The sequence below is a fragment of the Silene latifolia genome, chromosome 10 (assembly GCF_048544455.1).
Source record: "Silene latifolia isolate original U9 population chromosome 10, ASM4854445v1, whole genome shotgun sequence".
NCBI classification, from domain to species: Eukaryota; Viridiplantae; Streptophyta; class Magnoliopsida; order Caryophyllales; family Caryophyllaceae; genus Silene; species Silene latifolia.
The window spans coordinates 158,077,526-158,149,614 of NC_133535.1; the positions used below are offsets into that span (position 1 = coordinate 158,077,526).

General features: G+C 36.0%; 7 protein-coding genes, 2 non-coding genes and 1 pseudogene across 10 annotated transcripts in view; 5 read left to right on the top strand and 5 right to left on the bottom strand.

Annotated features, from left to right (window-relative positions):
• The first annotated feature begins 4,121 nt into the window (after positions 1–4,121).
• Positions 4,122–9,135, top strand: LOC141606580 (disease resistance protein RGA2-like). 2 transcript variants are annotated; one of them, XM_074425766.1, is made up of 2 exons: positions 4,122–4,281; positions 5,393–9,135. In XM_074425766.1, exon 2 carries the CDS (start codon positions 5,665–5,667, stop codon positions 8,905–8,907), a length of 3,243 nt encoding a protein of 1,080 aa, XP_074281867.1. In that variant the 5' UTR covers positions 4,122–4,281; positions 5,393–5,664; the 3' UTR covers positions 8,908–9,135. The 2 variants fall into 2 exon arrangements, with proteins under 2 accessions (XP_074281867.1, XP_074281866.1); XM_074425765.1 differs by having other exon boundaries at positions 5,438–9,135.
• A 68-nt stretch (positions 9,136–9,203) lies between these two features.
• Positions 9,204–9,290, bottom strand: LOC141609948 (small nucleolar RNA snoR114). The gene has a single exon (XR_012527848.1). It is a non-coding gene; the product is annotated as a small nucleolar RNA snoR114 (small nucleolar RNA).
• Positions 9,291–9,296: 6 nt separating this feature from the next.
• On the bottom strand, positions 9,297–9,367 carry TRNAG-GCC (transfer RNA glycine (anticodon GCC)). Its single transcript has one exon. It is a non-coding gene; the product is annotated as a tRNA-Gly (tRNA).
• A 1,319-nt stretch (positions 9,368–10,686) lies between these two features.
• Positions 10,687–15,992, top strand: LOC141606581 (monocopper oxidase-like protein SKS1). Its single transcript, XM_074425767.1, has 8 exons — positions 10,687–11,093; positions 12,024–12,133; positions 12,290–12,560; positions 12,894–13,399; positions 13,869–14,237; positions 14,351–14,429; positions 15,407–15,603; positions 15,702–15,992. The coding sequence occupies exons 1-8, from the start codon at positions 10,938–10,940 to the stop codon at positions 15,793–15,795; spliced, it is 1,782 nt and encodes a 593-aa protein (XP_074281868.1). The 5' UTR covers positions 10,687–10,937; the 3' UTR covers positions 15,796–15,992.
• A 3,226-nt stretch (positions 15,993–19,218) lies between these two features.
• On the bottom strand, positions 19,219–23,353 carry LOC141606582 (NAC domain-containing protein 7-like). Its single transcript, XM_074425768.1, has 4 exons — positions 22,844–23,353; positions 21,250–21,429; positions 20,794–21,065; positions 19,219–20,131 (listed from the first exon to the last, which is right to left on the bottom strand). The coding sequence occupies exons 2-4, from the start codon at positions 21,407–21,409 to the stop codon at positions 19,460–19,462; spliced, it is 1,104 nt and encodes a 367-aa protein (XP_074281869.1). The 5' UTR covers positions 21,410–21,429; positions 22,844–23,353; the 3' UTR covers positions 19,219–19,459.
• An 11,833-nt stretch (positions 23,354–35,186) lies between these two features.
• On the bottom strand, positions 35,187–35,281 carry LOC141609955 (small nucleolar RNA snoR114; annotated as a pseudogene).
• Positions 35,282–49,547: 14,266 nt separating this feature from the next.
• On the top strand, positions 49,548–49,934 carry LOC141608731 (21 kDa protein-like). Its single transcript, XM_074428075.1, has one exon. It carries the CDS (start codon positions 49,548–49,550, stop codon positions 49,932–49,934), a length of 387 nt encoding a protein of 128 aa, XP_074284176.1.
• Positions 49,935–52,425: 2,491 nt separating this feature from the next.
• LOC141608732 (pectinesterase inhibitor 7-like) lies at positions 52,426–53,013 on the top strand. The gene has a single exon (XM_074428076.1). The coding sequence runs from the start codon at positions 52,426–52,428 to the stop codon at positions 53,011–53,013; it is 588 nt and encodes a 195-aa protein (XP_074284177.1).
• A 12,169-nt stretch (positions 53,014–65,182) lies between these two features.
• Positions 65,183–69,014, top strand: LOC141606583 (putative pectinesterase/pectinesterase inhibitor 59). The gene is made up of 2 exons (XM_074425769.1): positions 65,183–67,375; positions 68,115–69,014. The coding sequence occupies exons 1-2, from the start codon at positions 66,448–66,450 to the stop codon at positions 68,804–68,806; spliced, it is 1,620 nt and encodes a 539-aa protein (XP_074281870.1). The 5' UTR covers positions 65,183–66,447; the 3' UTR covers positions 68,807–69,014.
• A 420-nt stretch (positions 69,015–69,434) lies between these two features.
• LOC141606584 (transcription initiation factor TFIID subunit 11) overlaps positions 69,435–72,089 on the bottom strand; it is a 6,427-nt gene continuing 3,772 nt past the window's right edge. The window contains exons 2-5 of the mRNA XM_074425771.1: positions 71,826–72,089; positions 70,917–71,004; positions 70,637–70,736; positions 69,435–69,673 (exon numbers count right to left, since the gene is read on the bottom strand). The exon at positions 71,826–72,089 is cut by the window's right edge and continues 75 nt beyond it. Of these exons, the coding sequence (XP_074281872.1) occupies positions 69,546–69,673; positions 70,637–70,736; positions 70,917–71,004; positions 71,826–72,089 (580 nt within the window). The 3' untranslated portion in view covers positions 69,435–69,545. The remainder of the gene's footprint in view (positions 69,674–70,636; positions 70,737–70,916; positions 71,005–71,825) is intronic.

Genomic DNA, 72,089 nt, shown 5'->3' on the forward strand with positions numbered 1-72,089 from the left:
TAAGCATATAATGCTACGCAATTCTTCATACGATCAACGAAATAACTCTATCATGTTATTAAACGCCACATAGTAAACATCCATCATGCTTCTCATTCCAACAACAGTTCTATATATCTCATCCATCTTTCTTTCACATTCTCAGCTTTCTACTCCAAACATTCAACAATTACACATACTTCATCACATTCACACACAAGCTAACCAACAACACACATACGACCTTGACATACACCCCCCATGTGACCGGTTCAAAATTGTAGGGCAAGTTCGCGACTTCAGGACGTCTCCCAAGCCTTTGCATTAACTCCTACAACCTTTACCCCGGGTTCATTTTAATTGACTTCCTATATTCATTAGATTTATTGGTTACAGGTTTCAGGATCGTCGCTCTGATACCATTTGTAACACCCCCACACTCCAAGTGCCTTACCAGGACCACTCAGGTATAAGACTGCTACCATCTCGGTTACCCGAGGCATGATAATCATAAGACAATAACGAAACAACTTTAAATAATATAAGTTTAGTGAAAGGTTACAACTGAAACCAAATACCAAAATACGATACATGTTCTCAAAACCAACTGTCTACTGAATTAACTGAAATGTCATAAAACTAGTAAAACTACAGCGGAAGACTTCTATCGTCAAACGGTGGCACATTCCAGCTATCCCAGTACTCAACTCAAACCTGCTCAATTACTGCTCACCATCCCCGAATGGATCACCGCAGGTTTTACAAACAACAACACGGGGTCAGTACTAATCACACAATCTATATATATATATATATATCAACAGTACGATAAACAGATATCTCACACCGTCACACACACAATCACATCAGTTCCATTATTCTCAATCACCGACTGTCCACTGGACCAGCCCTGCCAGTGGGGGACCGCAGCCGTACCCACCAAATCCCCGCTCCTCATATTGAGCGAATTCCCTGTTCATTAATGTGCACATCCCCTTCCGTGGCGGGTTCCACGAAGGGCGAAACTAGGGCGTGAAGCCACTCCCGCAAGTGACTCCACTCAGCTGAGAACGCATCTCGAGAACCATAGACAACAACCACAATCACAATCACAATCACAATCACTATCACAACCGTCACATTACAATTACGATATTAAACAATCAATCTCAACACATCAACAATCATCCCATTATGGGACTAATACTGAGTAGGAAATCCTACCTGGAAAGCACAACTATCAGACGGTCTCAACAGCTGTATCAAAAAGCCTCTTCTACAAAACCTCCTCCTATCATACAAACACATAAACACTACCAAATCACAATCTACACAAAACCCCCAAATCCCCATATTAGGGTTTAAACAACTTAAAGGAATTACCATAAAAACGGTACATAGGTCTTACCCTCGACGCAAGGAACTCAACGGTATAACGAACGATGAAATCCGACCTTCCAAACTCCGGGATTTGCTAACAATGCGATTAAAGTGATGAACGTACTTTGCTTTCTCTCTTGACAGTAAATTAGGTTTTGAAAAGTGTTTAGAACAATGACGGAAAATATTATATACCTTAACTAGTTTAGGGCCCGTGCAAAGTTGCACGGGTGTGAATAGATTGTATATATAAAATTTTTCGTAAATTCTTAAATTTATAACATTGTTTTGGTTTCTTATTTGAGGTAATTGATTTCGCATATGTTACATGAAAATTATATACTTGACAATTATAATTACAAATACAATACTTTTATAACAGTATAATCTACATATTTAAATTATAATATTAATTTTTTTTTCAAAATAACATTAGTATTAAGAGCAATGTTGTCAGGATCGGGATTCTACTTTGGATCGATGGGGAGGGTAGGATCGAATCGGTAGAATCGGATCGTAGAATCGCAAGATTCTACAAACTCACTAAATATAATTTTTTATTTGGTAAAAACATATAATTGAAAATCAAAACACTTATTTATTCATAAAATATTGGTAACTAATGATTTTAGTATCATTGTATGAACAACTTACACGAAATTTGGGTTTTACAGTTTTATTATATAAAAATATATATTAATTTTTTTTTATTATGGAATCGGATCGAGGATCGTAAAATCTTAGGATCGTATTATGATCCCACCTCTAGAAATTTCAAACTAATAGGATCGTAAGATTCTACAACTATGATAGAATCGTAGGATGCAGGATCGGTCAGACATTTTTGGATCGTAAAATCGTAGAATCGTTGGATCGAATCGCGATTCTGACAACAATGATTAAGAGAGTATTAATTGTAGACCGGCAACTCGATCGTATAATTAACAAAACCCGAGAAATAACTCCCCGTAAACCGGCAACTCGATCGAGTAGCTAAGGTACTCGATCGAGTGCCCCCTTACTCGATCAAGTACCCACGTTACTCGATCGAGTACCCAACAGGTCAGAAACTTTTATAAAACGCAACTCACCCTTACTCGACAGAGTAAGGCCTACTCGATAGAGTACCCAGAGACTTATAAATACGGAGTATTACAGTAACGGCTCAAATAAAATCGAAGGATAGATAAGATAAAAGGGCAAAGTGATTTGTCTGTATCTTATTCCCGGTATTCGTGTAACACCACAATTATATCCTACTCCCAGGAGTAGGGAGCAGGATACTCTCATGGTAGTTATAGAGGGAAAAAAATAAAAAATAAAATAAATAAAAATAATAATAACTACCCACTACATCTTCATACAGTACGTTACTACGTTTGTTCTTCTTTTTTAAATTACTCATTTTACAAGTTTATTAAAATCTTATCAAATTCATGAAATTCTATTTTTAATCTATTTGTACTCAAATTTATCAAGTTTATGAATCATAATCATCAAAATAAATCATCATATTCATTTAAGTTAAAGTGAATATAATTGTGTCTTAGAGTGAATATCACACTAAGTTACATATATTCATCAAATTACCCTATCATATTCACTAATCTCATAATGAATATAATAGTGTTATATGATGAATATCATAGTACCTAATACATAGAAGTATTCATTATGTTACACTATCATATTCACTAAACTAAAAGTTATATAATAGTTACATATGATGAATATCACACTAGATAACATATATTCATCAAATTAAATTACCTTATTCACTAAATTGAAAGTGAATATGATAGTATCATATGATAAATATCACGCCCAAAATCACAAATTTAACCATGAATAATGAAAGAGAAAACGGAAAAATTCAATTCAGTTAATAGTATATGCGATTTTTAGGGTTTTAACGTAATTTCAACACTTACCTGATCAAATAATCGATCAAAACAGAAAACGAGATTACAAAACTAATAGGATGGATGGAAAATTAAATTTGTGCATAATTTATTTGGTGAATATAGAAGCTGTAGATTTGAAATAGGAAAAAGAATGATTATTTATTATAGATGATAACACTGCTTAATAGTGGGGATGTCGGGAGTTTTTATTTTTTATTTTTATATTTTTTTAATATGAGGAGTATGAAATACACTACACCTAGGGATGACAATGGGTAGGATCTGGATAGGATCCTATAAGATCCAGATCCGATCCATATTTACAGGATCTGAAATTCCCATATCCATATCCCATCCGCGATTCTGATTGATCGTGATATATCCATATCCTTTTGATAATAAAAGAAAAGTCCCTCTTAAAATATGAAAATATTATTTTTTGTATTTTACTACGACGTAACATACTATTTTCCTTTATTAGATACTAATAATAAAGCTAAAGTTCTAAAAGTATAAAAATAAAGTCTTATGAAATTACAATAACACTAAAAAAGTATATTTTTTTAATCAAAAAATGTTAATCATAAAAAATCATGCTTTGATTTATGAAAAAAATTAAAAGAACATAGCATATAATTTTACTATTTGTTTAGCTGAACTTATTTTTTAAGAAAATGAAATAAAAATGTATCTAAGGGTAGGATCTGGATCTCGACCGTACGATCCATATCCATATCATTATCCACTGGATCTTAAATATCGCGATCCATATCCGCTCCGTAGGATCTGGATCTCAGGATCTGGACAGGATCTGGATTCTGTTGCCATCCCTAACTACAGGCCACCCCCCCGCCCTTTTACTGTACGATCATTTTTTTTTTGTCAAACACCCTTCATCTCCTCCTTCCTCTCTTTCCTTTCCCTTCCATTTTCTGCTCATTTTTTTTTTCCATCCCCAACTTCGTTCAATCAAACCCTAATTTTGCCTCTTCTTTATCTGCACTCGCGAACCAAAAAGGTATGTTCATCTTCCCTCGTTTAATTTTCATGTTTATTTGCTCTACCATCATTTTTTCTTTTTATTTTGTAATCAGACTTTGCATAACCTTGATTTAGAAAGTTTGGGGTTTAGTTGTTGATTGAGATATGCTGTTCAGTTTTAAAGTTTCGATCTTGTATAGTAGATTTTCCAATTTTTTGGTTTTATAGTATAGGGATACCGCGTAGAAAGCTTAAAAACATAGGCGTAATGTATAAAAAATACCCTTAATTCAGATTAAATAACTTGATTTAACTCATAAATTCATTTTTTTTACTTTGGTAAATTGAAAAATACTCTCTTGTCATTTATTGTCATTTTCCATATTAGTTGTCTCTATCAATTGTTGTCCTTTCTATTTTAAGAATGACCTTGATGAGCAATTTGATCATTTATACTCAATTTGTTACACTTGTTATTTAGTAATTGGTTCATTCCTCTTTTCTTGGTGTTTGTGACAAAATCAAAGGACAACAATTGACTGAGACGGAGGGATTATAAAAAGTACTACAGTCCACTATCCGTCACAAGCTGAAGACGGATAGTGGTCCTCTCACAAAATGAAAGTGGGAGGGAAAGTGGGGGTATCCATTTCCCCCACTTGCACTATTCATTTGCATTTTATGAAAGGGACACTATCCGTCTTCAGCTTGTGACGGATAGTGTCCGTCTTCAATGAGAATTTGTGGAAGTACTAATACTCATCTCACCTATCCCTCATCTTGACTATTTCCTCGGTCCTAATCATTTGTTTACATTTTTTTTATGAGAGTATTTCAAGTAAATGTAAACAAGTGATTGAGACGTAAAGAGTATTTATATTAGGGTTAATAGACTCTTGACTTTGTATCAATTGCTTAACATCAATTCATGAGACAGTAACTAATGAACAAGCGTGTATGACTAAATCTTGGGACATGCGTGCACAACAATAATTCATGTGTAAGCAAAATTGAAAAAAAGCGATTGCAAACACGGTTTTGAAACTGTCTTTCACATGTCTGCGACTACTATAGGCGGTCTTAAACTCGCGTGTTTCTTGTAGTGAAAATCTTATGCCAAAACTACTGACTTTGTAAACTGATATCAGACAAAGTTTTACCAAACAATCATCTTCCTGTCACAAAATCTTCAGTTGTACCCAGTGGCGGGTTGGAGCTAGGATATCACGTTAGCTGGCCGAGAAATTCCAGCGAGAGCGAACTACTATTATAAACCAGGAAAAAAATTCAGAAATTTCAACTAAAAGCTTCAATATTTTCATTTCTTTATTGTGGACGACCGCCCCTGCTTTCCCCGTCTAGCTCCAGCACTGGTTGTACCATTCCTTACTTGCAAGCCCTCCTTGGAAGCGAGAGCAAAATGGCTGAAGCAATAGTGGCTGAGTTGGTCAAAACTATAGCTGAAAAAATGGGATCCAAAATTTGCGAAAGTATAGTTTCTGCATACGACATTGAGTCTAAAATAAAAGGGCTGGAGGATCTCAAAAATATCATTGAAGCTGCAAAACTCGACGCTGATTCAGTACCATTGTGCACTCATACTCGACAATGGTTGCTTTATAAGCTTGAACTCGGACTCGCCAAAATATACGATTTCCAAGATGCGAAAGCCACAAAAGCCAAGCAGAAAGAAAACACGGGCGGAAGTAATAAGTTCCGTAAAGGGATGCAGTTGTTTTTTCCTACTTCAATCCCGATTGTCTCTTCCTACAAGGATGCTAAGGAAATAAAGGGTATTACGGAGGGAATAAATCTCGCTGTAAATAACCATGCCAATTTCGGAAGCATAGTTAGCTCGTCCGCTATGAACCAAACCCAAACATTGAGCAATGTATCAGAGTCTGATTATACGATTGATCGTACAATGATTGGACGAGATAAAGACATGGATAACATAGTAAGCTTATTGTTTGACACCTCTACTGCTGAAGAGAACGTCTCTGTTGCTTCCATTGTTGGGATGGGCGGTGTTGGGAAGACTATGTTGGCTAAGTATGTGTACAATGATAACAAGATTGATACATATTTTGATTTGAAGCTTTGGGTTTTCGCCACCCAAGATTTTAATGTCAAGGATGTGTTACGACAGATGGTAACACGTGACACCAGAGAACAAGTTCTCGATTACACGATGGAACAGCTCAAAAGAAGTTTGTCTCAAGTTATTGCTGGGAAGAGATTTTTGCTAGTTTTGGATGGTGTATGGGATGAAGTCAGTTTAAGAGTAAAGTGGCAAGAATTGGAAAGAGTGCTCAAGGACGGGGCTAAGGGTAGTCGAGTTCTCCTTACCACACGCAGCGACACAGTTGCTAGAATTATTGGGACCCACGAACCATACATGATCAATGATTTAAGTGATGATGATTGCTGGCTCCTCTTCCGAGATATTGCCATTACAAAATTCCATGACCAAGGAGTGGAAGCTATCGGGAAGGAGATATCGAAGATGTGTCACAAATTACCCCTTCCTATACTGACGATTGGAACCATTTTAGCAGGAAAATTTAGTGTTCGAGAATGGCGCACCTTTAGAAATGATCAGCTTGAAAGCTTTAAGTCCTACGGTAGTAATGTCCTCAACACTCTCAAACTCAGTTATGATCAATTGGGTGAAGGGCTAAAACTCTGTGTTAAATACTGCTCTTTGTTTCCAAAGGGATTCTGCTTTGAAAAAGATCGTCTCATTCATCTTTGGATTGCCATGGGATATGTGAAGACAGAATATACAAACCAAAGTCTAGAAGACGCGGCAGAAGATTATTTGTTGTGTTTGCTAGGACGAGGATTTTTCTACTGTATGAAAACGAGGGATGGAACTGTGTGGAAAAATAATTTTCAGATGCACAACTTGATGCATGATCTTGTGCTCTCGGTTACTGGGGTTAAGTATAAAATGGCAGATTCAAATACTAATGAATTTGATGAAAGAGTTTGGCACGTGTCATTCGTTTCAGTAACAGAGTCACCTTGGAAACCCCCATCATCACTATTCAAAATCGAGTACTTGAATACATTCCTTCTTCCTCTTCCTTCATCAGTGCGTTCCCTTCAGAAAATCAAAGCTTTGCCTGTACGTAATAAACTTATACTAGACAGTTTCCGACCTTTGAGGGTGTTGCGGATGCATGGTGTAGGAATAACTGAACTTCCAAACTCAGTAGGCGACCTGATACACTTGAGGTATCTTGATATTTCGTTCAATTATATCCGTAAACTCCCTGGATCAATCACAAAACTTGTGAATCTTTACTTACTTGACCTATCTTACTGTCAGAGCCTTGAAGAGTTGCCCGAGGATATAGGCAAGCTAAAGATGTTGAGACACCTTGACCTCGATAGTTGTTTAAGTTTGAGTCATATGCCCAACGAGTTGCAGCTATTGACAGGTCTTGAAACACTGAACCAATTTGTTGTAGGAAAACCGAGGAAGTCTAAGGCATATTCGCCATGCGGTTTAGCAGACCTAAGTCGCTTTGTTAATCTTAAAGGTAGGTTGACAATCATTCTGGCCGAGCGATCTAAGGATATCATTTCAGAAGCCAAGGCTGTAAATCTGGACAAGAAAGAGATTAAGAGCTTTCTTATGGAATTTAGAGGGAGGGAAATACAGGATGAGACGGTGCTCGATAGTCTCAAACCTGGTGCTGATCTCGAATGCCTGGTTATTGAGAACTATGCTGGGAAGAGATTGCCATGTTGGATGAGAGAAGGAATTCATTCATGGCTTCCAAATCTCGTCGTAGTTAAAATAGTTAATTGTCAAGAGTGCATATTTATGTGCTCCTTTGGAAGACTTGCTCATCTTAAATATCTATACTTCGGCCGCTTGGAGAAGGTTGAGTACATAGAAAATGGTGATAGCAGCAGCAGCAGTGACAATACGCTAGTCCTCGGAGATGAGCATGCATCCACTCCCTTATTTCCGTCCCTACTACACCTCACACTTACGAAGATACCCGCGTTGAAGGGATGGTGGAGTGTTACGGACTCTGCTCAAGACCGAGGTCTGAATCAACTCCAGAAATGGATGCCTGCATTTCCCAAATTGGAGGAGGTGAGAATGGACATGGAGCTGGTTATTTCATTGGCCCAAGTGTTTCTACAAAGAATTTCTTCTGTACGACGTCTCGTTGTAATTGGCAAACTTCTCACTGTAAATATGGGACCTAAGGCTAAAGCAATACAAAAGTCGTTGCCTTCAAATGTTGCTACTAGGCCGAGACAACCAGTCATTCTCCTCAAAAGCTACCTTCCCATGCTTTTTGAGCTACGCTTTCGCGGGATTGAACTAGTATACCTTCCTGAGGAGTTTCGAGGTATGCCAGCTTTGGAAATCCTAGGTATATACAACTGCAAAGCTTTAGAGGCAGTTCCAGAGTGGATTGACAGTCTCACATCCCTCAGGAGCCTTACTATAGATAATTGTCCCGAAATAAAATCATTGCCATCCGAGATCAGCAACCTATCCAACTTGACGTCACTGATCCTTACAAGATGCTCTTTTCAGCTCGCCGAGAGATGCCAGGAGCCATCAGGTGAAGACTGGCTCAAAATTAAACATATTCCCAACATTCGCATTGAAGCCGCTAATAATGATGAATAAAATGGGGAAGCATTTGAATGAAGTAAAGAGTTAATCTCTGTCAAGACGACCTTGACGATTATGAAGAGTGGTGATCGTTGGCATGTTGATGTTTTATTCTCTTTCGTGTTGTTTTTTTATGTATTGTATTTTTGTGTGTTATGATGTTTTATTTGTAATAATCTTGTGTAATAATGTACTATAGTGTGTTGTTGATTGCATAAAAGATTGAAACTGTACAGTTGGTTTGGTGTATATTTGTGTGTTTTATCACTTTTATGATTAATGTTTTATGGTGTGTTTTATACAAAAAACGAAAGCTCAGATGCACGGTTTTCGTCTGTAATCAGACAAGAGTGGCGGACCCCAAAGGTGCCACATATGCGCATTTATCATCACTGCTTGTTTAATGCACCAGCCGGGAATCGAACCCGGGTCTGTACCGTGGCAGGGTACTATTCTCCCACTAGACCACTGGTGCTTGTTGATTATGTTACCTATGTTGCTCTACTTATTTAAATTCCAAAACTGCTGTTTTCACATTTCAAGTTGTAAACTGGTAAAATACCATAATTACTAATTAGCACCTTAATTAATATGGTTTGATGGTTTGATTTGATGTCACTATGTTTTCCATCACATTCTTTTTTTTTTAGTTTTTGAAAAACCCCGAATAGGGTTACGATATTATTGATAAATCGGCCTTCACAATTTCAATGATAAATCGGCCTTCACAATTTCAATGTAGTACTTCACTAGTTTAGATCTCATGCAAATGTCTATGTATTTTAGTTAGTTATATGAAAAGATGTACGGAGTAATACGGTTGTATCAAAAGATAAAAATTAAGGAGATAATCAAGTTATAGTACAGTTGTATCAAAAAATAAAGATAGAAAAAACTAATTATGGAGAAGATTGTATGAAATACTTCTACCATTTCACATATGTTATTACGGCATTTCTATTTGTATATAAAAAATCAGAATATCCCATTAATATGTGCTTACTAATTGAAATTTGTCATTTATGGTTGAATTAATATGACATCGTGAGGACCAATAAAAAAACATTTCACACAATCGGAATAACGACGAAGTACAAAATAGTACCACTCTGTATGACTTTTTCTCACTCGATATTCTTCCGGAAGACTAGATTAGCCAATTTAACCCAAATCATATTGAATTGTCCAGTCTAACACGGAAGTACAACATTGAGATTTTCCCTTTAATGTTCTCCGCACTATCATTAGAGAAGATATTTTTGGGGTGGCTATTCCCAATGTAATAGCTATTGTAGTTAGTTTCATCAGGGCTTTACCCCTCTTAAGTACCAAAAAAAACTCAAATCATATAATGAGACTGGTCTATATAAGATCCTAAAAACAACATTAGGAATACAATTATCTCAACATCACAATCTCACATTATAAAACGAATTTACCAAAACCTTCTAAAATAAATTACCAATCAAACATAGGAGCTAAAAAATCGACATCTAAAACATCACATCGTGAACAAAAATAGGAAAAAAATCACATCAAAACAACCTATATTCAATCATCAATATACTTACTATAATTAAGTTCTAATTCCATAATCAAATCAAATCAATCAACATCCACACTTAAAATTGTTCTCCTTTTACACATTGTCAATTAATCATACCATAAATAAGCAGAAACCCCCAATAACAACACTACAAAACAAGAAATTACTCGTATTAAACAAGACGTTTTGATTAGTAAGACCGTCTTACACAATAATTACCTAAAAAGGAAAAAACACGCACAAAACATCATAGTCATCATAGTATTAACGTTGGAATTCTCACAAAAAAGTTTGAAACAGAAGTTACAAATTACCAAAAAAAAAGACTGCCCTTTTCTCTTCCTCTTCATATCACACTCTCATAATTAATTAATTAATTTGCTGATATAAAAAGTTGAAAACTTTGAATGAATCCCAGTTCTAATTTCATAAATTTGTGAGAATTATACAATTTATACTATATAATTATACAAAATTTGAGCTTTTTTAATTTTAATTAATGGGGTTTTCTTGGATGAAAATGTGTAAAATTCTGATGTTAATGTTGTATTTTATTGGGATTTTTATAAGTTGTTGTTTGTGTGATGACCCTTCTCAGAATTTTACTCTTACTTATTCTTATAAAACCCTTAAACCTCTTGGTGTTCCTCAACAGGTAATTTTTTTTACTCTTCTTTTTACTTTGTTTTTTTTTTTTCAGTTTATTTGATTGCATTAGTGTTTTGTGTTATGTTTTGGTTATAAAGTTTTGATCTTTTACTGTGGTTTTGGTGTTTTGATCTTTTACTGTATGTAAAGATTGTTTTTTTGGAGAAAAGATATGATTTTGGACGTGGGTTTTGATTTTTGGCTGATTGATTGATGATATGGTTAGTCAATAGTCAACAATTCTTAGGATTTGATCAATGTGGGATGTGGGATGTGAAATTGTGAAGTATTTCGATGTAGTTCTTGACGCAATTTTTATGGGGTCATTCTGAGACAACCTCTTTATGTGTACCCCCTTATCTCGCAATTTTGTAGAAGCCATTGAGGCACTGGGATAATGTCGTTGCTGTTGTTTCCGCAATTTTGTAGAAGCCATTGAGGCACTGGGATAATGTTGCTGTTGTTGATGTAGGGCTTGGAAATTGGGCGTGATTTAGTTGATGGCAATTAACTAGAATTCGGCTTTAACAGTAATTTGGTGTGGAATGTGGACTGACATAGTGACATTGATGAAAGGTTTTTGTAAACCCGGAGCATTGAAACTAAGCATTTGAAGCCGAGCCATGAGCCTACCAATCTACCATGGCAACTGTTCATATGGAAAGTTGTAATGCTTGATCATAGATTCATAGGTGCATGGCTTGAATCTGGATGCTTTATTTCGATGCTTCAAGTCGTTTAAACTTTACATTTTACGAATATTAATGGATTGGTCTCGCTCACTCTTGGTTATAAGGTTACTGATTTTATATGTTTGGTCTCGCTCACTCGTAAATGTTGATTTATTCAAGTTTCTGTACTGCATATGTTTTGCTGAGATTTTTCTGAAAATGTGGATATAGTCTCGAAAGATTTGTGATTTTCCCTGTTTCTGCAGGTGATAGTAGTCAATGATCAGTTTCCAGGGCCTTCAGTTGAAGTTACAACCAATGACAATGTCGCTATTGATGTAAGAAACAGCCTGGATGAAGAACTTTTGGTTAACTGGTACGTTCTGTCTATCCTAGTCTGGAATGGTTCACCCTGTAACTCAGAAATTTGACTGTCGGAATCAAAATTTAGTCTTAGATGGTCGAATTTGATGCTATCGACTGACTGGAGGAGTTAACTTCTGAGATTTCATGTGATGTATTCTTATTGCAGGAATGGGATGCACTTGCAGGATAATCCCTGGCAAGATGGCGTCCAAGGAACTAATTGTGCCATTTCTCCGAAAAGGAATTTCACGTATCAGTTCCAGGCCAAAGACCAGATTGGCAGCTTCTTTTATCACCCTTCTATCAAATTTCAAAGAGCATCTGGTGGGTTTGGCCCCATTATAGTTATGAACAGGACCGTTGTCCCTCTGCCTTTTGCGAAACCAGATGCTGATGTTACTCTCATGATTGGTGATTGGTACACTCGTGACCACAAGGTAAACTTACTTGTGTTAGTATTGACATTGAAATCAAATCGTTTTTTTTTGAGATATAAATATTCGTGATAACCAAGTGGTGTTAGTCCAGTGATAGCCGGGTTAAACCTTGAAGCTTGCAGAAATGCATGAGTTGAGAGGTCCCGGGTTCGACTATCAGCTGGGGCGATGATCACTTGGCCACTGCAGCCCCCCGAAGGGGGTGGCTTACATGGTCCATGTGGTGGTGCGGGAATGCATGAGCCTGGGGGGATTCAACCCTCGTCATAAAAAAAAAACAAAAAAAAAATATTCGTGATTACCGTGTTTATTCCTGGTTTTCACCTGCATTAGGTGCTGAGAGCAGAATTAGATGCTGGGAAGCATCTTGGATTGCCTGACGGGGTTCTCATCAATGGAAAGGGACCGTACCAGTATAATACCACCCTTGTCCCAGACGGTATTGAGTATGAGACCATTAAAGTCGACCCAGGGAAAACATACAGATTTCGGGTGCACAATGTTGGGACTTCAACTAGCTTGAACTTCAGAATTCAAAGTCATTCGTTAATTCTGGTTGAAACTGAGGGATATTATACTTCACAGCTCAATATCTCCAACTTCGATATTCATGTTGGGCAGTCGTATTCCTTTCTTGTTACGATGAATCAGAATGCTAGTACAGACTACTACATTGTGGCTAGTGCGAGGTTTTTGAATGATTCTGGATGGGAAAGAGTCACCGGTGTAGCTATCTTGCAATATAGCAATTCAAAAGGAAAGGCTACTGGACCGCTTCCTGATCCTCCTAATGATTTCTATGACACTAATTGGTCTATGAACCAGGCAATTTCTGTCAGGTTTGTTTTCATTTTATGTTCCTCGTCTTGTTAAATTTCGTTACATTATACATCTGACGACATTTCCCCCATTGCCTTAACCCCCACAATGGTGGGGTCAATGGCGGAGCCAGAATCCTTTACCTGTGGGGTCTATTCTAATGTAATTGTTATACATTTCTTATTGCAGAGTCTTTAAAACATAAAATTTTCAAAACAGTCAAATATTAATGAAAAAAAAAACGTCAATTGTCGAAAAACTGTGGGGTCTCAAGACCCCACTCCTCTACATGTGGCTACGCCACTGGGTGGGGTGAGTGGAACTGAATACGCGCATTCCCCTTGTTATTATTAACACAAAGAAGTCTGTTTTGGATGACCATATTGAAAATTAAGTCGAGAATTGCATGAAATGACTGCCAATTGCTGCTAAAGAATGTTCATCTAAAGAGTCGGTCTCTCAAGGTCTTTATATTATGAATTTGAGCAGGCAAAACGGATCAGCAAGTGGAGCTCGTCCTAATCCGCAAGGATCTTTTGTCTATGCAAGAATCAATGTTACTGACACATACATTCTCCAAACTTTGCCACCGACAACAATCATGGGAAAACGTCATGCAACTCTTAACGGGATTTCCTTTGTAAATCCCGCTACTCCCATTGTCCTTGCAGACTCTAATAGTGTAAATAATACCTACAAGCTTGATTACCCCCTTAGGCCAATGGCAGGCCGTAAACCTCGTTTGGATACCTCTATCATCAAAGGCAGATTTAAGGGATTTGCCGAAATTATATTTCAGAACAACGATACAATCCTGCAGACATTTCATCTTGATGGCTTTTCGTTTTATGTTGTTGGGTATGGTTCACCCCCTTCTGTTTTTTATTTTATTTTTTTCTTTTTAGATGAATGCAAATTCAAATATATGTACACTAACGAGTAACGACTAACTGATTTACTGATCACTGCAGGATGAGTTATGGTGTGTGGACACCTGACAAGAGGCCAAGCTATAACTTGTGGGATGCAATTTATCGCTGCACAGTCCAGGTTCGTACAGATTTATGTCAAGTTTGTATCAAAGATGACAGTACCACCAACATATTTCTATTTTCTCTTTTACGGCTCAATGTATTTACTGCTAAATTACAGTATAGTATTCCGTATAATTTTAGTTAAGTCGAAAATGAGATTGGTTCCGTTTTTTACCTGCATGGCTGCATCTTTGAACTGTGCTCGGCAAATTTATCTTGCTACCTCATGTTATGAGCTCTTTAAGTAGACTTCGTAAAATTGACCCAACTTGTAGATGGCCCGAACTTTGTTGACTAGTATTAACCCTGTCTGAAATAACACGACTGAAAATTGTCGACAAAACCTGAACATGGTCTGAAATGAAGTGATTCAACCCGAACTGATCCCCAACCCAAACTGACCTGAATCCTGATAATAATGAACCCAAACAGACCCTCAACCGGAAACCACACCATATGAATTAGGGGTGAGCAAATTTCCCGGACTGAATTATACCGGTCCTCGGTCCTCATTTTTTTCAGTTTCTTCGGTCCGGTCCGGTCCAACACCAGTTAATTTAGTTCCGGACCGAATGGACCAAATTTCATGTTTTTTAAGACTAATCATTAAACTATTATGAATCAAATTAACATTTTATCTTAAAAAGCCATTATAAATTAGTGTTGTAAATGATTTTCATAAAAAGAGTAGTCTAATTGTTTAAATTCATTTTATTTAGCGGAATTAAAATGTAATTATTATATACGAAACAGTCAAAAAACTAGTTTATGTTCATTTCGGTCCATGACCAGACGGGACCAAATATTTCGGGTTTGGTCCGGTCCAAGACCAAAAGTTTTAGGTCCAATCTTCGGTTCACTAAATTTTTATTTTCAGTCCGGTCCAGTTTGGTCCGGTTCGGTCCGGTCTTGTACCGATGCTCAGCCCTAATCTGAATGACCCGTTTTCCAGGTCCATGTCTAAGTATAAGACTTGCATATTTCTGGATGCAGGTTTTCCCTGGGGCATGGACAGCAATCTACGTTTATCTAGATAATCCGGGAGTATGGAATCTCAGAACAGAGAACCTCGATCGTTGGTACTTAGGCCAAGAAACTTACATTAAACTCGTCAATCCCGAAGCTAAAGATCAACAGTTTGCACCTCCTGGAAACATCCAGTACTGTGGTGCTCTAGCCTCCTTGCAAAAGTAAGTTCAAACTAATTAATACTCCGTATCTTATAAATTCGCTTTTTTTTTTTTTTTTTTTCAAAATATGCTTACATTTATCATGTTTTAATCATAAGGGATCCAAATTCTGCAATTTCGATCAATAAGAACATGAAGCTACTCGTGGCAATGCTGATGGTACTCGTTGTCATTCTCTTTGATTTGCGGTGAGAATTGATCCCTTGACATTTATAGGATAACATTCCTTTTAACATTTCGGTTTCTATACAAAATTCCATAGCATATGGAAAAGTACAAAGCTTGGATTAACCATTGGTATGGCGTAATTTGTGTAACTGTAAAAACAATGATTTGCGCCATTGTTGATTGAATTTAGCTTTATGATAGTGATAACAAGCTTAAGTTACTTGGAATTGCAGCAAGTATAATTGGGATTTGTGTTGATTGCCATTATTTTTGCCATTTTACTTTGTGTTTAACTAGTGTAGGTCCCGTTCAACAGCACGGTATTTTAGTGCAGGTGCTGGCCCTAATACTATAGGAGTACGATTTTTATTTTGCCGTATATAAGTTTATTAATGGACGAGTCGGAAAACTACTGTTGATTTTAATCTCTCTTTAATTTGCAATACCCTCTCTCATTGCATTATGAGCTGCACGATTATTTTGGGTCAGCTGACATGAATCACCTTTCTGATGAGGAGTTGTTGTCCGTAGTTTTTTTTTTTAAAAAAAAACTGGTTTAATCATGCATGGTATTCGGATTGTTTGAATTATTCGGATTCTCTTGTTTGCGTATCACAAATACTCGTTCTATAATGGTTTTACACTCGTCTATAATGGTTTCATATTAACATTATTGTAAAATCGTCTTCTGTTTAATTCTCTTGCGAAAGTAGTTATCAATTTCTTTTTTGTTTACTTTGATAAATAAAAAACGTTTTTACATTTAAGAAATTAAAAACCGTCTTACACAAGACCTATTACATAATTTTAGTGTACCAAATTAGTCAAGCACACTAAAGCATGCCTGGTCTATGAAACTAGGGTTAATTATCTGTAATTAACGAATGCAAACAATTAAAAAATACATTGAAGATAATGATTAACACTAAAACACTCTCATGAAATGGCTTGTGGAGAAGAATCATGGTATCTTCTTAAACAAAACATCTCTATTAAAAAATAATTGATGCATGCATGCATGCCCTAATCACTCAATCAACCCATGTGAGTTGGGAATGTCCCCTTCCGTATTGCCATGCGTAGAAGGCACCCAATCATCTTAACTATGTAAAACAACTTGACATAATAAATAACAATAATTTTGATGTTGTGTGATGAGACCAACTCAATTCCGTCATCTTATGTATTATTATGACCTTGTTCGATAAATCACGGATTAATATTGGCATAAGTAAGTTGTTAAAGATTATAAGTAGCAGATTTTATGTGTTAGTTAATGATTTGGTAATTAGCAATTTCGAATTAACATTTTTTTTTATATTTCTGTCAAATAACTAATATGGACATCGACTATTTATGTGTTAGTCAATTTATATATTTTTCTATATGTTGATATACTATTTCAATATGGTAATTTGTCAAACATTCTAAAATGGCTTAATATTTATGTACTCCGTAGTAAACTATACGAGTTAAATTTAACCTACAAAGTTTTGTGCTATATAATACTCGTCTTATTATAAGATCAATTCAAGTAATCAATTTTACTTAAAATTTCTTGTTTAAATATACTACATAGTCACAAATTCTCATTTAAGAGTTAAGACGATCATTATCGTTGTTAAGCTTAAGATGGGTCAAATACATACCAAATCACATGACAAGTTGCTAAAATTGACAAAAGTTTTATCTTTATTACCACCATGTGCTAGTATTTGACCCGTCTTAAACAAGACTTCCTGAAATTATAAATTATCGAATAACATCATTGTATTGTACACCGACCTTACAATACCTTATATATCTCATTTATTACTATTATCACTAAATCAAATACTCCGTACATAAGATATTATAAGCTCGTTATACATCATATGTAAAACAGTCTTATCAGAAACCAGTTGTACAATAACTTGGGATAAAGAAGGTCCTTCTAACTTGTAAGTGAATGATTAGAAAACTCCACGATCCAACTTTTTGTTAATTTCAGTGCCCTCTTTTAGGGAACAAATTTATGGGATTCTATGTACCAATCATACTCTACAAAGCATGCTGGTTTACCACAACATTTGCTCTATAAGTATATGTCATTGCCTAAGTTTTCTTATCCAATTCTTGTACTACATATTCTACTTCTCCTATATATTCATCTTTTTTTGCGTGCTAATATTTTTATCGCAAATTCTCATTTACAACTGTTGTAACTTACAACGAGAGTGTAAAGCTATTTAAACCAACACCTTTTGGGGGATGATGGTGCATATATATAGCATTTTTGTTGTAATTTACAACGGTTGGAAGTAAGAATTACTATATTTTTATTTGTTTTATCATCTAGCTAGCTTATATATTTCCAGCCATGGTTAGCCATGCAGTTGTGGCCGATTTCGAGTAAACAAATGATCATTTGTTGAATGAAGGCAATATCTCTAAATTTTCTTTCATCTGAATTATAAATTTCATATTCATGACTTGTTGGTTGAAATGGATATCATGATTTATTGATTTGTTTTCTTGCTTCCTCCTTGAATTGGTGTATTCTTGTGTGAACAATGTATATATGTTGTTAACATAGGTTCATATTGCATGTGTCCAACCCCTATCTTGCCATTTGTCGGGAGCTGTTGAGACACTGAGAGTCTGACCTGGGTAACGTTGTCTTGCTTACCCCGGGTGTATTATTTTCTCTGTAATTCAACTGATTCTTTACGGGTTTTTTCAAAATACTTTTTACAAATTAAAATTGTTTTGACTTGTTTGAACTTCACAAGTTCACTATCATGGGGTATTATTAGGTTAATTAGTGACAACCACTACAATATTTGTTGGTACAAAGATTATCATTTTGAAGGAATTAATTTAGGTATACATTTTAGCATAATAATTTAGTTATGTGATTGGTTGATAGGACTAGCTAATTTTGCATCAAGTCATCAACCCATATTGTTGTATATGCTCGTACTGTCGTACATGCATGCAATTGAATGCTATATTACTCGGACATGGTTAGAAGCATCCAAGTTGTGCATGTCCAAATATAAATATAATTAGACTATTATTTTATGGAAAAAAATGCGTGTTTTAATTTTGGATTAAGAGAAAATATCGTTAAATATATACAATTGAGTGTCAAATGTATTATGTGAGTAATCTAGGTTGCATGTTCTTATACTATTATTCTCAGTTTCGTCTAGTTTTTTCTTATAAATGTTTTCCTAATTTCTTGAACATTTACTTCTTTCTTTAATTTTCAATATTTCTCAAAATATAAACAAATATTCTGTACTATAAAATTTTACTCGTACATAGAAAACCATATCATTTTTTGGGTAAAAGTCTTATGATCGAACTCTCATAATTTTCTCAATGTAAATTTTTATTACATTAAAACTCAAACCGTCTTTTCAAAAACCGAATACATCATATAAAAAAAGTCTAAGCATCATATAAAAAAGATAATATCACTTGAATTATTAAGATAGAAGTAGTATACAAGCATCTCTTTAACCATGCAATGGTTCAAATCACTAATTACAATTTTTGTGTCAATAACTCAACATATAAATGGGAAATTAAAGACCATAATCATATATAATGCCTCAATTAATCACTCAACCATCCTTTAATTAGCCCTAATCTCCCATTAACATCATCATATTATTCTATATATATATATATGATTAATCCTTCACTTCCATGCATCAATTTGGCTACTCGACGTAGAAGTAGATGCATTATCCGGCGTTGAGGCCTCCGCCTTGTTCACTTGATCAATTAAAGAACCCGGCAACAATCCAGACGGAACAGTTAAAGAACTCGATGAATAATTGTTGTTAATAATCTCTTTGGACACATCATTATCTTGACTTAATTGTGATGCAACAAATTTGTCTAACACTCTCCAATCAGTCAATTGATCAAAAACACCTTGATCATCAAATACCATTGATGGTGCATTGTGAGTATTGACATTATTCACCGCGATTTGTTGTGTAGAGTTGCTTGGAATTGCTTGGCTTAAACCATGAAGAATTAGGGCATTATTGTTGTTGATATTGTAATTAGTATTAGTAACTTTTGAGGGTTCTAAAAGAGGTAATTGATGAATAAGGTGATTTTGATGAGGAATTTGGAAATGTAGATTATGAAGATTATTATGATCAATTTCCGACTTTTTTCGAGTATATGTGAGATCATTATTGAGTATATTGTTGTTGGATTGATAGCTTTGTTTCGGTGAGTCCAAATCGGACATTAACGAGGCTTGATCGTCGTACCAATATGGTGATTCATGCTCACTTATTCTTCTCATGGTTGTTGGTTTTTTCTTGAATGCTCTACATACTACCCATCCTTCTTCCTGCAATATTTCGCGTGATTAATTTGATGCTGACGAGTTTTAGACCCAACTCATAAAACCCACATCTCGTGACTTTACCAATAAATTAAGCTAACTGGCATATGCATTTTTGCACGATTAATTAATAATGACATATAATTAACTAGGGCATAATTGATAATTATTATCATCTTAAGTGTTATAATCATTAATAATTCACTTTGCATAGGGCACGCGTGTATAATGTTATGAATGTAACTTAGACTAGCATGAAACACTCTCATTGTATGATAACATGACTAAAAAGTTGAGACTTGAAGTCAATTTCACGTCAAATGCATGAGTAATCAATAAGGATTTCTAGAAAATTATTAAATCGCGGTCTCATTAAAAATACGTTAATTAATTGTGAACCAATGTGGTATATATGATATTTAACACGATAAATTTGGTTTAACATAGTAGCGGACACAAAAATAATTCGATATATGTCAAATTTAACTACGGATTATTTTTTTTAATCAAAAAATAAACTAAAAAAAATAAAAATAAAAATTGTTAAATTTGACATCCAATTTAACTATTCTTTTAGCATGAAAACTTTAATTTATAAAATTATATACCAATCACCTATATACATAATATATTTCATAAATCGGGAAATAATGGAGGAAATTACTAACCTGAGGAGGACCATTTTCGTCGGTTTCAAGTCTATACTCATGCATTATCCAATCGGACTTTTGTCCATTGGGAGCTCGACCTTTGTAGTACACCAAAGTTTTCCTCATGCCAACCAATTCATGCTTGGAGTATATAGCCTTATCTCGACCGGTTGCTTTCCAAAACCCGGCTGCCGTTGCCCTATTTGTTCGAGTTCCGGTTGGATATTTTTTGTCCTTGTGACTGAAGAAGTACCATTCACTTTGATCTTCATCTCCTAACTTGCATATTTCTATACATAACAACATTCATCTATGTGAAAATTTGCACATACACTATATAGTCGATATTTATGATCCTACGAATCTACGATACTTAAAAAACACGAGTATTGATATATCGAATACTACTACTAATACGAAAGTATATTGAGGACAAAACGAACTTATATAATTTGAACTGAATAATGTACGTACCTAGTAGATCCCAAGGCTCAATTTTGTAGAGATCGACCTCTTTAATGATGTCTAAATCGATTCTTCTCCCGTTAATCTTTCGTCTAAGATAGTAATCAACAAGTTCTTCATCGGTTGGATGGAATCGGAAACCAGGAGGTACATGTGTACATGAATTCATGTTCTCCTGGTCCTAAACTCCTGTCATTTATATTTCAAAAAAAACAAAAAACAAATTAGCAAATAATTAAGGCTGGCCAATGTGGTAGCTTATCATATGCAACAACAACAATATTACCCTAATACCTCAATAGTTCCCGCAAATTGCCAACAAACAGCACTGGACCTCTACTAATATGAGGATAATATCGGAAAAAGACACAATTTGTGAATAACAACGACGACAACAACAACAAAGCCTTAGTTACGACAACTACGAGGTCGGCTAAAATATTAATTTTTTTAGGGTTTGTTAATGTTTTATGAATTTAGAAGTGGAACACAATATTATGCAGCAAACATAGGAGTGAAGAACAAAGTGGAAAACGACTCAAAGGTGTAGTGACAAAGAGACAAGATGTCAGGTAATTAAGAGTTATAATTAGTTCTCATGTAGGTAACAATAATGATGAAAATTCACTTTTTCTAGAACAAATAAATTTGATCTTACAGTTATTAGTAAATAAATACTTTTACTATTCTAATATGAACATATATAGCAAATTAGCAACAAGATGACAAACATGCATAATTTACCAGCTTTTGTTCTTAACAATCAATTTCTCAATTTCTATATATTTTTCAAATTAAAACCCTAATAATAACATGCTTCATATCATGATGATCATGATAATAAGTTATTATTATCATGTGATCTTAATCTTTGAAGTCACTCATCCTAAATTCCTAAGAATAATTAGTAACTAATCTTTGAACTTACTCATCCTTTGATTTTTACTTGTTTTCTGGTGTAACGGGAACCACAAGGGCAATATGTTGCTGACGGGATTTGAACCCAGGTTATGGACATACTCATCCCTTGATTTTTACTTGTTATGTGAAGCTTTTCATTCATCTAGCACTTAAGGGAATGAAGATAAATCCTAGATAGATCCATAATAACCATATTCTTACTATCAATTCTAAACACAAAAATTTGACCCCCAAATGACCTAATAAGATTTACTAATCAAAATCACCAACCATATGAAACAATTCATTAATAAATCAAAAAATGATCAAAACTAACATAAGCACACAAACACTTATACGAGTCGTCCTCGTGTAATATACGGCTCATAAAACATCAATTTTGGCACTTGAAATTCCACTAAACCGACCGATATAGCACATAGTAATATCGTCTCATCAATAATTCAATAATAAATCAAAACATGATCAAATAAAACCAACATAAATACACAAACATAATAGATTAAACTCTTCTAATTATCACAAATCATATTCATAAATTCATGAACCCTAATTGTAAGATCTTGATGCAAATTAGCAAATAATACAGTATAATTAATTTGTTCATACTAATTAATCATCTTTTTAATAGGGTTTGAAGCAAAAACAAAAAATTACAAAAAGAGAGAATCAAAGAACATACCTAAATGAGCTTAGGTCTTGTGTGAGAATGTGATGATCCAAAGATCTTAAGCTGAAACAATAGTACTTGCTTTCTTACAATATATTCTTCCACTTTATACTTTTGTGTAAAACTAAAATGACAAAAAATAAAGACAACTTTCCCAAAACCTAAAAGCTTAAAGAAGAACAATCTCAAAAAGCAAAGGACAAAACAAGTAGAAAGAACATTCTTATTCTTCCTTGGAAATTGTGTGTAACAAAATCATTCTCAATGAACAAACACCAAGAACAACAATCCCAATTTAACCTAAGAAAATATAAGGATTCAGTAACTATTGTGTAAGACGGTTTTACACTGTGATCGAGATGATTCGGGGGAAAATGTGTTGAGTTTTTATTATTATTATTTGTTTATAAAAGTGTATGATGTTGGGTGTACCATACATGGATGGTGGTGACTTGAAGAAAGGAGAATGTTTTTGTGTGTTCTTTTGTGTTATTGTTACTGTTAGAGAGAGTGTGTAAGAGAAACGGAGGAGAGTGTGGGATGTAACGGGACGGAATAATGACACTACTTATTAACATGTTATGATGCCTTTTTGCCCTTTGGGTTAAGTGTTTGGTGGATTTGTATGTGTGCCCTTAATTTAATGGGTTAGTAGTGTAAAAAAAATAAGTTAAATAGAGCTTGTATGATTGAGTAGTGGACCTAATCTTGTTAAATCATGTAATGGGCCTGAGCCGCACCCAAATGGAGGAGAGAAAGTCCGCTTTATAAGGTCTAGGAGGTTCCACTCTAAAACCAATTGATAATAGAGGGAGTAGCTCATTGCCTTATAAAGTGGTAACTCCTCTCCTCTTATATCAATGTGGGACACTCACATGTGGGAATATATGGGTGATTTTCTTCAAATCTAAATAGCTTGATAGCTTGATTCGAGATTTTGATTGATCTGATCTTATTCAACTCATCTTTCATTAAGATATTTTTTATTTCACGACTTTTATTAATAATGATGTAACTTAAACCATCAAGATCATAGTAGCTTGATTCAAACTTATCTAATTGATCTGAGCAAAACTACTAACCTGAAAAAATACCTGACTCGATCGAACTAACCCAGGCAGCTTGAGATATATAACCGATAACAACATAACTCTAAAACTCCCCCAAATGTGTAATGTCTACGTTACCTTAAATGTTTTATTCGACACTGAAATGACCTAAACCCAGTCATGAATAACTCTTTCACTATTGAAAACTATGTATCTACTTCCTAAAATCTTATTGTAAGTCTATAAATCTATAATAGAGTTGTATATGGAATAAAAATTTGGCCAACCGGTTCAAACTTATTTTCTAGTTATTATATTATCTCGTTCGATTGTCTATATTACTTCTTACATACTTTTAATCAAAGTCTAACATTTCTATCTTTCATATCTCGATAAATATATGAGTAAATGTTATAAATGTCTAATGTTATAAATTTGTGCTCTAATCATGTTGATTATGTTATAAATTTATTCTCTATCCACAACGCAATGAAATAATTTCAGTTTAACTAAAAGCTAAATCGGTACTCAAAATAAGAAGGTACACCAATTAATTAAGAAACGGGGTTGCATTTTATTAGCAAATGTGATCACATAATTTCATCTTTTTTACACAAATTCATTCAAGAAATCAAGCGTATATATGCGTGCATAAATATCGAACGTGTAATGGCGCCCCACTTAAGTCACTATCGAGTATTGATCTTATATGACCCTACGCCTGATTCCCCTCCGCTAAATTGTCTTAACTCTAATCATGTTGATTATGTCGACCCCCATTTATAAGGATTAAAGATTGTGTTTATGACTTTATTCTCTAGTGATTTAATAGCATTCAATTTTGTTATTACCCTTTGTCATTACCTTCATAATTGCTATGTAAATCCCTACTCACAACGAGTAGGTCTCCTGAGAGACGGTCTCTTAATAAGCTTTATTAAGAGACCATTGTACAATTTTAAGAAAAAAATTGTACTAAAGATAATAAAATAGGTACAAATCATGATTAATGATAAAATGGGTACATTTATTATGTAAATAGGTACGAAATTACTATGTCACGATCAACAATTAAAAGGGTACGAAATACAAATAAAAGGGTACGAAAGACTGGTCTCTCAATAACTTAGTGAGAGACCGTCTCTCCCAAATTTTAGTGAATCACGACTCGCATTTGATCACTTCTAGCGGGTTTGTTTGCACCTTCATTTACGGATTTGAATCGAATAGAATCACATGATGGCAAACGTCTCCCTCATTAAATCGATGATGCATAGTTGGTCGTCCTTGTTATGTACAAATCAACACTTAGGCTCTGTTTGACAAGATAAATAAGCTCTAACTTATTTAAGTAAGTTAGCTTATTTGATTAAAATTTCAGGTAGCTTACTTTTCTGTAGGTGTTTGACAAGTACTCCATATCTTATTCCGTAAATAAGCTAGCTGAAATGAAAAGTTACTTATTAATTAGGGTAGCATGTGAGAAATAAGTTAGTTTATTTTATCTCATTTTTCATTCATATCTCTTCAATTTACGTCTTTTTATAGTATTTTACTAATCACAGTTACGTTTTCAGCTAGTTGACAAGCAATTTTAATATAATCAGCTCATAATCTTTAGCTAGCGCTTCCGCTAGTTTTGTTAAAGAAGGTTCTTACTGCTTATAAACCACCCTAATTGATACAATTTTATACTTTATGAGACGATTCTATGCATAAGAGTACGGTACACCATTTAAGGTTTTTTCTTCATTTGATTATAAGCTTGGTTGTCATGGTAAGAAAAAAAAAAGTAGATTTTTTGAGAGACGGTCTTTCAATAAGTTTATTGAGAGATAATATTATAATTTTAAGAAAAAGTGATAATAAAGATAATAGAATAGGTACAAATCCTTATTAAAGATAAAATGAGTACATTTATTATGTAAATGGACAAGAAATCACTATGGCACGATCAACAACAAAAGAGTCACGAAATACAAACAATAGGGTACGCAAAACTGATCTCTCAATAACTTTTGAAAAACCGTCTCTCCAAAGTTTTATTGAAAAATTAAGGTATTTACTTTGTATGATAAGTTCCGTTATCGGACCTGGGCCGCACCCGTATGGATCGGAGGAGAGAGAGTCCGAGTTATAAGTCCAAGGAGGTTCCATCCCAAAACCAATTGACAATGGGTGGAGTAACTCATTGGTTCATATGATAGACAACTCTCCCCTCTTTTTCCAATGTGAGATACTCACATGTGCCTTTATCATGGGTGAGTTGTATCTTGACATCGTAATCAGTACATTTTAAGCATAATAACGAAGATAAAACAAGAATTTAGGAAGGAGAAAAAGGATTACGCATCTGAGGTAGTACCTCAGACCTTGTAGTTTTTGAGCGTATACACATTTTTTCTGAGCATATTACTATTTATAGATATAGTTTTTGAGCAATTTTATATTTTTTTAGTGTAATGTTTTAGTAAATTTGCTCAAAAACTTTGTACTAAAGCAGAACTCAAAAACTTTAAAATAAAACTCAGAAAATAAACAATGAGAGGTAGTACCTCAGATGTATAGTCTATGAACTGATTTAGGAAGGGTTAGAATTTAGTTAGTTGAAACGTGGAAGGTGGTGGTTAAGCACCAACCTTAGAACAATTACAAAAAGAAAAGAATGTAGCAACTTTTACAAGTAAAATATTGATGATAATAAATAGCTAGATCGTCACTAATACGCCACCTCCTTCGACCACTACTACCGACCTTCATCATTATACAGGATTGCTATTCCACTTCATTAAATTATCCAGGTATTATATTTACTCCCTTTCTTCTCATTCTTTTAGTTCTAGATTAGGGTTTTCATATTTTATTAATGAAAGTCATTGTAGCATTTTTTGTGAGTAATGAATCTATGATCATGGCACTAGAAATACAAGTATAATTAATCGATGACCAATTATAATTTAAGACTGTTATATGATACGATCACTTAAAAGGTTGCTTGTATATATAGTCGTACTACATTTTATGATCAAAATGATCATTTTAATGTTCTTGATTATATCCTATTTTACTCAGTCTTTTGTATATTGTGAATTGTGATGTTGCCCAATTATCCAAGACTTCATGTCTACAAATTGTACCTCGTAGTCATAGTAAATAAGAGTAATATAACTTAAGTTTAGATAAGATTATACGAGATGAAACACAAAATTGGGACAGGGAATTTAGAATAGGTTTTTTTAAAAGGGAGACTAGTTAATATAAGTCTTTTAGTACAAGGAATTCAGACTAGTTTTTTTATTTTAAAGGATCCAAACTAGTTAATATAAGTCTTTTAGTATGTACTCCGTATGTTTTTTCACAAGTTCTACAAGAAGTCTTGTATAAAATTGATTTAATATTGTAAACCTATTGTATAAAGAGATTCTTATAAATATTTATGTTTAAGCAAATGACAAGATCAGGTAAAATACTTGTGTAAAATAGTTTTATATAAATATTTATGTTTAAATTAATATATACTTTGTGTTATATACGGAGTTTATTTTAACCCTTCTTCATGAAACACATCTATCTAACCAAATAAACGATACTTAACGTCTTTATAAATAGATTGTGAGTGAAATTGAAAAATTGAGACAACTACTCTTATACTCCGTAATAGAGAATGTTGAATCGATATTAAAAGTACATTTTATACAAACTTCGTTCTATATAAAACGATTTTATACTAAAATTTGTATTCCACCATATCGGCATTTATGTAATAAAGTACAAATAGTACTTCCTCCATCTCGGTCATTTGTTTACCTGTTTCATTTTGGGACGTCTCATTCAGTTTGTTTAAATTTTTATTGTAGAAATGTCTTTGATGAACAATTTGATTCTGGCCTACACACTTAGTTTGATCCAATTATCATTTAATAATTGATCTCATTCTTTTTTTTTAATCTGTGCGTTGAAATCAAGGTAAATAAATGCTCGGGATAGAGGAGGTTTTTGTGTAGGGATGGATTGCAATTAAGATCCTCTCCATTTCTTTCTCTCCATTTCCTCTCACAAACCCATTTAATAATATTTTTCCCTCTACACCCTATTAAATCTTTATTTTTTTCATAAATCGTGAACCGTTCGATATTAACAAGATGCAATCCGGTCCGTTGATAGGAAATGGCCTCTCCATTTCTTTTTAGGAAATGGAGAGGATCTTGACTCGATGGATTGATAGTCATACAACCTTGAAAATTGGAGCGTTACTTGAAAAGTCAAGCCCCGTTACCAATGACATAAAATCCCGTTTCCGTTATAACAGTGTTCCGTAATATGTTGACGGTGTACTTGTCAGTAGTTGATTGGATTTTAGCGTAGAAGGAAGGGGACCCAACCCCTCTTCCCTTGGCGTGGCCTTTAATTTTGTCCCCCTCACATCATTACTATTTCAATAAATCATTTTAAGACGGACATATCCGTCATAAGCTGAAGACGGGTTAAGTAATACCCAAGCTAGTAGATAAGACAAAAGTAGAATGCTTAGGGAGTAGCATTTTGCTTTTGTCTTATCTTCCCACTTGGGTATTACTTGACCCGTCTTCAGCTTGTGACGGATATGTCCGTCTTCAGTGAGAATTTGTGTTACTATTTCAGTTGGTCTTACTTCAAACGGGTCATTTTGATTTAAAGTAATAAAACGAAATTTTGTGATCAGTTTACAGTTAAATGTGATCACTATTGAAAAACAAGTTACCATCAACTTTAACACTGGTTGTACCATTATAGTTACATTTAATCATAAAATGGTAACATATGCCCGTTTGAAGCTTCAGACGAACAGAGACCGTCCAAAACAAGAATTTGCGGTACTATTTTTGCAACTGTACTATCTTGAGTTATTAATTTTATTTATTTGATTTTTTTAAAATTTCTTAAAATATTCATTATAGTGATATGAAATCTAAATTGTTTTCGATTAATTTGAGTCTATTTGCAACTACAAGGTTTTGTAAATTACTTGCTTGTACTAAAAAATTGTTACGGTTTTGACAAATTTCAGTTAAGTTCAGTTGAATTTGTTCCACAAATTTTGGGTTGTGTTTAATTGGGCCCGGCCCAATCATCAAACAAGTTAGCAATAGTACAATACCATAGATTTGACGCTTTGAGATGCTATCATTTATGTAGTCAACCATTATTCTCTCTGTCCCGGTTATTTGTTGTCCTAAACTCCTAATACATTTTGAAATGTCTTAATCAATTGTTTTTTTTTTTTTTAAAATTGCATTTAATGAATAATTTGAACTTCACATCAATTTGGTCAACTTGTCCTCTTATAATTGACCATCTTTCCTTGATTTTTGTACCAAAACCAAAGGATAATAATTGACTGGGATTGAGGGAATATTAAAGTACGGATACCATAATACCCTAGAGTCCTATACCTCGTTTAAAACTATTGTATGATTTACACTTATAAACGGAATTAACGGATTCAAATAATACTATTAGGCAATTTAACGAGTTAAATTTGTATCACAATAGTATTCCATACAAACGCGTTACACACGAATTTGTACTCTAGGAAAGCTAGATAAAACATTAAATTAAAGATGGTTAATAAAAGACGCGGTAATTTTCTTAAGTTTAACCGCGGTTACAATAGCACCATAAACCTCCTTTTGATCATCTTTAACCCCTTCGTTTCTAAGTTGTTCTAAGCAAAACTCCTCGTCCGAAAGTGCACCAAGTACGTACGTTACAACCGCGTCTTTAAAAATCGCAACATCACTTACCTTAACATAAGCATTATATTGTTCTAATGCCTCTTGAATCTCATTCATACCCCTACCAAAATCGGACTTACACCCACTAATTGCATCCCCGTCAACAAACGACACGTTTTGTAATAGCGTTAGTACACGGTCATTCGAGCTTATTGATGCCACAATCCCGGCCTTGCATAAGGCCCTGGGATTGTTTTTTTATTGTTTTCGCGAATGGGGAGATTGTTTTGCAACATAAAGCCGGGAAATGAGTTTTATTGCATTTTTTTGTTATAAGGATGTTTTTTGTTGTACATTTTGATAACGGGGAAGCGAAAGAAATCGAAATGGTTGAAATGATTAGTGATAATGTTAGGATTGATGAAAATGCCATGATTGTGATTAGAAAATGTATTTGATTGTGATTTTTTTGTTATAAGGATGTTATAAGGAACTAATCAATGATTAGAAAATGTATTTGATTGTGATTTTAAGAGTTGATGGACTACGTATTTATAATCAAATTATGGACGGTACTATTGAATAATACGGAGTAATTTAATAAATCGATGATTATTTTTAATTCGTTTGATTTTGAAGCTACATAAGTAACACATGTTGGATCATTAATTTTATAGTTCAATACTTTAGAGTATAATAGCTTGGAAATGTCCCGGAAAATGGATGTTGCGAAATTCAAGAGGTTGTCACTTGCTTTATACGAGTAATAACGGAAAGGATGGGATGCCATATGGCATTTATGACTGGAGAGCTCACTTACGCATATTATATGAACGAATACTTAGATTAAAAACTGTAAGGAAGCATATTAGGCCGTATTAGGCCCGTCTTATGAGATTAGTCCATTTGTATTAGGGTTTTATCTATTCCCTCATTTGCATTGTATTTAAGTGATACATTCACTGCTTAATCAATACAACAATATATCATCCCCTTCTTCTCTATAACTTAACATGGTATCAGGTTCTTGGTTCGATTCGAAACCCTAAAATAATAAAAACGCTTCCGCCTCTTCTCGTCTTCCCCACTTCGTCTCCTTCAAATGACGCAACCAGAAGGTGAGAAGTCCACCTCCATTGATATCATGTCTCCTTTTTATCTCGGTAGTCATGATATCCCTAGCCTCGTCCTTACGGATGTTAAACTCGGACCCGATAATTACGAGGAATGGAGCCGTTCCATGAAGATGTCCCACAAGTCACGCCGAAAATTTGGTTTTTGTGACGGCTCCGTTGATAAGCCGACAGACAAGACTCTCCTCGGCCAATGGGAGGTTATCCATTGCACCGTTGTCCAGTGGATTATGCGCACCATCGATCCCTCGATCAAGCACGGCATCTCATATTTCGAAGATGCTCAGTCTCTCTGGGACGATCTAGCCGAGCGATTCTCCACGGTCGACGGTTCCAAAATTCATGCTCTCAAATCCGATCTCCATGACTGCAAGCAAGCGAAAGGTATGTCCGTGACCACCTATTTTGGTAATTTAAAGGCTTTATGGGATGCCCTAGCAAATCACGAACCCCCTTTCGCTTGTAAATGTGGACGATGTACTTGTGGCATTGCAAAAGACGCCCTTGCACGACAGGACACTGAGCGACTTCATAAGTTCTTGATGGGTCTTGACCGTTCCATCTATAGCACCCTTCGTTCTCAATTATTGTCACTCGAAACCCTTCCCACTCTCAATCGCGCTTTTCAATTAACTTTACAAGAAGAGCGATTACAAGGTGGGACTGCTACTCTCGATGAACCCTCTGATTTGGCTGCATTTTCTGTCCGTTCACCATCGACAGCCGCTCCTACTGATTGGCGGGCTCTTCGTGATCTTGAGCGACAAGAGCGTCGCAAACTCACTTGTGGTTTTTGTACCGGTCCTGGGCATGATATTACGAGTTGTTTTATAAAGACACAAAAATTCCCCGACTGGTGGGGAGACCGCCCTCGGACTGTGGAACAGGTGCGTGCTCGTGCACAAAGTAACACGGGGTCCTCTGCATCGAACTCGGCTCGCGTGAATGCTGCTGTCGCGGGTCCTTCGTCGAGCTCACAGGATCGCCTCTCTGGTATGTTTTCCTCCACTTGGATAATTGATTCGGGGGCCTCTCACCACGTTACAGGCGATATTACATGGCTTACCAACACTTACACCATTTCGGCCTGCCCTATTACCCTTCCCAATGGTAGTCAGGTTTCGGCCACAATTGCAGGGACCGTGTATTTTTCGGAATCGTTAATTCTTACTCATGTTTATTATGTTCCTAGCCTTACGTGCAATCTTTTATCGGTCTCACAATTAGCTGCAGCTACAAATTATGTCTTGAATTTTACTCATAATTCATGTTATATTCAGGACCCTTCATTGAGGACGAGGATTGGAGCCGGTGAATTGCGAGACGGATTGTATTTTTTGCGTGTGGTGGGTCGGCCAGCTGCTGTTCATGCCCTTACTGCTGCAGATTCTTTTGCGCTATGGCACAAGCGCTTGGGTCATCCCTCAAATAAAGTGGTGCATCTACTTCCTCAAGTTAGCCGTTTTAATGTAGTCGATTTTCCGTGTGATGTTTGTCATGAAGCCAAACAAAGTCGTCATCATTTTCATTTAAGTGATAATAAAGCGTCGGATATTTTTACATTAATTCATTGTGATTTATGGGGTCCTTATAGAACTCCGTCCTCCTGTGGGGCAAAGTATTTTTTGACTATTGTCGATGATTATTCCCGAGCTGTGTGGGTTTACCTTTTGTTTGATAAAACGGAAGTCACTGCAACTTTTAAGAATTTTTTGGCTATGGTCCATACACAGTTTTCTAAAACTGTCAAGTTGGTACGTTCTGATAATGGTACTGAATTCAATGCGATGGCCGATTATTTTAGCACAAATGGCATTCTGTTTCAGACCTCTTGTGTAGGTACCCCTCAACAAAATGGGCGTGTGGAGCGGAAACATCGTCACATATTGAATGTTGCTCGCGCACTCCTATTTCAAGCTCATTTGCCAGTCTCTTTTTGGGGTGAGTGTATTTTGACTGCTGCTTACTTAATTAATCGCACTCCGTCACCACTTCTCCAAAATAAAACTCCATATGAGCATCTGTTTAACAAGCCTCCAACTTATGAGAATATCCGAATTTTTGGTTGTCTATGCTTTGTCCACAATCAAAACACTAAAGGCGACAAATTTGCTAAACGTAGCCGGAACTGTATTTTTGTTGGCTATCCATATAATAAGAAGGGTTGGAAGGTTTTTGATCTTGAAACGGGTAAAATTTCGGTTTCTCGTGACGTCTATTTTTATGAGAATACTTTTCCTCATGCTCTTCGAGAAGTACCTGCATTAGACACAAGCGACCAACCCCTTGATATACCAATTTGTGACGATACTCCCTCATCCACCCCTGTCACGGACACTGACCCTACCAGTGAAACACGTGAGGCCGCGACGTCAAATGCCACTGATGAGATTGAGCAATCAGCTACTACGGTCACTAATGCGCAACCTTCGGCTCACGACTTAGACCCTCCTCCTTCTTCGTCATCTGCCGTGGGTACCGACACTACTGCTCTTGGCCGTGGACATCGCATTAAAATTCCTTCGACTCGGCTTCGTGGTTTTCTTACAGGCACCGCAGCTGACCCCACCACACCACCGTCCTCGCCTGAGAGTTCATCGCTCTCTCCGTCCTCCTCCTCAGGTACACCTTATGCCTTATCTAATTATATTAATTGTGCTAAATTTTCCGTTCCACATCGACATTTCCTCGCAGCAATAACGGAAGGTATTGAACCTCCGTCTTTTCGTGTTGCTATTTCTGACCCAAAATGGTGTCAAGCAATGCAAGAGGAAATAACGGCTCTCGAAAATAATGGAACATGGGAGCTCGTTGATTTACCAGCGGATAAAAAAGCACTTGGTTGTAGATGGGTGTACAAAATAAAATATAAGTCTGATGGCTCTCTTGAACGATATAAAGCACGTCTTGTCATTTTTGGGAATCATCAAAAAGAAGGGATTGATTATGGAGAAACCTTTGCTCCTGTGGTAAAGATGGTCACTGTACGAACTCTGCTTGCTGTTGCAGCTGTTCGGAAATGGGAACTGCATCAAATGGACGTCCATAATGCTTTTTTACATGGCGATTTATCCGAGGAAGTTTATATGCACTTACCACCCGGCTTTGCCAAAGGCCACGAGGACAAGGTTTGTCGATTGCGTAAATCCCTATACGGGTTACGTCAGGCCCCGCGATGTTGGTTCGCTAAGCTTGGTCCGGCCCTTCGCGAATATGGTTTCATTCAATCATATTCGGATTATTCTCTGTTTAGTTTGGCCAAAGATCAGGTTTGCATTCATGTTTTAGTTTACGTTGATGATTTGGTTATTGCGGGTAATGACTCGGCTGCAATTCTTGCGTTTAAAGACTATCTCCATCGCTGTTTCCATATGAAAGATTTGGGGAAGCTTAAATATTTTTTGGGAATCGAAGTGGCTCGTAATTCCGAAGGCATTTTTCTAACTCAGCGTAAGTATACTCTCGATATTATTACTGAAGCTGGGTTACTTGGTGCCAAACCAGTCGCTACTCCTCTCGAGCAACACCATCGATTGGGACTTGATGAAAGTGAACCCCTCTCCGACCCTGAGCCGTATCGTCGATTGGTCGGCCGCCTTGTGTATTTAGCAGTTACACGACCTGATCTTGCCTATGTGGTCCACACTCTTTCTCAATTCCTTCAGTCCCCTCGTGCTAATCATATGGCAGCTGCCCTCCGGGTTGTTCGATACTTAAAAGGCAACCCGGGACAAGGGATTCTATTACGTGTAGATACTGATTTCACAGTGACTGGATGGTGCGATTCCGACTACGCTAGTTGTCCTCTAACGCGTAGGTCGGTCTCAGGTTGGATTGTCTTCTTTGGTGGTTCACCTGTCTCGTGGAAGACAAAGAAGCAACATACCGTTTCTCTTTCGTCCTCTGAAGCCGAATACCGTTCCATGGCTAATATCCTTTGCGAATTGAAATGGCTTGTTGGTCTTCTTTCCCATCTTGGTGTTACGGTGCCACTTCCCATGCGGCTGTTTTGCGATAATCAATCTGCCCTTCATATCGCTCATAACCCCGTATATCACGAGCGTACGAAGCACATTGAGGTTGATTGTCACTACATTCGCGACGCTATTACAGATGGACTTGTCCTTGCCTCTCATGTGGACACTCATTCTCAATTAGCAGATATTTTTACTAAAGCCCTTGGTTCGGCGCAATTTAATTCTCTTCTCGGCAAACTGGGCGTTCTTGATCCCCACGCTCCAGTTTGAGGGAGGGTATTAGGCCGTATTAGGCCCGTCTTATGAGATTAGTCCATTTGTATTAGGGTTTTATCTATTCCCTCATTTGCATTGTATTTAAGTGATACATTCACTGCTTAATCAATACAACAATATATCATCCCCTTCTTCTCTATAACTTAACAAAGCATCCTTGATACACAAACTAATTGTGAAAAAAAAAAAAAAAAAAAAAAAAGGACAAGCTCAGATGCGCACAATGCTTCCTCTCAAAGAATCAGAGAGTAGTGGCGGACCCCAAGGTGCCACATTTGGCGCAGAATAATCATCACTGCTTGCATAAATGTATCAGCCAGGAATCGAACCACTGGTGCTGATTGCTTAGTTAGCTGAAATAAATTTATTTAACCTCTTACATTATTGTCTATCACTTATATATCGTACATGGCTACATGGACATTCCTACTCGGCAAATTGTCCCATAGCAAGTTTCAAAAGCCAGATGACCTTTAGGGTGGATCCCTGATATGTGACATGGATTTCGCGACGTCGTAAAATAAAATAAGTCAATACATTTTTATTTAATTTTAGTATTGGCCGGGAACTTCAAAATTTATGAGCTTTAGAAAATACACTTTAAGAGCAAACAAATATTTTAATGTTTGACACTAAATTGATTTCAGCAAGGCGGAGCAAATAGGTTATATAGGGGGGTAGCTGCTAACCTAAACATGAAATATTCCGTATTTGGTTTGGAAGACGCATTCTTGCTACCCAAAATGCCGAACAATTAATGATAAGCAACAACAAATTAAAAGAATAATAAAAGGGTGAAATTTCGAAATTATATAACTGTCTTACACAATTGAACGAATTATAGTGCTTTACAAAAAAAAAAATAGAAATTACTTAAACACAATTAAGCTACTCCGATATATGTATGCGATTAACAAGAGTAGAGATAATTTTATTAAGCTTAATACAAGGATTAACAACAACAAATATCCTCTTCTTCAAACTATCTCTAATACGTTGCTTATCAACATTTTTCAAACAACGACCCTCCCAATCAGCAACGGAATCGGTCAAACCCGAAATTTGTAACTTCAAATTAACTAAACTCGATTCACTAATCACCCTTGTATTCATCATTTGAGAACCCATCATAACATAATCAATAAGTGTAAGATAAGTATTAATACAATCACTTATCACACCGGTTTCGGTCGTGTTACCCTTCACCTCATTTTCTTGAACAATGTTTAATAATGTTTGCAAGGCGTTTTGGCTAGTGCCTACTGACGCGTTTAGTGCCACACGGCATAATTCGGGTTGGTCACCAGGTTTGATCTTGCATGAAAATGGACCTAATGTTGTGGTACATGTGCTAGGAAAGCGAGTAGCGTTGCACTCGCTTTTTATAAAGGTATTTGTTGGGTGGCAGTTGATGTTATTATTCGAGGCGAAAGCCGAGAAATTTGAATTGATTGAGGTAATGTAAACTAAAAATGTAAAGAAAATGAGGAAATTTTTATGTGGAAATTCCATTGTTGCTCTAGAAATGTGATGTAAATTGAAGATATGTAACATGTATATATTTATTTCATATTATATGGTAATTATTATGGTTGGAGTATAGTTTTGTTAAAGTAGACTTTTTGTGAGTTTTAAGCTTGCTCATGCACTAACATGGAAATTGCTTAATTTGTTCATATTGCTTGCGATTTGTGATACCTCCATACTTTACTATTTAGACATTAGTGAGCACAAATTAAGGAAAAAGTTTAGTTAGACTTTGACTATATTTTTTTTATTAGGATTATTCTTTATTGGCAGTAGGGCAATCTGTTTCGGAGTACTGAATGTAATTTAATGGATAAAAGATTCTCCCATGTTTAACATTTTTTATTTGAAAAACGTCAAAAATCAACCCCTGATCATTTGTATTTGAAAAATGAAAGCGCTTACAACTTACACCAACCAATTTAGTGTTAGACTTTGACTATGGAGCTTCTTAATAATTACCTAATCACTATGATTAGGTGACATGGTCTAACAAAGTTGTTACTTAGTTAGCTCGCCAGATTACAATTACATTAATCAATGTACAGTGTACAACTGTAAACATATTGTCGTCGTATGAAACTGCGAAAAGTCGATCTCATCACTAAGTTATTGAGTATGATCTATTTTTTAAGCGTGCGGAAAATTTGTAGGAATTTGTAGAGATCTGGTACAAAGTACACAAAGCGACCCCTGACATGGATATAAATTTGTAGGAATTTTTAGATGAATACTTCTTATTTAGGGCTGAAGATCAAATACGGTAACTCATGAAGTGACCCGTAACACGTAGTAGAAAAACCGGATGAAAAGAAACATGTTCCAGTACGACCTCCCAAACGACTTAAATTTAAGAGTATAATACACGGTTTTCGAGATTTCAGAGTTCCGGAACCAAAATGTGTAAATCATACCGACGGTTCCTCGGGTCAGATAAAGTAGTCACAAAATTTTTGAGAAAAAACAGAAAACTTTTGAGTGTGCCGGTATGCGATAAACTAGTCTCAGACGAAAATCGAGTACTATTAAAAATAGATGAATACTTGTTATTTACGGATGGTTTCTGAGGTCAGATAAAGGAGTAACACAAATTTTGAGAAGCAACAGAGAACATTTGAGGGGTTTCTGTACGCGATAAACGAGTCTGAGACGAAAATCGGGTACTCGTTAAAAATAGATGAACACTTCTTATATAGTGCTGAAAATCGAATACAGTAAATCATGAAGCAATTCTTGACATATGGTAGAAAAACTGAGAGGAAAAGAAACATGACCCGATACAACCTCCCAAACGACTCAAATGTAAGTGTATAATACACGATTTTCGGAATTTTAGGGTCCTGAAAGAAAAAATGTCCGTAAATCATACGGATGGTTTCTCGGGTCAGATAAAGCAGTCTCACAAATACTGAGAAGCAACAGTGGACATTTGTGGTTTCCGGTACGCGATAAATTAGTCTCGGATGAAAATCGGGTACTCGTTAAAAATAGATGACTTATTTAGGGCTGAAAATCGAATACGGTAGCTCATGAAACAACTCCAGACATGTGATAGAAAAACTCGGTGGAAAAGAAACATGACGTGATACGACCTACCAAACGGCTCAAATTTAATTGTATAATACACGATTTTCGAGATTTCAATGTCTCAGAAAAAAATTGTGTGTAAATCAGACGGATGGTTTCTCGGGTCAAATAAATCAGCCATAGAAATTTTGAGAAACAACTGAGGACATTTGCGGGTTCCGTTACGCGATAAACGAGTCTTGGACGAAAATCAGGTGCTCGTTAAAAATAGATCAATATTTCTTATTTAGGGCTGAAAATCGAATACGATAACTCACGAAACGACCCTGGACAAGTGGTAGAAAAAATGGTACGAAAAGAAACATGACCTACTACGACTTCCCAAACGGCTCAAATTTAAGTGTATAGTACACGATTTTCGAGATTTTATTGTCCCGGAAAAAAAAAAGTTTCTAAATCATACGGATGGTTACTCAGGTTAGATAAAGCAGAGACACAAATTTTGAGAGACAACATAGGACATTTATGGGGTTGTGGTACGTGATAAACGAGTCTCCGACGAAAATCGGTTACTCGATAAAAATAGATTGATATTTCTTATATAAGGATAAAAATCGAATATAGTAATTCATGAAGCGAACTCTGACATGTGGTAGAAAAACTAAAAGGAAAAGAAACTTGACCCAATATAACCTCCAAATGGCTCAAATTTAAGTGTATAATATACGGTTTTCGAGATTTTAGGGTCCTGAAACAAAAATGTTCGTAAATCATACGGATGGTTTCTCGGATGAGAAAAAGCAGCCACATAACGTTTGAGAAGCAACAGAGGACATTTTTGGGTTCCGGGAAGCGATAAACGAATCTCGGACGAAAATCGGGTACTCGTTAAAAATAGATGAATACTTCGTATTTAGCGCTAAAAATCGAATATGTTAACTTATGAAGCGACTCTGACACGTGGTAGAAAAACTAGGAGGAAAAGAAACATGACTCGATAAAGCCGATGAAGTAGACACAAGTTTTTTGTTCTCTTTACTTTGACAAACATATAGAAACCAAAGCAAATAACTTAAATATTGATAAAGCCGATGAAGTAGACACAAGTTTACCCGAGTTTTTCCAAACTCATGATGATGAAGGGTGTTCATCAAGTGGGGAGACAAGATATTTGAATGACAAAGAATATAACAGTGCTCACCTTTACGCTCTTTCTAACTGTGAAATCTTGAGCCTTATGAAACGCAATTTGTGATCGATTTCATTAAAGAACATCCTAATATGAGCAAGAATGATGTTTGGAATAAGCATGAAGATCAATTTCCATCATGATTTCGGAAACATGTGATTGAGTGCAATATCCAAGATGATTTGGTAAGGAGTTTGGCCTTAGGTATTTCACGAAAAGTTAAAACATAGAATCGGTATTTTGTTAATGGGTTCAATTTTCATACATTCAATTACGGGAAGAGAAGGGTTAGATGCAATTATGGTGTTACAATTTCCTACCATGATGACAATGAATATTACGGCATATTAGAAGATATCCATGAGTTGTGCTCTAATAGGCGTGGACGTGCTTATAAAACTGTCTTATTCAAGTGTGAATGGAAAGATAATTCCGTAGCCGGAATGAGAGTCCATGATCGTTACAAACTCGTAGAAGTTAATCATACCCGAACATACATGACCTATGATCTATTTATACTCGCACATCAAGCTCATCAAGTGTATTTTGCTTCTTATCCAAGCACGAGTAATGATAAACATCAAAAGCAATGGTGGGCGGTCTTTAAGACAAAGGCTAGATCAAAATTTGATACAACATTTTTTCAAAAAGAAATTGTATCAAAATCAGTTTTATCTCCAATTGACGATGAAATCATTCATGAGAATGAGAAAGAAGCGGGAGGGGAGGAGTTGGAAGAAGAGGAAGAAGACAATGGGGGGGGAGGATGATCACATGGAGGAGGAGGAGGAGGAGGAGGAGGAGGGTGATGATGATGATGATGAAGATGATGATGATGATGATGATGATGAGGAGGAGGAGGAGGAGGAGGAGGAGGAGGAGGAGGAGGAGGAGGAGGAAGAGGATGAGGATGAGGATGATAATGAGGATTAGGATGTCGATGAGGAAAGATAATTTGGTATTGGTTTTTACATATTTTTATTATTAATTTATTTGTTATTGTGTTTTCTAATAATTTTTTTGTTACTATGTTATATTATTTTTATTTTAATTAACACTTTCTAACAATTTTATTTGTTCAATTTTAGTTGTATAATGTCACGTAGTCGAGGTGGTAGACAGCGAGGCGGCTCTAGTGGGGGCCGTAGTATGCACCAGGATGAGGAAGAGACCACGGATGTCGAGCAGTCCTTAGAGAAGGAGGCTGATGATGAGGAGGAGGAGGAAGAGGAAGAGGAGGAGGAGGAGGAGGAGGAGCGTGGGATCCCTGTCACATACACCGAGATGGCAAGATCATTATTGATATTAGGGGTCTTTGGCAAGAACTTCTCTTAATTTATTTTTATTAGTAGTTGATTTATTTTTAATATAAACATTTTTTAATCTAAATTCGTATTTAATATGTATAATTTCAGGTTTAATTCCAAGCATGTAGTTCGGGAAATTACCGCTAGCACTCAGCAAAAGATGACCAGGGGTGTTACTTGTTGGTCAGATGCAAGCGAAGAAAATAAGGAGGGATGTGTCAATAACTTCCGAGTATGTTTTTAGATAATTTTTGTAAATGTATTCTAATTAATTAGTGATTTGTGTTCTCTAACGAAAATTTTATTTTGTGTAGCAACACTTTCATTGGCCTAAGGAACAAGAGCGTGCCGTTTGGGAGAGATACAATTACATCGGCAAAAAGAGGTTAAACGATAACATGTATAAGATTTCTAAAAGGAAGAAACCGCCTCGTTTTATGGAAGGTATTTAGTTACTTTTGATGGTTGTATTTAATTAGTTAAATTATCGTCACATTTATCTATTTAATTAAACACTAATATTTGACATTTTTTTTATTATAGGAACCGCATATAAAGAATTGATGGACAAAAGAAATACCCCCGAATTTAAGGAGAAGTCGGTTCAAGCACAAATCAATAAACGGGGAGGAAAGAGAGATGGCCACATTGATGCTACGCATTTCGGAGGTTCTCAATCATTCTATGACCGAGCAATGTCAAGTGTACGTCGTATATTTAATTTTATATATAAGTTAGATTATATTTGAGAGTATATTTAGAGTTAAAGTATTAATTAGTCTTTATAATTTATCCTTTGTTTTTCATTTCCGGAAGGCGGCCAAGAATAAGGGTAAGATGCCTGAGGTTCTGGAGCTTTTCTATGAGACGCATACCAAAGAAGGAGCTAAGGAGAAAAGAGTGTTCAGAAGAAGGATGCCAATTTATATGTAAGTATAATACAATTCCACCGTTGTGTTTTGATTACATATATATTATTATATAAGTATAACCTCTAATCATTAACGTTTTCATTTTTTAGGCTAAATTTAGACTTCGAAAAGAGAAGAACCCCGACGTGCCCGATAATGAACTTTGGCTTGATTTAGTGGATGACTTCAATAAGGGGGAGGTGTATGGAACCGGAACGGCAAGAGAACTCTACTAAGACTAACTTAATTCGGGAACCCCGACCTCTCAAAAGGAAACATATATGCCGAGTATCGTGTCTCAACTTTAAACTACACTTGAGGCCGAAAGAGAAGAAAGAAAGGCAGAAAGGGAAGCAAGGCAGACCTCAAGGGATGAAGAATTGAAGAAAATGAAGGAACAAATGGAGTTGATGGCCACTTACTTCTCGTCGTGCAACCCGGGATGGCGTCCACAAAACCAAGACCCTAGAGATCCTTCTAGAAGAGGCGGTAGTGGAGCAGTATCTACTTTGTCGTGTCATTGACTGAGTTGTTGGTTGTTTATCCTTTTAGTTAACCTTGTGACTTGTCGGATATTTTAGTTAGATTTATGACTTGACATCACTTGGATTTGGACAAGAATCATTGTTAGTTAGTGACTTGTAATAACTTGAATCCGTATTGGAAGTCGTTGTATGAAATGTGACTTTGTTGACCATCTTGTGCGTTGTTTATACTGCTAGGTTGCACATTTTAATTACAGGTTTAAATTATAGCAATTTGTCTCTCGCTAAATGGAAATTTTCGTGTAAAATCATCCTCAGTTGGCGACTGAAATCGGTTCATTAGCGACTGACTTCCGTCGCTAAAATGGTGACTGGATGGATCCGTCGCCAAAATGGCGACTGAAGCCGCCGCTAACCCCCTGATCATAATTTCTAAATGGCTACATATTGATGACTGATAGGGGTCCGTCGCCAAAATGGCGCCCAGACAGGCGACCGAAATCCGTCGCAGATTTGGCGACTGCTACTGCTTGTCGTCGCTTTTTTAGCGACCATAATTAGTCGTTATTCAGCCGCTAATTGGCGACCATTCTATCCGGGCTATTTTAGCGACATAATTTCGTCGCCCGAGTGAATTTAGGCGACCAAGAGTTGCGACGGCTCTTTGGCGACGGATTATAGTCGCCCGAGAAATTTTAGCGACTAACTTCTGTCGCGTAATTCCGTCGCCCGAGAGCTGAATTCTTGTAGTGTATACCACAAAGCTAATGATTCCAATTCATAAATCCTCTCAATTTTTTTGTCAAGTCATTCTCAAATAATAATATCAATAAAAGATTTAATAGTTTATAATCTTACATTATTTATATTTTAATTAAAATATTATAATTTAGTGTTTAGTGAAAATTATATAATTTGATGAAAAGATTATTTTTAATGAAAAGAATTATATAATGAAATACATTATAATTATTAATTTCCTTATTTAGTGAATACAAATTGTCAATAGCTTTCTTATTTAAAAAGATGTTTTTTCGAGGGGAAAATTTGAGAGTTCACCTATTCTTTTAGTGGATAAGGGGTGAATTAATTAGTATAATTTTTTTACGTTAGATTTGGCCATAGTAGAATGCAAAAATTAAAAGCCGAATTAAAAGTTAACATAGTTAGGCGGGATAAAACGTAGAATCACCTATTCATTTAGTAAATATAGGATTGTCCTGTTTGTTCCTTGTACGGTAAATTCTAAAACAATTCAATAACAAAATAGAATCAGTAGACCAACCTTTTTTTTTTGTCAAGTAATGAATTATCTTATAAATAAATCGTTAGAATGATAATCAGTATAGTGATAGCATAATGTATTGAACAAATACTTAGGCTTAAGCCATTTGATAACATTTTATGACAAATATGCAATGTGTTGAACAACCAACTCAGAAAAGATTAATATAGCGTAAACATAATGATTTGAGATAGTTTTTAAGATAAAAAAACGCAAATGTACTTGCTAAAGTTTGCTTTAAGGTTGTCAATTTGGTATACTCAAAACGTTTTTTTTTAGAAAGGTGTTAACTTGGGTTAATTTTCAAACCAATTTGTTGAAACCTTAACGGGAGGGTAGTCGAGTAAAACATTCTGTCACAATCCTTATCAATTTCATTTATTTCTTTTTAATTAAAAGTCTTTCCCAGTAATGTCTTAATTACCTTTTTTTTCTCAAAAAAATTAAATTGAAGAGTTGTCGATATTTATCGTAGATGGATATAAATTTGACACGTTGAGTGTTATTTTTTACGACGGGTTCATTTTGATAAACGTATAACTGAAATAGTCTAAAATAATGAGAAACCAATTTCATTATTTGTATGTATATTAACAATATATTGACACAATATATTCACATTTGCCACAATTTACTAAAGATTTGCCACGATTTGTTATATTTTCTAACAGTTATTGTTATGTTTGCTATTTTTTTTGCTCGGCTATTGCTATATTTTCTAAGTTTTTTTCTAACGTGTGTCCTAAGGATGAAAGCTATAAATCACTTATATCGATATTGTGAAATAACTCAAGCATATGGAGAAGTGGTTATACTTACCGTATCGGGAGGAATTGGAGTTCTCCCATATATATTACCATGCGCATTTTCTTTGTAATCATAATCACACTCTAGACAAACGGCGGCTGGAGTTTTCAGGTACTCCAGCGCAGCAACATGATGCCTCCCGTCGAGAGCGCTATCAGGGGGATAGGAATAGTCAATAATGTGTTGAATTGACACACGTTTATGCTCTTTACCGGCTTTCATAAAGGCTGTTTCTCCTAATTTACCAAACACCATAGCCCTACAAATTTCTGTACAGCCTCACAAAAACTAACAAATAAATCTATATACATAAAAAATGGCATCTTTATATAATTATATCAAAATGGTCATAAAAATCAACAAACATAATTGACGAGAAAATAAAATACGTACCCTTGTTACCTTGATTCTCAACGTCAGGTGGAACAGTTGTAAGTACACCTCATGTCCCTTCAACATGACTGATCGTCGTATTGTAGGTTCCCTCATTAGAATAAGTACATGATGGATTAAAAGTTAATTCCTTGTACCAATTTATTCTTGGATTAGTAAAATGGATTCAAGATCGGTAGATGGAGATGAATGCTTGTCAATTTTAATTAGAATTGGTCGAGTCAATTTTTAGATCTTATCGGGTTGACAATTTTATTTAGGGTTGGTCGAGTCAATATTTAAGTCTTATCGGGTTATTTTAGATAGACTAGTATCAAAACCGGAAAAATTTACGAACCGTTATAAAACTTATTTTACTTCTTATTAACCATCAGAAAAGCCTTAGGCTTAATCATGATGAGATGTGCATTGCGGAGCATAGACTTTTTATTGGCCACGATCATTGTCCTCTATAGTTTATACGACAATTTTCCCTAAATATTAAACTTAACTTTTATCCACGTTTCAATAATATTTTAACTCACTACCCACCAACTCATCGTCAAAAATTACTATTTTAATAAAAATTCAAATTATAAAGCTTCAAAAATAGTTAGAATGTCTCAAAAACACTGATAATAAAAGTTATAGTACCTCTTGTAGGCATTGGGTCACCACCTCCTGATCATCCAAATCAATTGTTCAAGAGTAATGTTTGAAAGCCAAACCAGTTATTATTGGGTCGCAATCTCCACCTGAAGTTAAAAGCAATGTTTAAAAGTTAAGAAATGTCTGTAAATCATACGGATGGTTTCTCAGGTCAGACAAAGCAGCCACACAAGTTTTGAGAAGCAACAGAGGACATCTAAGGGTGCCGGTACGCGATAAACGAGTCTCGTATGAAAATCGGGTACTCATTAAAAATAGATGAATACTTCTTATATAGGGCTGAAAATCGAATACAGTAACTCATGAAGCAACCCCTGACACATGGTATAATAACTGGGAGGAAAACAAACTTGACCCGATACAACCTCCCAAACGACTCAAATTTAAGTGTATAATACACGGTTTTCGGGATTTCTGGGTCCTGAAACGAAAATGTCCGTAAATCATACGAAAGGTTTCTCAGGTTAGACAAAGCAGCCACATAAGTTTTGAGAAGTAACAGAGGACATCTAAGGGTGCCGATACGCAATAAACGAGTTTCGGACGACAATCATGTACTCCTTAAAAATGGAAGAATGCTTCTTATTTAGGGCAGAAAATCGAATACGGTAACTCATGAGGTGACCCTAGACACGTGGTAGAAATTAAAAATTGGTAGGAAAAGAAACATGACCCAGTACGACCTCCCAAATGGCTCAACTTTAAATGTATAATACACGAGTTTCAAGATTTCAGTGTCCCGGAGAAAAAATATTCGTAAATCATACTGATAGTTTCTCAGGTCAGATAAAGCAATCACACAAATTTTGAGAAGCAACAAAGAACATTTGAGGGGTTTCGGTACGCGATAAATGAGTCTGAGAACGAAAGTCAGGTACTCGTTAAAAATAGATGAATTATTCTTATATAGTGCTGAAATCGAATATAGTAAATCATGAAGAAACTCCTCACACATGGTATAAAAACTGAGAGGAAAAGAAGCATGACCCGATACAACCTCCAAACGACTCAAATTTAAGTGTATAATTCACGGTTTTCTGGATTTAAGGGTCCTGAAAGAAAAAATATTCGTAACTCATACAGATGGTTTCTCAGGTCAGATAAAGCAGCCTCACAAATATTGAGAAGTAACAAAGGGCATTTGTGGGTTCCGTTACGCGATAAACTAGTTTGGGACGAAAATCGGGTACTCGTTAAAAATATTGAATATTTCTTAATTAGGGCAGACTATCGAATACGGTAACTCATGAAACAACTCTAGACACGTGGTAAAAAAACTCGGTGGAAAAGAAACATGACCGGCTACGACCTCCCAAACTGCTCAAATTTAAGTGTATAATACACGATTTTTAAGATTTCAGGTCCCGAAAAAAATTGTGCGTAAATCATAGAGATGGTTTGTCAGGCCAGATAAAGCAGTCACACAAATTTTGAGAAGTAACTGAGGACATTTGTGGGTTCCATTACGAGTCTCGGATGAAAATCGGGTACTCGTCAAAAATCGATGAATACTTCTTATTTAGGGCTGAAAATCGAATAATATAACTCATGAAACGTCGTATCCCTGACACGTGGTAGAAAAAATGGTAGGAAAAGAAACATGACCCGAAATAACCTCCTAAATGGCTCAAATTTAAGTGTATAATACACGATTTTCGAGATTTCAGGGTCCGGAAAAAATGTACGTAAATCATACGGATTGTTTCTCAGGTCAGATAAAGGAGCCACACAAATTTCGAGATGCAACAGAGGACATTTGAGGAGTTTCAGTACGCGATAAACGAGTCTCGGACGAAAATCGGGTACTCATTAAAAATAGATGAATACTTCTTATATAAGGCTGACATTGAATACAGTAACTCATGAAGCGATACCTGACACATGGTAGAAAAACGGTAGATGAATACTTCTTATTTAAAGCTGAAAATCGAATACGGTAACTCATGAAACGACTGAGCCATGTGGTAGAAAAGTTAGGGGGAAAAGAAACATGACCTGATACAACCTTCGAAACGGCTAAATTTTAAGTGTATGGTACACGGTTTTCGAGATTTGAAGGTCCTGGAACAAAAATGTCCATAAATCATATGAATGGTTTCCCGGGTCAGATAATGCAGCCACACAAAATTTGAGAAGAAACATAGGACATTTGAGGGGTTTCGTCACGCGATAAACGAATCTGGGGCGTAAATCGGATACTCGTTAAAAATAGATGAATACTTCTTATATGGAGCTGAAAAACGAATACAGTAACTGATCATGAAGCGATCCTTGACACGTGGTAGAAAAACTGGGAGGAAAAAAAAAAACATGCCCCTATACAACCTCCCAAATTTTATTTTTGAGCATTATTTTTAAAAACGGATTGATTTTAATTAGCCTAAAAATTTGACGAGGTACGAAAAAAAACTTCACTTTCCGAGTGTTCTGAACCCCGAAAACTCTTATACTTGGATATGCAAATGGTCATTGAATTTTTCGTTAACCGGCCAATACATTTCAGCGGTTTTATAAATTCAGCCCTAGATGAATTTTATTCGTGGTTCCGCCCCTGTATGTATGCCTTGTTTCTGTCGGTATGTTCCAACACCGTCTATATACTCCAATAAGTTGGTATCTATTGTATTCTACATTTTCACTATTTCCGTATTAATGTAAAACAATCTCACACAAGAGTCTAGAGTAGCGACATGCCTGACATCTCACCGTAGGTGATAGGGCGCTACCGAGTGACGTAAATTGGGTGTCACCCTCTCACAACAATTCTTTATTGAAGAGGTCCCCACTCACCTCATGTGAGAGGGTGGCGCCCAAATTAGATGTCACCCGATGACGCCCTTTCATTTTCCCACCGTATATTCCAAAGTATTTTAAAAATGTGATGAAAAAAAATATAATAATCGAGCTCTTACGTGAGAGTAGGATAATGGTTATCCGATAGTTGGACAGGTCGGTAGGTCTCATGCAAGTTGGGCGTCGCAAGGGGCAACATGCAAAGTTGGGCCCGAAAGTGAATGCATGTGACTGATGTGAGCCCACTCAAATATCCGAGAAACACCCCTTTGCAAATAATAGCCAACATCGGCAACATGCTCTGCACTAAAGATTTGATTAGTTACTTTAAGATTAGTGGTGGAGCTAGGTGACTAGGTGAGTTAGTAGATACGTGATACGTCCGTCCTTTCTAGCGGAAGATATTTTTGAAATTTGTAACTAAAGGTGAATTTTTTCGAGTGTATTTTATCCCATTAGGCATTACCTATTCATGTCTCTTAAATTTTTTCATCTCCTTACATTTAAATTTTAACTTCGCCACTGTTGAAAATACAGATGATTCGAATTGTAAATGTAGGCCTCTTTTATATGCAATTACTAGGAACTTTTAAAGCTATTATATGTGTGAAAAAATAATAGCACATGTATAAAAAAGTGGACTATTATTATATTTTGTTTTAATTTTATTATTTAACACTTTAGTATTTTACTTCCTCCATTCAACTCCACTCTACCACTTTTCTTTTTCACATTTGTCAACGCGTGCTTTACGAGCTAAATATCATTAGCTACGTATTTGCAAAAATTATAAAAGTTAGATATTTTTAATGTAGTCGTAAAGGCAAATCAAACAAGATCCACATGAATATATTTTCACTTACGTATCGAGAGAAAATTGAAATTAAATACACTCATGTAAATAGTGTACAAAAATGAAATTAGTAGAGTGGAGTTGGATGGAGGAAGAGTATAATAATAGGAAATAGTTACACTTTCTTATTTAAGGTATACGTCTAATTTACACTTTTTTTTTCTAGTAAATACACTAATCCATGTGAGTTGCTTTCAATTTTTTTAATAATTATAAACTCATTTCTCTCCCCCTGCCTTAATAACCGTGTATAAAACAATTGTAAACTATTGACCGAGACAGATGGAGTATTATTCTAGATTCTTGATAAATCTTTTTTTAATGTAAAGCACCACATGACCTAAAAAATATCTTAATATATAATTTCAATCACAAAGATATTTGTTTTAGAACAAATAAGAAGATATATTTGGTTTCACATCACCAAGCCCACACAATGGCCCATCCACATGCAAGCCGAAATAAAACCGGGTCCATATTCATGCAATTTGCACTTTTTTTTGTCGACGTTAGGCCTTAAAATCCAATAATTCCTTCACCTCTATAAATTAAACTTCATTTCTTCTAAATTTCAATCAACAAAACATAAAACAATAAGAAAAAAAACTTATAAATACATAAAATTATAAACAATGGAAACTTCAACATCAAGTTATTTGATTGTTTTCATTACAATACTCTCAATATCTCAAACCCTAGCCATGCAACGTCCAACAACTACAACAATATACACAGAATTTATAAAATCTTCATGCAAAGCAACAACGTACCCTGACCTTTGTTACAACTCATTATTAACCCATGCACCCGTAATCCAAACAAGCCCTCGATTGTTAGCCAACATGGCCCTCTCAGTCACCCTAGACACTGCTCAGACTACTTCTGAGGCAATGTCTAGGATGTCGAGAGTCCCTGGGATGCATCCTAGGGAGGCAGGCGCCATGAGGGATTGTTTGGAGGTTTTAAGTGACACGGTCGCAGAACTTCAAAGCGCGATGAAAGAAATGGGTGAAATGAGGGGTAGTAAGAATTTTGGATTGTTAATGAATGATGTTCAAACTTGGGTTAGCTCTGCATTGACTGATGAAAATACTTGTATGGATGGTTTTGGAGGAAAGGTTATAGATGGAAGGATTAAGACTATAATTAGGGGTAAAATTGAGATTATTTGTCATCTTACTAGTAATTCTTTGGCTTTGATTAACAATTTTGCAACAATTCATGGTTAGAGAACTACTCTCTCATGTTCTGATCATTTGTTTACCTCTTTTATTTTTTGTGCGGGGTATTTTAAATTTAAGTGAACAAATGATTGAGACGGATAAAGTGTATTTATTTTTACGAGTAATTAAGAATAGTTTTGTGAAATATAGGTTTTATACTTTTATTACTAGGGTGATTAGATTATGGTTTGTAAAATATATTTTGCCTACTATGTTTGGTACCAAGAATGGTTGTAATTTGTAATTTAGCAAAGAATATTGTTACATTACAAATATTTTGTGTATGGCTTTAAGTCCTGTGAATTTGACAAAATGAACATGTTATTTGGGTTTTTAATGTCCGTCTTGTTCAATAATACACATAAAGTAAATGAGGATAAATGAGCATGGCACTTATTTATTTATTTTTAACGGATTTTTGTTGGCTTCCACCAATAAAAGAGCTTAGTTATGTTGGAAGGGAGTCCAAAGTAACCTACGCTCACCATCATATAAGTGTTCTCTTACTTCTCTATTGAGATTAGGTGTTCAAATCTTGGCTCTTTATTTTTATTTTTTTCAAGATCCATTATTGGCTTAATAAAGCTACTTATCGAAAAAAAAGGTACCGGATGCAACATGCCTAAAGCTAAAACCGGCGTCCCACCTCTTCTTCATTTCATAAATGATTTCGCTTTCTTAATAAACAAGTTGCAAATGTTTCGAATTCTGACTCCGCCCAATCGCCCATCCATGAAAAGGGTTCCAATTTGCTTTAAATTTGTCGAATAATCCCTTAATTATCTAATCTCTTGAATATTTTCGGTAGAAGAGGATTATTGTCTATTGAAGAAGTGATCATGATCCGCCACCAGATAAATTGGGCCCGAAACTTGGACAATGTCGATCAACTTAATCTGTTATGGCTTTCACAATCCATTGCCAAAAGTCGCACAAAAAAAAAAAAAAAAAAAAAAAAACAATCCATTGCCAAAAGTCGGGTCGGATACCGACATAATCATGTTAATTAATCAAATTGAGTCCCCTGGCCCCTCTCCTTAACTGGATTCATAGAATCATAAACAAAATTGTACGAAGTATCAATTTTGATCTCTCTGTGTACGTTTGCGCCCATTCCATGAAGTTATGGTAAGCCTAACCTGCAAAGACTTGTACGCATGAATCATGATGCAAGTATGCAAGAAATTAAATAACTAGTTCCACAAAAAAAAACCGAAACGAAAACCACTTCAACGAAAAAGAGCAAATTCCTTATCACATTACTAGGACAAGTTCATTTAATTCTAGGAATGACTAAAATTACGTCATCGTACACAGTAACCAATACCATGACCTCAGTTTTATTGTTGTAATTCCTCATTGGCAGACCTGACAAAACTGTAGGGATGTCAATGGATCGGGTTCGGGTCGGGTGAAGCCTCATCCGTCATCCATCCGTCTTTTTAAAATCTCATCCAACCCGTCCGTCATCCGTGAAACCTATCATCCGTCATCCATCCATCCATCATCCATGGATGAAACGGGTGGATCGGGTGATAAATGGATGTTGTGTATTTATAGGTTTCAAGTTACAAAAAGTGATGATTTTTTATTCTATACAAAAAAAAAAATGTTAGATAATTATTTTAGTTTAACTTTTTAATTGTTAGTTTCACAAAATATATATTTAGAAAGTGGAAAAAATTGAATATTTGAATATTTTGTATCTTAATAATGTATTATATGTTAAAAAAATTAAATAAAAAGTAATTAAATCGGGTGATGGATGGATGACGGGTGAAATTTCTTCATCCAACCCATCCGTCATCCGTCATCCGTTCCATCCGTCATCCATCCATCATCCATTTAAGTCGGGTTTTCATCCGTCTTTTAAAATCGGGTGGATCGGTTTTTGATCGGGTGCGGGTGAAGTTGACATCCCTAGGCAAAAGCAACCTGGCCCGAAAAGACTGCCCCGAGTCCCGAAGTGACCCGAAAACCCGAATTGACCCCAACATGATCCGAGCTTTCTTGACTCGTAACTGACCCGAACCGAAAATGACCCGATTCGATACCACCAAACCCGAAAATGGACCCGACAAAATATAACTCTAATTGAATCGAAAGGACTTGAAATGACTATTTCTCTATTATTCATTGACTCGAAAATGACCTAACCTGAAACAACCCGACCAACAAACCGAAACAGACCCGAAATGACCTGACCTGAATTAACCCGAAATCAACAAGAGACCCGAACTAACCCGACCCGAACCCGACCCGTTGACCCGTTTTGACAAGCCTACAGTCATTGGGTAGTGTGTACGATGACTCAAACTCGAAAGTTAACCAACAATGCTGAAAACCCGTCAGCCTAACTGCACTAAATTTTGTTGTTTGCTTGACAAACTCTAATACTTTCGCGAGCTAAGTAGTATAAACTCGCATTACTTCTCTTATAAGATCACAGTACAAGAACATTACCTTTCCGAAACAAAAATTCAGGGACCGAAAAAAAATGGCAACCAGACTCCTTCCGATTAATTTCTGTCTCCTATTCTTGACCGCCCTGCTATTCATGGCTTCTTGTATGAACTCGGCCGAAGCATCTGATGAGTTCGTAAAGGCATCATGCAAAACAACACCATATCCAGCACTTTGTTATACTTCCTTATCGAACTATGCCAGCTCGATAAAGACCAGCCAGCGGTTATTAGTTAAAACCGCTCTCAAAGTAACCCTTGATGCTGGACGAAATACTTCTTCTTTCTTAGTGAAACTGTCTGGGAACGAGAAGACGAGGAAAAGCAAGACGGGTCCTGTAGGGGATTGTGTGGAATTGCTGAGAAATGTTGTTGATGAAATCAGTAAGTCTGTCAAGGAAATGGATCGGATAAAGGATAACAGGGATATACGCTTTCGGATTAGTAATGTTCAAACTTGGGTTAGTGCTGCAATGACTGATGAGAATACTTGTACTGAAGGTATGACCGGGAAAACAGTGAGCGCGAAGGTGAAGCGTATGGTGACGGAAAAAATGGAGGTACTGGAAGAACAGACTAGTAATGCCTTGTGTTTAGTCAATAGCTATGCTTCACATCATTAAATTTAGTTACGACAACCACAGGTTATATAGCGGTTTTAAACACGACTTTCTAGTATCCCTTATGTCCCTGTGGGCTGTGGATAGTTTACGTATTCTATTTTAGTATGACCAAGTTGTTGGTGATAAAATGTAAGGCAATTTGTAATGGTTTATGTTCTAAAATTGTTTGGATTTTGATTTACCGTTCACTTTGAGTTACTGATTTCACCGCATCCAGTTATCCACAATTAAATACGTCCGGTCACACTCAGCTTATATTTCATTGAAATTGAAATAAAATCGACTCAAAATTTTATTTATCCGAACTCAACCCAAATCCAACCGAACCGAATCGAACCGAACCCAAATAAAAAACTTCAAGCCATCTTTTTTTAACAAGCTCTTACCCTTTCTGTTCCTTTTCCCGCCATTTTCGTCGTCCTCGTCTTCATCTTCGTAGTCTTCTTCTTTATTACACCCTTCCTTAATTTCTCTTCCGTACATTCGTTCAAATTACATCTCACGGATTTTGAACAAACTTATGGAAATGAAATGAATCGAGAGAGTGCGTATGTAACGCTAACCCTAATTTCGCGTACTTTCTGAATTTGCAGGTAATTCCAAAATTAGAGCTCTGTGCATCCGATTGCGCTGTCAAATTGATTGATGAACAAATTTAAAAGGTGAATCTCTAAGAATAATTGTTAATGACATTCTTAATAAGTACAATATCGATGATTTTTCAATGATTTATCGCTTTAAATTACTTCCAGTTGCTTTGATTCTGTATTAATTTCTTTGCTATAGTTATTTTTTAATGTATATGTTTAAGGTTATACTCTTTCCGTCTCAATAATTTGTTTACCTTGTTTTATTCTTCGTGTGGTGTATTTTTAATCAAAGGTAAACAAATGATTGAAGTGGAGGATAATTGTTATTGTTTTTCCTCTTATTTTGAGCTCTATTACTCCGCTAGTAGTTACATTCATCCTAAGAGAGCTCTACAATGGCGATTTTTTGGTGGATTTGATGAGTGGCGGCGATAAGCCAATAATAGGCGAAAATTTAGGTAGCTTGATTTTAAGGACCGTTGCAGTGTTTTGTAAGCGTAGACATTTGCTAGGTTATGTTCGAGTTTATAGAACATTCGGAATAAGAAAAGCCGTTAACTAGGAATTCTGATGAATGTAGAATCAGGAAAGGGAAAGAAAGGAGGGAAGACTATGGAGGAAGTGATGCTTTTGCTGTTTACTCTAGGATTAGGAAAGGTAACATATGAGTTGTTCGACAAATTACGACAATATTACTGTTGATCGGTTTTTCTGTAATCGTTGGTGAGGCTTGCCTGCAATGTATCAGTGATTTAAGCGAGTTGTCTGTATTGGCTGGAGTTGTTTTTTCCTGAATTTTAAGGAGGTTTAGAATCTGCAGACGTTTTTCAGCATGTTGATGTTCAGGTAATATGTCGGAGAAATTATAACCAGAAAGCTCAATGAGGCACACTTTAAGAGTCTAAGAGTGTCGTCTATATATGACATTGTTTGTTTTTTTCAACCAGATTGCTATTGCATCTTTGCCAGCCGCTGTTTTCTGGAAGAAAAAAAACGCTAGATTTTATTCAGATGAAATATTGTAAATTATAAGTTATTTGTTGCTCCCAAACTTTCTTTTTGCTTGAATTCAGATTATTGATGACTTTCTTTTTAGTGACTAAATCCCGATGTCTTGGTCATTTGTAATGATTGAAAGCACGAGGTTTAAAATGTCTTCATTTCCATCTTTAGCAAGGATGATCGATGATCATATATAGGGGTGATGCATTGACTATGTTAGCATTATTTGTATACTAGAGGTATTAATTTTAAAATATCTTTTCTGACTGCTTTTGTCTCATTAGCTTACGAGCTTTGAGAATCAGAGAGTACTTTCTGCGCTTTTCTAAAGATCATGTTCTCCTTAGTGGCTGGGTGCTGCTTATGCACTAGAGATCGTATTAGCCTGATTTACGACATTGTCCAGCTGAATCGTCAGCCCTCGTTTTCTCTAGCTATTGTTAGAGAATCATAAGTGTTTCCTTGATTTGCTTCCTTGCTTTTCCCGCACCTGTTTGAGAATTTGGGGTACTCTCATGTAGAGTACAACATTTTGTAAAATTGGTGTTTGAAAATAATATTGCTTGATTGGACTCATCTCTAGCTGCTTGCCTAGTTTCATATCAGAAGTGAATTCTCTCGGTTTATATAACCAAAGAAAACTTTATTTGTGCTCGCTGATGTTACAGAATGTTAATGGTGACCCTTTCAAATGCAGCTACGATTTAGGCTCCACAACTCCGCATTTTCGTGATTTGAATTTGGCATCCAAAAAGGTGGCGCGAGACTGAGGATGTCGGAGATTTTGATATAGTTGTGATAGGAGTGCATTAGTTTTCCATTCCTCTCATTACTATAATAATCACTGGTCTTATTTAGTTTCTCCTCTTTTATCTGCAGATACGGAGTACATCTTAAAGATTACCAATGCCGATTGTCCTTCAATTATTTTCGCTGCAAAGGTGCTTAATGTAAGTTCTTTCATCCTACAGTCATTTAAATAGTGTAAGGAAGTGAGTATTTCATCTTAGTTTTAGGTGTTGCATCTAAATAAGGATGATTCAGCGTGCATTTTCTTTGTTAACTGCTGCATTATGTGGTCTTTCTCTCTGTGTCCTGCAAAAACTGTTTCACATTCAACTGTCATTATAATTTCTGGTGTATTCCTCTGCTAGGAAGCAAGTCAGTAATGAACATGGAGACTTTAGGCCCTCTAGAGCAGTGGATGTTGTTTGCAGCTGCCAGAGTTGACCAGCTCGAAATGTTCAGGCGCATTTATCATTTAGCTCATGGCTTCTCACATTGTTTGGTCACGTTATCAGGCTTTCATCGCTGAACTCGGTTAGTACATTGGTTTTGCCTCTATATCCGATTTTCTGTATGTGATGTATGTCGTTACTGAAGTAGATTCAACATCAACATTGCCTTAACATGAATAGTCATTTGAAACCATCATTCTGAATTTGTGATACCAACGAAAAGTGGAAAAAAGAGCAAAATATTCTGAAAAAATAAGCAAATAAAAGTATAAATTAATGAGAGGAAAAAAATATATAGAGTAAAAAAAAAGAATTAAACCTTTTAAAAGAGAGCAATATGCAGAGATTAGTTTGGAAAAAGTAATGGGAATAAAGTAAATACAAGAGAAAACTGTTATAGAATAAGAAATAGAGAATAAATGGTAGAGAGAACTTAGAGAGAAATAAACAAATCGATTGAGAGAGGTAGGAGAGATCCATCTTATTCATTAGTAATGGGGTATATATATAGTACATAGAAGAGGGGTGATTGAGAAACCTAATTACATATGATGACTATAACGGGTATAAGTCCAATGGACATCCACACTAACTATTGTTTCATAACACTCCCCCTTGGATGTACATTACTGAAAAACATGACTCGTTAAAACCTCACTAGAAAAACCACGTGGGAAAAACACTAGTAAGGAAAAAGAGTACAATATTCCTATAACACGCAACCTAGTAAGCTGCCTCATTAAAACCTTTCTATGGAAAACCCAGTGGGACAAAACCATAGATAAGGAAAAAGAGTACAACGCGTGCACACTCCCCCTGATGATTACATCACTTGTAAAACGTCAATACAGCTCATGATGTGACAAACTTTCTCGATCTTGAAAATAGTTGTCATCATACTTAATCAACTTGATACATGTCTTCAATTAATAGGCGTCGTTGATTGCTTCAAATTTTATAATATGAAGATAGTAATTCATAACGATTTTTGCGTCTTCACTCCAAATAATCTTGTCACTGTTGTAATACTGCACTTTTTCTTTGAATGATCATATCATCAACAATAATGTGCATGCATATGATATGTGACTAAGTTCTAAACTATATGATATGAAGTAATGCAATGATGTAATAGAAAAATAAAATGCAAATGCTTAACTTAGTCTCTATATATGCATATGGTGACTCGATAATGTAAACTGTACAGTTTTATTTTCAATATCCATGATTTGGATGGATTTAAGGTTTATAAGCTCATAACCATAAGTATGTCGACGTTCAAATGGACTTATAAAGTCCTAATCCAATGGCAATTGAATAGTGCGCGGAGATGTATATCCGTTTCATATGGATATACTTTTATGATCATATAGTAGAATTTCTGGAATTAATATTTTTCATATATTACACTATAGTTGTAATTTAATATGATAAAACTGCTTTTGTTTTACCAACTTTTCACTTACTTTCTCCCCCTAAGGTGGTAAAAACTATATCTAAGATAGATTGCAATCATTTACATAAACACCTTAGAATCCGATTTCTCATATCATATATAAATGAGATACAATAGTGACCATTTTGTAAGATCATAAAATATTTTTGGGGAGTAGTGAATAATGTAATTGGCTCTTAATGTGCTGAATCAAGACGCCCAATTTAGAAGATCAACTTGTTCACATGATAATAATCAAACTATGAAATGTAATTGCACAATTACTCGTATTTTGTTATGTGGTTTTTGAGCCACTAAAAGCAATATCAATATGTACAATTGAATTTATTAGGTCTTTCAACCTCGAGTATTAATGTGGAGCGCCAATGTTTAGATCTTCAAATATCAATCATACTCAAGTTTAGTGTAGTCTCTGTTGTAATACGGAGTAATATTTATATGCTACACATAAGAGTTTTAGCACATTATAAGCTTTAGCACATTATAAGCTTTATGTTTATAATAAACGGGTATAGTAGAAACCCAAATGAACTCAATGTTACATCAAAGTTCTTTAAGCACTTGTTGATCATATATGACATTTCATGTCAACTTTTGATAGTAGTTCGCAAGCAATTTATTATAATCCTCCATATTTGGGATTAGATATGCCTTAATATGTGCAATTGTGCATTACTGACTTGTCAAACTAAGTTTGGATGCTAATTTATCGTTAGCTATTACATCGTATGTGCTCAAAATAATTTATCGTCATCTCGCCAAATATATGAATTGTTATATGACACATTTAGTGTCTTAGCTAGATTGGCAAGAATTAATATCCCTTTGGGAAATATGACGAATGATAAATAATTAAGTCATAAGAAATTAGAAAATATGATTTCCCGTTGAGGAATGAAAAAATATGAGTAAGACTATTCCATAAAAAAGTCTCACATTAAATTTATAGGAGACTCAGTCACATTGTGGAGATAGTGAACTAATAAATTTATAGGAGACTCAGTCACATTATAGAGATAGTGAGCTGATATAAGGTTGTTTTGATAGAAGGTCATCCCACATTATTATTATACTAATAAAAGACTATTTCCCATTAATGTGATGGGATATTGTATCCTTTATAATGACACGAGACTCCTTGACATGGACTTATAAAAGATCGTCTTAAATTATAATGACTGATAAGAGATCGTCTCACGTTAAATAAATACGTACGAAGTGTCTCACATGTAATAGATGTGAGCTCGTCTCAATTAAATAATTATGAGATCGTCTTGAATTAAATAGATAGAAGATCGTAAATTATGATGACAGGAGATCGCCCCGCATTAACTAGAAAAGAGGCCGTCCCACATTGAACTGACCGAATATTATGTCAGATAGGAGAATGTCTCATATTATATTGATAGAAGATCGTCTTAAATTAAAATGACGATCGTTTCATGTTAAATAGATATGAGTTTGTCGATCTCTTATTATATAGATACGAGACCAACTAAAATGAAATTGATATAAGAGACTAACTTGAATTAATTCAATAACAGATCGTCTCATATTGAATTGACAAAAGTGTCTCGCATAATAGCGACATTAAATTGTCTCACATTAAATTCATAGAAGATCGTCTTAAATTATGATGACATGAGACTATCTCGCATTAAATAAATAGGAGATTGTCTCACGTTAAATAGATATGAGATTTTCTCGAATTAAATAGATATATGAGGCCGTCTCACCTTAGATAGATAGGACACCGTCTCAATTAAATAGATAGGAGACTACCGTTTCACATTAAATGATAGGAAATCGTCTCTCATTAAATCATTGCTTGACAATTGAAAAGCAATTGGAATAACGTGCTAACATCAACACAATTACGACATACTGATCTAACAATAATATCGCTTAGCTAATTAGACAAATTATAAGCCACTAAACATGAATTCATCATCAAACATAAATATATTCAAATGAATTAAGACGAGGAAACAATGAAACTATACGAACAAAAATTAAGCTATCGCTATGCTCTTAACATCAGACTGATTCACTTATTGATTGCCTTTTTATAAGAAAATCATGTTCTATGTATGGCTGATGGTGAAGGCAATTCATCTCCACCTAATCAATGATTGCTGGAGTATTGGACTAAATAACTCACTAAAATAACCATTGATGACAAAGAATTGAATGCACAACTTTCCTATAGAACACTCCGTTGTTCATACCATTTGACGTCCAAATGATGAAAATTAGTGAAAGAATTGTACCTTAATCGGGGAGTTCATATTGGAATTACGAGGTGAATTGACCCGTCTTTTATATTCTACCTTCTTTATTTTCATTCTCACTCAGTTTTGTAGAGTCGTGCTGATAACGTGTTATAGAATAAGAAATAGAGAATAAATGGTAGAGAGAACTTAGAGAGAAATAAACAAATCGATTGAGAGAGGTAGGAGAGATCCATCTTATTCATTAGTAATGGGGTATATATATAGTACATAGAAGAGGGGTGATTGAGAAACCTAATTACATATGATGACTATAACGGGTATAAGTCCAATGGACATCCACACTAACTATTGTTTCATAACAAAAACAACAATATAAAAATTTATAATAGAATAATAGATTCAAATGGAAAAAAAAAACGTCACAAAGCTATTAATGCCATCGCAAAGTTAATAATGTGACGGATTAGGCAACAGTCTCAAAATTTCCGTCGCATGTCGTCTTTTTTAGTGGTGGTTTTACATTATATACTAGAATGACTATACATTGCTTTCCTTTAGAATGACTATACATTGACTTAGATCTCTACTTGAATTTAAATTTTGACCACCAGTCACAACACTCAAATGCAACGAGTTATCGAGGTTTTAAGCTTTATATTACGACTGCATATTAGTTGATATTTATCGCAGTATTATTTATAGCGAATGATTGAGATTAGCTAGGTCATTAGAGCAGATTTCTGTTGTTCGTAAATTCTGAAACAGTAAAGAATTACGAAAGGAATAAGTAAGCAGTAACGAAATAAATGCCAGAGATCAGATATACCGACAGAGGAAAGGTAGTGACACGGTACGAAACCGCTGCCTTAAAAACTATTTCTCCGGTGCGACCGTGGTGGCGATCGTCGCCACCGGTAGTCCCCAAGGTTTACACTCATCGCGCCTTACAAACTCGCCCACTCAAGAATGTAAGACCTGGAACGATATCAATTAGCAATACCCAGAAATTTATGAGAGAGCAGAGAAGACGAGAGAGGAGAGTTTATGTTTTTCTGTGTGTTTTGATAGAGAAGTCGGGCTCCTTTTTATAGCCAAAACGCAGCAACAGAAGCAGCAAAACCGACTCCTAAGATGTTGCAGTCAAGGGCTACAAACGTGGAGCATGACCCTCATGTTGATGATCGGTTGGGTGACCGATTCAACTCAACAACACACCAAAACAAAACTCGAGATGCGGCCCAAAAAGATAGGCACACCCGCCGCAGCGACAAAATCCGGATCCGGATCCGGGCTCGACGACACAAGGCGAGCCGAATTAAGCACCTCGCAAAGTCTCTACAAAAGACTCCCCATGACCACTAGTGATAAGGTAAGGGAAGGGGTGTTATATAAACCCATAAAACACCCACTTCCTCACCAATGTGGGACAAATGGAAACTAAGAAAAAGGCTCTCAAAGCCTCTATTTCCAACAATTTCGAGATCCAGTCTCAAACCGAGATTCAATACTGTGGATATTTGTACCAGTAAGGGTTGAATGAGATGTAACTATAGGTAGTTAGTAGGTATTGAAGTAACCTTACTGGGAGTATGAAACCGTTTAGTTTGAGAATTTGTGGTGACATAAAGAACCTTTTTGTGTGTTATTCTTTAATGTTCAGAAGTATATCCTCATAGGCTTGTACAGTTAAGCATGCTCTGATAGTTCATTGTTGTTTATTGATTTTGGAGGAAGTTTTTGCTTTGGTTCGACTTTGCTTCATTATGAATAAAACACCATATCCTAGCGCTTAATTCACATAAATTGCGTGCGTGTAAGCAGGGGCGGACGCAGGAATCTCTTACAAGGGGGCACCCAACAAAAATTTTCAATACATTTACAAAAAAAATTTAAAAAAATATATTTTCAGTTTTTTTTTTCACTTAAACTAATGTTGTACGGAGTATAATGTAAAAATATAAAAAGAATTGATCCGGACTAATTTTTCTAATATGATTCAATGGTTAAGAAGTTTGTATATTAACTTTGAGATCCAAGGCTCGAATCCTAGGCGACCAGGAATCGATACTGGGACCTCGCATCCAAAGCAACAAACCTTTACCAATTGAGCCAAATAGACTTGATGCATATATAATATCCTAATAAAAAATTATTTCTAAACTTTCATGGTCGAGGAATCGGATGAATACAACCTCAACCCCTTAAAAAACACATAAAAGTTGATTTCTAAATGATCGAAAATGAAATCGGGTCTAAAATTACACCTCTCGTCATGCATGATAGTAAAAAAAGTTCTTGGATCCCAAGAAATTGAATATTTGTTCTATCTATTAGGGCCTTCTCTCTAAAAATCCTCTACCTTCTCTCTACCTTTCCTAACCCCTAAGTTTCTGGTAAACTACCGCCGCCTCATCCCCTCCTTTCACCGCTGCTCCACCTCCGATTCCGCCGGCGATTTGGCCCTTGTGGCTGATCTCCGGCGGTTTCCCTTACCTTGATCATGGGTAGAGTTGGTTCTGTCCTTTAATCTCACATGTTTCCTTCAATCTCCGACTTGTCTTAGTATCTGAGGTGCGTTTTGTCCAAATCTGCCTTCCATCATATCTTATGCCTCTGTCTTTGTTTTGATTAATTGGCTTTTGATCTTAGTCAAGCTTTTACCTCCCCCAATTTGGTTCGATTTTTTTCCTTTTAATACCATGGAGTTTTTCATCAATCTGAGACTTAAATCTCTTTTCTATGTTTGTGCTGAGCGTCTTGTTTATGTAGTTTTACAAGACGACATCGTTGGAGGAGGAAGTTCAAGAAATAGTGCTTTTAATTGGGGGTTTTTTTTTAGTCATCGAATAAGAATTGACTCTTAGGAGTCGGTTCTGGTATTGTGGGTTTGGCCGTTTGGGTAAGCAAACAACGTTGTCCCTTTGTTGTTCTTTTTTCTTTACACTGCAATTTCTTGCTTCTAAGCCGGTCTCTGGTTCTATGTGCGAGGCTCTTTTAGCGGCCTTTGGTCGGAGATTGATAGGTCCCTGTGTTTGGTGGTTCCCTTTTCTTTTGGGTTCCTTCTCCCATGGTCATTTTCTTTCGGAGATGGTTGCTGGTCGGTTGTTGAGGCGGGTGGGGTTGGTTGTAGTTTAGTTTCTTATAATGGATTATCAATATTTCCTTCTCAATCTTTGCGATTTAGTTGTTTTTTCTAATCATGCTTTTGAGGATGATGCTCTTGCCAAGTGGTTTTTAGAGATGGGGAATCCGTCAATCTCAAACATTAGCTTGTTAAAGGATCGGGGTAATACTCTTGTTAAGGAAGCTAATTTCCCTTTAGCTGTCCTTCATTACGATTTAGGCCTTCAGTTTTTGTGTTTCCTTGGTCTACCACCCTTATCCGATCAACCCTTGGCATCCTCTCTTGCATTTTCTCTCATCCTAAACTTAGCCTTTTGTGAATTACGGCTTTCTAATTTCTCTAAGGCTCGTCTTCTCTGCAATTTTGTTTTACATTTTGAACCCTGCAATGTTAAAGCTTTGTATCGTAGAGGCTTAGCTTTCAAGCAGATGAATTTACTCACCGAGGCTCTACATGATTTTGAGTCTGCTACGAAAATTGACCCAAGCAACAAAGATATCACTCGTGAGCTCTTTTCAGTTGTTGACGATTTAGCGTTAAATATTAACGGAAAGCGTGTTGCTTATCCCTTTGACCCTCTGGCTTCAACCAAAAAAGGTAAGAAACCATTTCGAGTGTTCTTTGGTGTTGCGCGATAAAGGTATACCTCCTTCTGAAGCACAGATTGTTTCGAGCTCTGCCGAAGCGTCCTTGACCACTGATGTTCCTTGTGTTCAAGACGAGATTGGTACTAGCTCAGACGTGATGGACTTCCTTATTGACACATCTATGTCCGTTCAGAGTAATGAGCATTCTGACCTTGCTTCATCCACAATCACTAACTCAGAACCTACCCAAGTCATCTTTGAGTCCGTGGAGGCTGCTACTCCGTCCTCTCGCTCGTACTCAAACAAGCCAAATTTGGTTTCACCAACAAAAAGCAAGCCCACAAGAAATTACATCTTTCTGCTGAAGCCTACAATAACTTGTTACTTGGTAAGAATATAGAGTTTTTTCACCCCAGATCTGGGGCAGTTTTGAGGGTTCGCCCCCTCACTCCAAACACTATCCAGCCGGGAACTCTCCATGGCGATAAGTCATGGGATGCAGCAGTTCCTATGTCTGATCCTTTGCCGGATATATGTCCGCCAACGGATGCACCTTTGCAAACTGATTCTAGTTCAACGGATGCAGCGTCGGTGCAAGATGAATGCCTCGTCCAAACGGATAAAAAGAAGCGCCTTTCTTGTAATACTTCTTGTGCTAGTAAGGTCTCCATAATCCAATTTAAATTTGAAGCAGCTAGAACGCATTCAAAGGAGCAAGTCTGGCACAAAAGGCTTCGTTCCTCTCCTCGTGGACAACTAGCCCGTGCCAATGATAGTTTGAAAAAGAGAGTTTTGGTTTCTGTCACGTGTTTATCTTCTTGTTGCAGGTACATCACTACTAATGTTGCAGATAAGAAGACAAAGAGGCGAGATGACTACCCGATTCAGTTCGATGATTACTACCCACCATTCAAGAAAAGTCGTCTTGGTGTTTCACTTTGTTCTACCTTAGAGTTTAGTTCGGTTAATTGGATGTCGAGTCGTCTAGCAGTTTTCGGTGCCCGCCCATTTGACAATGGGTAATATGTAACTGACTGTTATGTACACTTTTCTTTTATTTATATCAGTTTACTATTGTCGGAAAAAAAAAAAAAAAAAAAAAAAAAAAAAAAAAAAGTTCTTGCAAGGCTAGATTGCACATGTATGAGCTTCATAAATGGGAAGTCAAGACATGTATTGCTTACAAGTTAGTACAACTATGTAAAATACGTTGTACAGTACACTTGTACTGCATTCCACTTGTCCAAAATTATAGTTTAAAAACCACAAAATGGAAATGCAACTTTAACAAGTGTATATATATGTATTATTGTCTAAGTTTGAAGTTTGAAAACTTAAGATGTAGTATTAATGATGAGTTTTGAAGTGGCATCTTTTACATCCCTTCATGAATACTCTTCGTTAGTGTTCTTAAATTGTTGACCTCTAGTAACCTATGTTGGTTATATTTTAGAAATACTCTCAAGATAGGCAACTTTTAAGGGCCGACCTCCCATAATTTACAACCAAAATTCTTGTTTATTTCGGTATGTGCACATTTGACATACTAAATAAATAATTTTACTCGCACCAAAAAAAATAAAAAATAAAAATAATTTTACTGTAAAAAATTATGAAAAAATAAAAATTACATTAGGAATTCTTAATTGATTGCTTATTATTAATTACAATCAAATAAATTTATGGTACAGTATGGTAATGCGTCATGTTATAAAAAGGTGAATAATACTTGGACCTTAATCCTTATCACATACTCTCTCCATTCATATAATTTCCATACATTTGTTCAATATGTGAGGAGTATTTTAATCAAATGTATGGAAATAAAATGAATAGAGAGTGCTTGAACTACCAATATAGCTTACCGAAACATCAAATAGATCAATATAGCTTAAACTATCAAATAGATCAATATATTTACTCGAAAATCAAAATTACTAATACTTACAATATATTTTAATTTAGTTACTGCCAATATAACTTGATCCAACAGTTTTCATGACATTTTCTGTGATTTGCTTGATGTTGAAGTTTATAATAGGGAAAACATTCATCATTAGGTGAAAAAAGTTGTACTCCTTCCTATGCTCATAATTGGCATTGAATTGCTCGTGTTTTAGTCGGACTATACTTCACATTTAAGTTTGGGATTTTCACCTGGTTTATTTAAGCAATCTCATGTGCACCACATCAAATTTCATTGACCTATATTCTGTCATAACTTGCTTCTTAATTAATCAATCAACTATAATTAAGAATAAGATTTTAATTCAATATTTTAGGGTATATTATTTGTTTTGGATAATAAATTTAAGTACATTACGTTACTCCCTCCATCTTTAAGTACAATACATTAATATAGGTGCAAAATGTGTGGGATGTAGTAATTTATGTGCGGGATTTAGCAATTGCGTATTTATATTATGCTATCCCAAATTAATTGTCTTTCTTCTGGATTTAATTAGGAAAAAGAGCCAACATCCAATATTAGCCACTTTCAAGTAACAACTATTCTCTTCATTAAAATTAATTTGTTGTTAGTTTTAATAAAACATCCCAACAGGAAAGTTACTTCATTATTTTTCAGTAAAACATCCCAAAAGAGTAGTTATTTCTCATTTTTAAGTGAAACGTTCCAGTAAAGAAAGTCAGACGATATAAATAGGATGGAGGGAGTATTAAAGGAAAATTAATACGGAGTATTTATTTAATCTTCTATAATTAAATATAATTACTAATTTGAATAAAAATAAATAAAATATAAGGCTAAGTAATGATATTTGTTTTATCAAGGTTTTTTTTTTTTTGGAGAATCCTTTGTGCAAAGAACTTACTTAAAGGACATCATGCATTATATCAATAGGTCTTGTTTAAACTCGTCTTAAGTTAAGACGTCTCACAACCCTCCTTTTATTTGCGCCTTATTTAAATCAGTTGTAAATATCGTCTTAACTTAGACGGTCTTACCAAGAACTTGTGTCATTATATATACTAAGCAAAGTCAAGAGCACATTTTTAGGACATTTTTGAATCCTCTGTTCACATTACCTATGCCATTTTAACTTAACTTAGTTTAATCACCCTTTGTTCAACATACAACCCTTCATGGTTCATATACTTATAGGAGTATAAACACAAGCTTCTCCTACACATCAAAACCAAAGAAAAAATACACCTACACTGCCAGAAAACTCAACTCAAAAATGCCATATTATTCATCTTCAAACAAGTTCTTATTCATCATATCAATCCTAATTCCCTTCATAACTTGTACATTCTCTGAGACGCAATTTCCCGAAGATCCTCCAATCTTAGACGACATAAACCAATGGTGTGATACCGTCCCCCATCCGGAGCCGTGCAAGTTTTTCATGACTGAACAAAAGCTAAAACCACCAAAGGAAAAAACCGAGTTTAGGAAGATGATAGTAGAGGTAGCTTTACAACGCGCCATTCATGCCCAAAGCCATATATGGGGTTGGGGAATAAGGTGTGATGATCATAAGAAACGCGCAGCGTGGGCTGATTGCGTTAGGCTCTATGATCACACTATTATTCAACTTAATTACACCCTTAACGGCTTAACTAGTAACTCTAGTTTCACTGACTTTGATGCTCAGACTTGGCTAAGCGCTGCGCTAACCAACCTTGAGACGTGTTTAGGTGGGTCCGAGGACATGAATGTCACAACCTTCATATGGCCTCACGTCTCGTACAATGTTTCCGACTTGATTTCCAATAGTTTAGCTGTTAATGAAGGGTTAATACAGGCTGATAACTCTACTAGTGATAATAGTACTACTGACGGTTACCCTTCTTGGTTAAGCCACCATGATCGGAGGTTATTGCTTGGTGGTAGATCATTAGCGGTCAAGAAAGCCATGTTTGTCGTGTCTAGAGGTCCATCTGCTCGTTATAAGACGATTCAGTCAGCCATTGATGCCGCGGCTAGGAGTAATGTAAGGGGAAGGAAGGTTATTCATGTAAAAAGAGGTGTTTATAGGGAGAATATTTATGTAGGTCCTTATAATAATGATATTACATTGATTGGAGATGGTATAAGGAAGACCGTTATCACTGGCAGTCGAAGTGTTCGTTCCGGTTACACTACTTATAACTCAGCTACTGCAGGTAACATTGATCACCTCTTTTTCTTGATTGTTTCTCTGTTAGTATATTTCATTATAATATGTACATTCATCATATCTTTAGTATTTTTTGTTTCTTTGATTCAATTTTTAGGATTTTGATTATACTTTGATGTTTAAACTTAACTTATTGGCAAGCGAGAAACATAGACTAAAATGCAAATGTTAGTCGACGTTTCAGTCAGTCGTAAACTTGAATGATTAGAATCTAATCGGAAATTTTATCATACACACAATCCGTTCATATCAACCAACATTGGGCATCCTCACAGTAGCTTAGCTCAGATGTCAAACGTCTGAATGCATGCATTAAGCTAGGTAGTAATGTATTATTGATCATTTGACTGATTTGATTAGTTGTTAGTTTAACGAAAATCGAAGTTACGGAAACAGAAGATCTACATCTCATTTTCTTAAACTAATGTTTTAGAATTTAATGCTGCATCAACTTACTGACACTTCTTTCAGTGATTAGAAGCAATAATCCTTACTAAATTCTAACTTCTGACATTTACTTAATAAAATACTATATTATCTGGTGATTAATTTTAATTAATTTAATTATTCCACTTGGAACTTGATTTGCTCTAAAGTCAGCAAAATGATCCTTGAGCCAAGCAAAAACCCATGTTATTTATTCAACCATTCACACTATTACTCGTAATCGAACCCGAGATAGGAAAGAATCTTTTAACATGTTTTCTTCCTTGGTGAATATTCAGGAGTAGACGGGCTTCGATTCATAGCGCGTGATATATCATTCCGAAACACAGCAGGGCCTGAAAACGGACAGGCAGTGGCACTACGTTCAGGTTCTGATCTTTCGGTTTTCTACAAATGCGCTTTTTACGGTTATCAGGACACCTTGTTTGTACATTCTCAAAGACAATTCTACAAAATGTGCTACATTTTCGGCACTATCGACATTATTTTCGGTAATGCTGCTGCTGTGTTCCAAAACTGCATGATCTACGTAAGGAAGCCGATTTGGGGTCAAGCAAATGTTATTACGGCTCAAGGCCGAGCTGACCCGAATCAAAATACAGGCATTGTGATCCACAGCTCGCGGATCATGGCCGACAAGGATCTTGTACCCATGGGCCGGTCTGTCGTTACATATCTAGGTCGGCCCTGGCAGGAATACTCTCGAACTATTATCATGAAAACTTACATAGGTCCATTGGTAGACTCCGCGGGATGGATGCCTTGGAACGGTGACAGGTTTTTGAACACACTGTATTATGCCGAGTACGCAAATTTTGGACCGGGGTCAGATGTTCGTAGACGAGTCAACTGGCCCGGATTTCATGTCATCAAAAGCCCAAATGTAGCCACGTTGTACACGGTCGGCCATTTTATTGCCGGTAGGACGTGGTTGCCGACGACTGGCATCCCTTTTAGTTTAGGGCTCTGAAATTCCGAATCATACTTCTCACTGTTGATTGCTCGGAGATTAATTTCCCATTAATCTTAACTGTATGATACGATATTTACCGACGGCTGATTTATTCCCCCATTTTTTCTTAGTTTGTTTAAAAATTTCCAAGCCATGTAATTTATCTTTGATTGTTAATTTATAATCATTCAGTTCGATTTTAATGAACTTGATTTATACGAACAAATTACCGGTGTACAAAGTCATACTTTTCAGAACAGAAAATCATTTACAATCATTATGTACTTGTACAACGGTTTTACATTAAATTGCTTGTATTTCCAAGCGGAAAAAAAAAATATATAATGAGTTTTTAGACCGAACAATCTTATACGGAATACAAGAATTATTATTCATGAAAATGACCTTTGACACTACCATTAGCTTCTTTAAAAAAAAGGCGCACTTCAAAATTTTACTCGAGTAGCGCTATAATTAGTTGGGTAAAAGAGGCTTTGCTTGTAAGCAATGTACGGCCCCATAGAATGATTGAAATGATCTTCCTCCTCCAATTCAATTGATTCTTTACGTTTGATACGATACTCCTAAAAAAAACGTAAAGAACCAGAAGAATCGGAGAATAGGAGGGAGTAATATCCAGAAATAACTGCAGATCAATACTTGAGATACTTAATTGCCATAACAAAATTTGACTACATCAACATATGTATACATTATCAAGATGGCCATTAGAAGAACAAGAGCCAATGTCGGGAAATTAACGAAATAAGCGTGAAACTGATCTTCTTGGCACTTTACCCTCAAGCTTCAACCTCCTGTAAGCTTCCCTCATATGGCATGGTCTTATGGGGCCGGTTTCCCTTCTTTCACTCATCACTATTTTAGCTGCAACCCATAAAATAGCCATTAGTGACTGGCAAGTGGCAACTACAGAAAAGAAACTAGCCGGTCCCTGACCCTGGTGAGTGGGGTCTTATAGCAAACGTCACATACTGAACACTCATGAATCATGATCTTAGAGCTGTGAAACGTGGCGGGCAAGCCCGGCCCAGCCAGGGTATGTGGGTCGAAAAATGTCATCCCGGCCAGCCCACAGCCCGGCCCAGCTAGCCCCTAGTGCTGGGCTAGTGACACGATTTCCTCGGCCCGGCCCAAACACAAATAAAAAAAATATATAAGGCCCAGTCCGGCCCAGGACTGGCCCACTACTAAGTGGGCCGGGTTAGTGCCAGGGAAAACTGGCCCAGCACTGGCCCGTCCCAGCCTGGTCCTCATTTAGTGCCGTGCCCGGGCTCCACTTCCCCAGCCCGGCCACCGCACACCCTACAAGATCTACGTTATCCATACAGCCAGATTCGTTTAGAGCTACCTGACACTGGGCTATTTTTAATGAAAAATCCGCATTTTAATTTGGCTTAGAATGGAGTGTGTCAATATCATACCCATGTTCGAGTATGACATGAATGTCTGACATGAGTAAAAAAAGCAATATGAAAACTCTGAGGAACATAAATCACGAATATGATACCACCCATGGCAAAACAGCAGTCCGCAACAAGAAAATTTAGGGACAACTTTCAGTGTAAACCATCAGAGAGACGGTGGTTGATTTTATTAACTGTATCAGTGATACAGTCCACACTTCGTATATGTATCATTTTCTAGAATATGTGATATTTACAATTATTATTACTGTAATTGAAATTACCAGACTGTGTTTATCTCAGTGTGAAGAAAACACTACGGAGTATTTGATGATAAGATACCCAAACCCTACATTACACCAGAAGCCATTTTCTATCTATGATCAAGAACATCATTCAAAGTGTCCGAAATGAAAATGCATACCTGTCTCAACAAGCTCCCCAACAAACATTTTTGCAATACCAGACACCACGATCGTCATAGGTACAGATATCTTCTGACTGCCAGTTATGCTCACGAGCAACTGCAATTAAGTATAGTGCCATTAGAATAGAAAGAGCAAACAATCATAGAAGCAAACAAAAAGGAAGCCAAGACAGGCAAAAATCCCATATAATTATTAAGATTGAATAATAAAGGAAGTCGGAATGAGCATGTAGCCTTCACCCCTTCACATACAGGTAATATGAGATTGAAACATTACCCTTTTCATGTTGGATTTTTGAAAACCAGCTCTTCGGAAAGCTTCGTATCTGCTCATTTGTTCCTCAGTAAACTGTGATAAGATGGTTCTGCAAGCAATGACAGTAACTAAGTGACATATTTCATGAACAAGGTGCATCAAGCTTATATGACAACATCGTAACATCATTTACAGCTCACTTGAGTGCAGTCATGGCAATAATGATAGTAACTAGTGACATTTTAGGATCAACGTGCATCAAACTTAAATATCATTTACAGTTGCAATTAGGTACAGTCATAATCTGTCACTGCAAAAATACGACATTGATGTAATGGACAGTCCAATGAATCTGACAAATATAAAAGTGGTGAATGGTAACATGAACTTAATGCATATGCATTCACCTGTTCAACTATTACAAGACACCGTGAAAGATCTACCGTTCCAGAGATCACAATAACATTCTGTCACATACCCTAAAGACAAAAAGATTTGGAGGTAAAGCAACTTGAGGGAAAGGAAGCAGAACAGTTTCCTTTGTTTGGTTAACAAAATCGAGCTGGCAGCTGAAGAAGGAGATGGAAAGCGGATCCTTCCATCTCCCCCCCATACACCAAAATAAATCCCCTACAACATGAAAAGTTTGGAAGGAGAACACAAAGGTCCCTTCCCCCTCCCTTCCTTTCCCTCCCATTCAACCTACTTTTGTATCCAAAACAATGTCTTACGTAGTTTAAGAGTATGTCTGCCCGGGAAACCAGCATGTATACAATGACAGGATTGACAGCGACATGACTCGCGCTACAACCACCGTAATCCAAAACAATTTTCCACTCAAAAAACTTTCAGAGAACAGGACAGGCAGAAGCTAAAACACCACAGACATGAGTTGCAAAGATCAGATTAGCAAAGCAAATGAAAACTCACTGCATCTTGGCCAATTTATCAGGGTCACCGCTGGGTGGGAATTTTCCCATTGCGACATCCATCTGCTCGTCCTCATCTTCGTCATCCCCATCCTCATCCTTGGTCTTATTGTTGTTAAGCTGCAGTGTCCTTGCTAATGGCGGCCTTGTAGAAGATGAAGGAACATTTGGATCACTGAAAACATCCTCAGGTTGATGATTTTCTTCATTTGATGAAGGCCCAACACCAAGTTGATTTTCTTCAACGTTGGCTGCCGTAGCAGGA

Excerpts from the sequence above, each read along its gene's own strand:
- LOC141606580 (XM_074425766.1), top strand. The coding sequence starts at position 5,665 with ATGGCTGAAGCAATAGTGGCTGAGTTGGTCAAAACTATAGCTGAAAAA.
- LOC141606581 (XM_074425767.1), top strand. The coding sequence starts at position 10,938 with ATGGGGTTTTCTTGGATGAAAATGTGTAAAATTCTGATGTTAATGTTG. Across the intron at positions 13,400-13,868 it reads AACCAGGCAATTTCTGTCAG|GCAAAACGGATCAGCAAGTG; the intron begins GTTTGTTTTCAT and ends GAATTTGAGCAG. Across the intron at positions 15,604-15,701 it reads GCTCTAGCCTCCTTGCAAAA|GGATCCAAATTCTGCAATTT; the intron begins GTAAGTTCAAAC and ends TTTAATCATAAG.
- LOC141606582 (XM_074425768.1), bottom strand. The coding sequence starts at position 21,409 with ATGAATTCATGTACACATGTACCTCCTGGTTTCCGATTCCATCCAACC. Across the intron at positions 21,066-21,249 it reads TGAGCCTTGGGATCTACTAG|AAATATGCAAGTTAGGAGAT; the intron begins GTACGTACATTA and ends TGTTATGTATAG. Across the intron at positions 20,132-20,793 it reads ACGAAAATGGTCCTCCTCAG|GAAGAAGGATGGGTAGTATG; the intron begins GTTAGTAATTTC and ends GAAATATTGCAG.
- LOC141608731 (XM_074428075.1), top strand. The coding sequence starts at position 49,548 with ATGGCCCTCTCAGTCACCCTAGACACTGCTCAGACTACTTCTGAGGCA.
- LOC141608732 (XM_074428076.1), top strand. The coding sequence starts at position 52,426 with ATGGCAACCAGACTCCTTCCGATTAATTTCTGTCTCCTATTCTTGACC.
- LOC141606583 (XM_074425769.1), top strand. The coding sequence starts at position 66,448 with ATGCCATATTATTCATCTTCAAACAAGTTCTTATTCATCATATCAATC. Across the intron at positions 67,376-68,114 it reads TTATAACTCAGCTACTGCAG|GAGTAGACGGGCTTCGATTC; the intron begins GTAACATTGATC and ends GTGAATATTCAG.